We start from the raw sequence: 71,822 nt of genomic DNA, 5'->3' as shown, positions 1-71,822 counted from the left end.
GAGAAGAGTGTTGGCATCTATGGAAAGACTGGAGGGATTTGAAGAGGCCAAACTTAACCCACACTGCACTAAACATATGAATGTGTGCGGTTTGTAGTATTGACGGCACCTCAAAGACACTTGAGGATGAAGTTACTCGTTGGCTCGTCGTCTCATTTATTCAAGAAAATCGACAACTTTTAATTTATTGATGTGTGACTTGGAAGAGTTGCAAAGTTTTTCTTACGTTTCAATATTACAGTTCGGCATTGATTATATTTCATATCAGTGTTAATATTAATTACATCTTCCTTTATTAGATTATTCCCCTTTACAGTATTCATTACTGAAGTGCAATAACCTCTTTTAATGATTGATTGACTGTTTATTGTTGTATTTAATTATTTATTTATTGAATCCATGCTTTGAATGTTGTGTTTTTTAGGAGTAGCTCTTAAAATCTTGCTATATAATGACGTACAATAAGACAGTAAGACAATAAAAGGCTTTTATATCTATTCTAGTCTATATTGTGTTCATATTTTAACACATTTCTGTTGTAAAAATGAACTGAATTTGATACAAAACAATAAAATAATGAATTATTAAGTTGTTTTTTGATTGTTTTCACATAGATTTGATTATTTTACATGCAGATTTGTCAATTTTGAGTTAGAAATAAGACTCTACAGCTATGATAAGAGCTCTGTGAGGCTCAGAAGTACACATTACAGCTGTAGCAGGTATAATATGTAACTTAATTCAGCCTAAACTAGCATTAAACATGAAGTGCAGCTGAGTCTATAACAGGAATGTCATTAGTTCTGCAGGTTTAAAACAGAAATATTTTGATCTGATAATAAAGCTGCATTAAAAGTGAGCAGATCAAACTTATTACATTATTATCTTGAGGGTAATATAAATATTTGAACCAAATTTCACGCCTATTCATCAGATCTGTCAGATTATATTTCTCTCGCTGTCTAGTATGGCTTAAACAGTATTCATAATAATACTGTAATATTGATTTTAAGCCACATGAATAACCCAGCGTCCATCAAGATAAATGGAGCTTCTTCCTACAATCATATAAATGTATCTGTCAAAGCAGGTTGGATCATTTATACGTTGGTACAATAGAGTTTTATCTGTTTATCTCTTCAGTATGTTGCTTTTATTTGGGCCAATTTGAGCAATGCTGCAATATGGATTAAGCTCTCTATCACACTATACATGTATTTTATGTCTATCTGCTTGGTTAGTGACACTGCTTCTCTGCAAATGTAGATAAATTCATCCTTTAAACAGAATTAATGTAATATTTAGGGTGTGCAATGTGGATAAAGTTGTCTTATTACAATATATGTCGTTTTATATCATGATATAAGAAGCATCTATTGAGGAAATGTGAATTTAATACCTGACAAATACATTTTAATCAACTTATCTCTTAACTTTAATCAACTTAGGACTTTATTTTACAGAAATGTGAATTTTTATAATATTATTTTTTATATTATTTGTATTATACTATTTTTATTATATTATTTTTATTATATTATTTTAAATATTATTTTTTATATTATTTGTATTATATTATTATATATTATTTTTATTATATTATTTTTTAATATTATTATTTTAAATATTATTTTTTATATATTTATATAGATTACTTTATATTATTTTTATATTTATATTTTTATATTTATATTTATTAGGGCCCAAGCACTACAGTGCGAAGGCCCTATTGTATTTTATATTATTCTTTTATTTTTTTTAATATTATTTTTATTTTTATATTATTTTTGTATCAATAAGATGATTTAAATGTATTTATCAGGTATTAAATTCACAGTTTCTCACTAGATTCCTCTTATTACTATACACATGATTATCTATAATATCATGGTATAAAATTACATATAGCACATTATAATAGGGAACTTTATCACCTAATATCACATTTATTCAGTTTCAATGGTCAGTTTTATCTACATGTGTGTCTAACCAAGCAGATAGTTTCGGTTTTTGTGTGCTGAGATTTTCATATTTCTGCCTCCACTCAAACAAAAAAAACAGAGGTGAATAAAAATTTAATTGAAATAAAAAATAAATAATAAAAACCCAGTGTCCTCGTCCTTCTTTATAATCAGCAGAACTCACTGCGGAGAGTTTTTGTGCTTCAATGAAAAAAACTGATCACAGCAGCAGAGGTTTGTGAATTATCCAAAAGGAGTAACCAGCACATTGTGTTTGTGGCTTTTAAAAAAAAAAAAATGTTTTAAATTTATCTTTTCAGTGTTGTGACCAGCAGAAGTGTGGAGGCAGAAATGTTATACAGCTCCAAACATGGGCAAAGAAAACTACAGTATCTACCACAAGAGATAAGTGACGAACTAACATATTTAACCCTTAGGTGCTATTCAACTCAAATTTAAACCATTTATTTTTACATTTGAGAACTATAAAAACACCTAAAACATGTTTATTATAGCCTGAATGTTTCCTGATGTGACCCAGAATGTAAAAAAATGTAAATATTTTAAACTTTTGGTGCAGCTGAGAGACATTTTTATACAAAGAGAGTGTTTTGGGGGTTGAATTTGACCTATATTTCATCACAAATTTAAAGAAATCCATTAAAAATATAGTGTTGCATTCATTGAAGTCATAATTCCTGCTATGTTCTCCTGTTTTATGTCAAATAGGATCATAATAATGTGATTTTAAGGTTTTTTTTTCAGCGTAAAACCTTAAAAAACAGCTCAGCTAATCCCATTAATTCATATTTATGAATGAAAACTGGATTTATGAATCATAACTTTGGTTAAATTACGAGGACGTACTGTGAAGGAGCAGGATATGAACAGTATGTAAAGGTTAAGCACGATATCAGAGGACAAGTAGAGCTCTTTCACGAATATATAGACGGAGTTTCGGACGGCTTTTTCTCATCGCTGTCCGAGTCGGAGTCTGAGAAGTATCACGGCGGACACACGTGAGGCAGATAATGAGGAAAGAAAAAAAAAAAATGGGACGAGAGAACTAAGCCAGGCCTTCAGCAGCAGCCCACCCATCAGTCCTGGATCCAGACCTCGGCCAAACACCCCCAACCCCACCTCCTCGTCCTCCTCCTCTTCCTCCTCCTCTTCCTCCTCCACACACACACACACACACACACAGCTGGGAGGCAGGAACACTACGACCTTCGGTAACCACAACAATGTTCTTGTATGCTGTATTTTTAACATGTAAAAGCATCTGTATATATATGTGTGTGTTAAAGCTCTAAATTGCTGTATTTCATGAGGCGTGTGGGGGGGTTTTTTGGGGGGGGGCAAACGTCATCTGTTGCCACAAGCGCAAAAACTGTACTGAATCATCCCCATATCCCATAGTATAAATATTTCTTCATTCTGCAGTATACACAACGAGGAACCTGCCGCAACTATTATAACAAGACTTTTCCATCTTAAAATCCAGTGAGAGGGAAGAAGAGAAGGGGGGGGGGGGGTGGAAGAGAAAGACAGAGAGAGAAAGAGAGAGAAAGAGAGAGAGAGGGGTGGGGGGGGGGCAAGGGAGAGGCAGGCATGAGAGAAAATAAGCAGAGGGAAATATTTGGCTTGGAGCAGCCAGAGCCTCATCAAGGTTAATTGGTCTGTTGAGAGGACACACTCATCTGGCTCATCAATCACCTGGTCCATTGTTGCCTAAAGTCTGTCTCTCTCTCTCTCTCTCTCTCTCTCTCTCTCTCTCTCTCTCTCTGAGCTACCGAACCCCCCCCCCCCTACTCCTGCTCCTGTCAAAGAGACAATACCTCATCTTGTTTTTCAGTGTATAAATCTACCTGGTGGCATTATACACCCCCTCACCTCACCTCAACGTCGGGGGCACTGATTTACAAAAAAAGATGTCTCAAAAGTTTTAGCATGAACCGAACAACCGAACCAACGAAGAAGAAATCTGCTGGTGACCTTCCTGATTAACTTCCTTTTAAAGAGCGATATCAGAGTTTTAAGATATGTGCAAAAGGTTTTAGAGAAACCCACGAGGTGAGACGGATAAGTTTTTTCTTGATTGTTTGATTAGAAATATAAGCCGAGCTGACATATTCAAACTAGTTTCAGTTTCAGTATTCAGATATAGGACGAACTCACATGTGAAAAACCACAACTGGTATTTAAGCTCAACCCCCTTTCATACTATTCAGAGTCATATTTAACCCATTTTTACATCTGAGAGCTGCACAAACACTTTATATACACTCCTTTTAACCACACTTATCTTAAATATGAGCCACAGTTTACAAAAATGGAAATAAAATGCATCTTTTTTTTAAGTTTGTGCAGCAGATGCATATTTTTATATATATGCAAATGTACAAATTTGACCTATATTTATTAAATATAGTCACAAATCAGCATTCAAACATGTTGTATTCACTATATTCCATAAGGTAATGATATTGTAAATGTCTTTTTTTCTACAAGATAAATGACTGATTAAGAATTAATGAATGAGAATTGGTGTAGAGACTAATTATGAGTCAGTATGTGCAAGTTAAACACATGCATTTAACCGATTATCTAAATAATTCAACTTAAAATAGATAATCTAGATCTAGAAGTACTCTTTAACGCAGGTGTAAAGGGTCCCACAAGCACTTGATGGTTAATAGATGATATTTAAGGCTAGAAAATAGTAAAAAACTAGATTATGCTGCATTAAAATGTTATTATTTCACTTGTATTGTGTATTTTTTAGCGCTTCATGGCTCTAAAAGGTGCAAATGAGAGTAGCATTGAGGTGGATTAGAGGTTAAAGACACCTATCAAGAGCTATAATGCATCTTTTCTGTCATTTCTGCAATACAAAAAAGCAAAATACCCCTTCAAATACTACAAAAATCATCATTCATTGGACTTGTGCACATGCAACTTGCAATAAAAAGTCACTATCTTCATATCAAGAGGTCAAGAGCTTGAAAAAAAACACTGCCGTAAATCACCATTTCATTCAGTTTCAATGTCAAAGTCACATCTGTTAAAACTTTCAGCGACACACAAAAAAAAAAAGTATAAAAAGTGACACACACAAGACGACGAGAAGCCCTGAATCCTCTTATTCATTTCAGCTCATTAGCAACACAAACCCCGCTACTGTACTCCGTGTACTGTTATTAATGTGCAGTGTGCATGAGGGCAACTGTACCAAAAGGCTTATGGTAATAGTTGCCTAACCTCTAAAAAAAAAAAAAAAAAAAAAACCATAAGCAACACTTGACTTGACATTTCACGCTAGCTACACATGAATGGACTGATTGTTCTGCATGATTTCCAAGGATTGGCCGCTTGCTTTGTCTCGTGACCTTACAGGTTCAAATCCCTCCACCAACCATCAACACGCTGCCTCTTGGATCCACTGCTCTCTCTCTCTCTCTCTCTCTCTCTCTCTCTCTCTCTCTCTCTGTCTCCGTCTCCTTCTGCTGTGTGTGTGTGTGCATGTGTGTTGTTTTGAGTGGACTCGTCATTTCCCCCCCGTCGGTCTCTCTCTGTGACTCCCAGGGAAGCATGCTCAGTGAGCTCCTCTGTTAGCCAAAGGGGGAGCTGGCTGCTTTTTTGCCGCTGCTGCTGCTGCTGCTGCTGCTTTAGCTTCTACATATCTACAATTATCCTTTTTTTTTTTTTTCCCTCTACAAATCCTCTGCTCCCCATCCTTTCCCTTTCCTTTCCTTTTTCCCTCCCTCCTACCCCCCTTCTCCTTCTTCTCCTTCTTCTTTTTTTTTTTTTTTTTGTGTGCACAGCTCCATCCATCCATGCTTTGCTCCACTTCTCGTTCTTTCAAGCCGTCTCCTAACAGGCTGGAATCCAGGGGGCTGGAAATAACCTTCACATGGCCAGCTTTACCCAGCTATCTCTCACACACAGACTGCTGCTGCTGCTGCTGCTGCTGCGCCGACTCATGCACACACACACACTTACACACACACACACTTGAGCAATACACACACACACACTAACAGACACACACACACACACACACACACACACAGATGCATGCCAGAGCCCAGCTCCCTTCACGGGAATGACGGACAGCGCCACTCACCACTCCATGGACCAGGAACTCAAACAGTTTGCTCTTGGTGGCTTTCCTGGCTCCCCCCGCCGTCTCCTCCGTAGCCATTTGCTCAGTCCCCTCCGTTCACCCTGCTATGTCTCCCCTCTCCTTCTTTTGTCTTTCCCTCTCCCTTCACCCAGCCTCCTGTTCCCCTCCCCTGCTCCACTTTCCTTCTCTTTGTGCTCTCCTTTTCAGCACTGCCTGTCCCTGACTCTCCTTCTCTCTCTCTCTCTCTTGCTCACGCTCTCTCTCTCTCTCTCTTGCTCGCTCGCTCGCTCTCTCTCTTCCCTCCCTCTCCCACTATTTTGAATGTGTGCAGCAGCCCTGCCGAGTCTCTCACTGTGTGTCTAGCTCACTTTTTAGTTGAGCTGCCTTTCAGGGAGCCCGGCACGTCCCTTGGTTGGGGAGGTGGTGGTGGTGGTGGTGGTGGTGTAGAGAGAGGAGGGGGGGTGTGTGGGGGGTAGGGGGGGGGGGGGGGCTGTGCAGGGGTCTGGCAGGGGGGTTTCAGCCAGCCCACCCTGCCTCTCCCCCGCACAGCTGTTGCATTCCATTGGTAGATAAGGGCATGCAGCGTGGTGAGGCTGCCGTTTGGTCTGAACGGGGGCTGGGGAGGTTACACAGTCAGTTAGCCCTTCCTCTGCTGCAGTTTCGTCCTCCTCGCCCCCCCTCCCCTCCCACCCCCCCCTCTCCACGCCACACATACACCCCCCCCCCCCACCCCCCCTTCGGTGACCAAAAAGCAGCAGAGGCCACGGTCAACACACACACACACACACAGAGCTCCGCGTCTGGGCTCATTCTCAAAAAAGGACATCAGGCTCTTAAAGGAGCCACGCTGTCATTAATAGGGGAGATCCGGGACCGAAGCAACACTTTTAACGTGATTTAAAACATTCAATTAAGACATTTTTTTAGTGTGATCGGTTACTTGTGTGTGTGATTTATTAACATCGGATGTTATTTTGTATAAATGAGGAACGACTTTGGTGTAATTTGACTTTAATTTGAAGTTTTGCATCGTTACTGTCAGTCGGGACAAAAGTAACATGACAATATAAACCTGATTTATTCTTGTTTTTATTAAAAATGTGTGATAATGAACTTATTAATATGTCAGTACAAACATATTATGTATTTTATCTTAATAAAAATATATTTAATTACAGTTTTAGTTTAGATCAATAAAAGATGCATATATGGATTTTTTTTCAGACTTATGTAGATTAATATGTTGCTTCAAATCATATTAAGTGATTTCCTGTTTAATAAATTACATTATATTTCAGGATTATAGCGAAAGTGCAAACATATTTTGTACTTTATTTTAATAAAACATGATTAAATTACAGCTTTAGATCAATCAATGATGCATATTTGTATCTTTTAACTAGTGAAATGACTAAATAACTATATAAATGATCCTATTAAAACACTATATGTCCTTAAATTCCTGCTTTGAATCATTTTGAATGTTTTACCGTTAAATAAATTACATTATATTTCAGAATTAAAGCATAAGTGCAAACATTAAATTCACAGTTTTAGATCAATCAATGATGCATATTTGGATTTTTTTAACACTTTGACTACATTTCCTTAAATTCCTGCTTCAAATAAAAGTAAAAAATTAAATATATATTATTATCATTATTATTATTATTATATTACATAAAAGAAAAATCTCATCTGTTGTATTTCATTGTCTTCTCTTTCCATCTCGTTACTGTCGGCCTTGTCGCTGCTCTCCCTGTTTGACGTCTTTGCTTTGTCTAATTTTAAAAGGTGCTAACTTATTATTATAAAGTTTTTATTATATTTAAAAATCATACGGCTCATTGTTTCTGTAGAGGGACGAAAGAAACACGACAATGACTCCTGATCCTGACCGTTAAACCTGATCTACGTCTTCACTGAAAAACTCTGACGTGACTAAAAAAATATTAAATTATCTGTCGAATAATCACATGAAACACAACTTTTCATTTCAAAATAAATTAACTTAATATGATCGAAACTAGCTTTTTGAGTACAACCGCAAAAGTTCACGCCATCCACACGATTTTTTGCAGCTCAGCTTTGCGTTACCTCTTAAAATGATCGGACTTGTGCTAAGGCTGCTCAATTAATCGAAATTTGATCGTGATTACGATTTAGGGGCCAAACGATCTCAAAACTAATAAAATCGAGGGGAAACTATTTTTAATAATAATAATAATGATGAGATAGCGCTCAATAACAAAGGTTTTATTTTGAAAAGCTTAGACAGGAAGCTGCCGCAGCTCCATTAGCTTGACAGAAGCTGAAACACACGCCGAAATGTTTCAACTGTAAATAAAAGTGCAGAGTTTCCAGCCTGCGTCAGACAATGCACTTTTATTTTGAAAAGCTTAGACAGGAAGTCGCCGCAGCTCCGTTATAGTTTGACAGAAGCTGAAACACACAGCGAATGTTTTAACTGTAAGTAGAAGTGCAGAGTTTCCAGCCTGCGTCAGACGATGCTGAGTTTACTGACTAATTATTAAAAACCAGGAAGTGATGTGTGAACTGTCGTCATGGTAACCAGCTCAGCTCTAATATCTCTGCACATTTTCTGCTGTGTGTTGCGTTTAAGCGGCAGATAAAAGGCTGCTGCTGGGAGAGAAAATTATTAAGCCGAATGGACAATAAAGTTTTTAAAAAATCGTTTTAATAATCGTGATTTCAATTTTGACCCAAATAATCGTGATTATGATTTTTTCCGTAATCGAGCAACGCTAACTTGTACATAGAAGATCGTCAATAATCGGGATTTTGAAAAGTTCGATGTATCCCGTGATTTTTTTTTGTTGTGTTATTAAATATTACGTGCTGATACAGCTAAAAATATCAAAACATATACTTTTGTCCTGCGTTACTTGCGACCCGGGTCTCCCCTACACACACACACACACACACACACACACACACACACACACACTAAACTTCCATATATGAAGTCAAAGAGCTATGACATGATGATTCACCACTTAAAATCAAAGCCCACTAAAGTCAGCGAAACTACATCTGTGTCCCTCTTTATTTTGGGGAGGGGGCGGGGGGGAGGGGGGGGGGGGGGGGGCGTTAGGGGTTAGAGTACATACCATCCCTCATAATAGAGCGAGCTAATGTGCTCCGAAGCACTTGACAAAAGCAGAAGGCCGTGTCAAGAGCACCTTCATTTCCTGTGTTTTTCTCGGGGCCTTTGTCAGAGAGGAGAGAAGAGAGTGCATTCATAGGTTACAAGTATTTCCTCAACTCGCCTCATTAGCTTTACCTTTCACCCACTAGTCGGACCAAAGAGAGAGAGAGAGAGAGGGGGGGGGAGAGAGGGAGAGGGGGGGGGAGAGAGAGAGAGAGAGGGGGGGGGGGGGAGACAGAGAGAGAGAGAGAGGTAAAGAGAGAGAGAGAGAGAGGAAGAGAGAGAGAGAGGGAGAGAGAGAAGGAGGGAGAGAGAGAGAGAGAGAGAGAGAGAGAGAGAGAGAAAGGGAGGGAGAGAGAGAGAAAGAGAGAAAGGGAGGGAGAGAGAGAGAAAGAGAGAAAGAGAGGTAAAGAGAGAGGGAGAGAGAGGGAGGGAGAGAGAGAGAGAGACAGAGAGAGAGGTAAAGAGAGAGAGAGAGAGAGAGAGAGAGAGAGAGAGAGAGGAGAGAGAGAGAGAGGTAAAGAGAGAGGGAGAGAGAGAGAGAGAGAGAGAGAGAGAGAGAGAGAGGGGTAAAGAGAGAGAGAGAGAGAGAGAGAGAGAGAGAGAGAGAGAGAGAGAGAGAGAGAGAGGTTACATTCAGACTTGGCTACAGTGTAAATGTAGGCAAACAAACAGGCCTGGTCCACACAGCAAGGTGACTGTGACGATTTAACCCCCCCCCCCTTCCCCCCCCCTCACCCCCCTCCTCCTCCCCCTCCTCCCTGCTTCAGCCTTGTAGAGATAATATTTTGGATATTTCTCACCACCAAACTGACCCCAGAAGTTCACAAAATGTATTAATCTCCAGTTTTTATCAGTCTTTACTCCAATTTAACACTTTTAAATCATGTCTTTTATTTTGAAATATGTTGCTTTTACATCCTGTCTATTTATGTGAATCCCTTTATAGTTTAATGCCCCAATTTAACACTTTTTAAATCATGTGTTTAAATGTCTTTTATTTTGAAGTAATTTGCTTTTACATCCTGTTTGTCTATGTGAAGCCCTTTAGTTTAATGCCCCAATTTAACACTTTTAAATGTCTTTTATTTTGAAATATGTTGCTTTTACATCATGTCTGTTTATGTGAATCCCTTTATAATTTAATGCCCCAATTTAACACTTTTTAAATCATGTGTTTAAATGTCTTTTATTTTGAAGGATGTTGCTTTTACATCCTGTCTGTTTATGTGAAGCCCTTTAGTTTAATACCCCAATTTAACACTTTTTAATCATGTGTTTAAATGTCTTTTATTTTGAAATATGTTGCTTTTACATCCTGTCTGTTTATGTGAAGCCCTTTAGTTTAATGCCCCAATTTAACACTTTTAAATCATGTGTTTAAATGTCTTTTATTTTGAAGGATGTTGCTTTTACATCCTGTCTGTCTATGTGAAGCTCTTTATATTACCTTGCTGTATAACCCACTTCCACACAAAACAAAGAAAATTCACTATAATAACTGAATTTAAAGCTTTTTTAGGTTAATATTTTACCTTTGAGAGCAATTAATGTCTCTTATTTGAAGGTGATAATGAAAAAAACAACATCTCTTTGTTTCGGCTGCTGTGTAAATAATTCAGTGAATAGTTAAGTAGTAAAAAAACCCACATAATAAAAAATGTCTGTTATAGATCATAATGGTACTAACGTGGGCGGTTATTATTAGAAGACACAAATATTAAGACTTGATGTTTTACTATTTCTAGCCAAATTCTTTATTTATAAGGTTAAATTTAGACTCAACCCAAGTCAATCTGAAGTCAGTAGAAATGAATGAAGATGTCCAAGTTAATTAAAAATGGAAACTATAACAATCTTTTTTATTTATTTAATGTTTTCTCCTATTTTAAAATCATTTTTCTGTCGTCTGTGTGTCATTTTAAAGGTTTCTGCTCATTTCTAGATGATGCAATTTTTATTTTATAGCTGTCATGATTGCCTTATGGTTTATAAATTCATTTTTTCTGATGTATTAAATGTATTATATCTTTTATGAATGTCAAATTTAAGTCTTCTTCAGATGTGCTGAGGTCCAAAAAGAAAAAGAAAGAAAGAAAGAAAGAAAGAGGTGACTGTGACGCTCCGCACATGTAATTAGTCTCTATTGTGATTTTCTCTCAAGCTGCTTTTTCTTTTAAAGGTTTTTTTCTTTCAAGATGCAGAAAAAACCAGAAAGACCTGAAGAAGAAGAAAAGAAAAGAAGAAAAAAAAAGGTGGAAAAAGCAGACCATCCCCTTCAAGGACAGGAAGATGTGATGGGAGAAATAAAGAAAGGGCTTGTGTGTGTGTGTGTGTGTGATATCTGGGGTTGTGATGATGCGTCACGCCGTCTCACACTCCAGTTACACTCGAGCCCCCCTCTCTCTCTCTCTCTTTATCCCTCTCTCCCTCTCTCCCCCACCCTTCCTCCCTCCCTGCTATCCTCCTTCCTTCCTCCCTCCATCCTTCCGCCCTCTCTCCCTCTCTCTCTTTACCTCTCTTGCTCTCTCTCCCCCTCTCTCTCTTTACCTCTCTCTCTCTCTTTACCTCTCTCCCCCTCTCTCCCTCTCCCTCTCTCTCTCCCTCTCTCTTTACCTCTCTCTCTCTCCCTCCTTCTCTCTCTCATCGCCACCCAGGTCATTACTATAAAACATTACTTATAAAAAACCAACACTTCTTCTTCTTCTTCTCCTCTTCCTCTTCCTCACATCCCACATCAAGATCAGGAGGAGAGGAGAGGAGAGGAGAGAGAGAGTAGAAATATTCATGAGGTTATTTGAATGACAAAGGAGGTGAAGTGGGGCAGATTCAAAAATGAAAGGGGGGGTAAAAGGGTGGCGGGGGGGAGGGGGGGTGGGGGGGTCGTCTTATATGACACATGATGGCAAATTGTCACTGTTATTGTTTCCTCTTCCTCTGTTGTGGTGCCGCCGTGTGAAAAACGACAGAAAAGTGTCAAATCGGGCATCAAAAGAAGAAGAAGCAGAAGAAGAAGAAGACAGACCCTAAAAGAGGAGACGGGATGGAGTGGAGGGTTGGAAATGTGTCTTTGAGTTTTTAGTTAGTCTGATTTTTTTTTAACGAGCTTGCTTCTTAACAGATGGCACGAGGAATATATAAGTAGAAGGAAAAACTCTTATCTTCATTATTGTGTGTGTGGACAGATGGTTAGTGGGTCTGTGACCTTTAGGCCAAAGGTCACGACCATCAACCCACAGAGGGAGGGATTTAAGCTTCTTTTGGGCTTTTTTTTTTTTTTTTAAAGAAAAGGAAGTGAGCAATATATGGGATAAATTAAAGATACAGAAACCAATCATTTCAGTGTATATCCTTAAAACTTCCTTCACACCCTTCATTATTAGGACTGATTTATCGATAGGCGCGCGCTCGGCCCTCCCCATGTGTGTTTCTGTCCAGCTTGCAGCATTTTACTCTGCTCGGTGGTGACGCCTGCTGGCCAGATGAGCGTACTGCAGCTGTCATTTATTCAGCATGGACGAGAGGAAACCTCAAAAAAAAGAAAAAAAGAAAAAGAAAAAACCCTCACTGCAATATATCTTTCCTGCTGCTGCTTTAATCCTTAAATCTGTGATCTCAGAAAAGTCTGCTGTGTTAGATTAACCTTGAATTACGTAATAAATTAGTCACACACACACACACGCACGCACGCACGCACACATATACACACATATATATATAAAAATGCGTCTCGTGCGTCTCCGTTTCTTCCCCTTACTGCAAGGTCAAGAGCTCAACACTCAGACCTTATCCACGTAGATTTGGACGAGATTGTGTCTGCCCCTCGTTCCTCCAAGCAACAGCACGTGGGCGTTCAACGATAACAAAGAGATCGTGCAAGCAGCAGCAGCAGCAGCAGCAGTAGATTTGGGCGCTGCAAAAAGAGACGAGGAGGAGGTGGAGGAGTAGGAGTACCCCCTGCAGGACCCCCCTCCGCCGCCGTCGTCTCCCTCACCAAAGCCAGTCAGTCTCACCAAATGGTAATGTCCCAGTGTGTAGCAGACAGGGGGGTAAAAAGGGGGGCTAACAGGGGGTAAAGGAGCAGCAGTAGTATCCGTGATGACCAACAGAGGGAGCAAACAGCCAGACAGGAAGGAGAGGAGGGGGAAGGTGTTGTGACTTGTTTCAATGGAGGGAGGGCAGGAACTGGTTGCACTGGGATTAAACTGGTGCAAACTGGAAACTAAGAAGCCGACGGACTCAGTGTAATAAAATAATGTTTAAAATATTTAAAGGATGAGTCATTTTCTGAAGGAGGGAGATTTGAATCACTGGTTTCATTTTTTTTAAAGCATCTTCTCCTCCAGTGTGTTTTTTTTAACATATGAATTTCCTTATTTGACCACAAGAGGGCGATACAGAGCACATGCATACACACACACACACACACACACACACACACACACACACACACACACACAGTAACAGTAAGAGACATGTTAAATAAAGTGTCTGCTTTCTATCCTGCAACACCGGCTGCATCATCATCAGTTTACAGTGTAAAAGCAGCGGCACTCAACCAGAGAGCTACATGATTTAATAATCTCTAATTCTTTTATTTACAGAAGGAAATACTGGATACTTTAACCTCTTCAAGCCTTTAAAACACTCACAAACCTTCCACTAAACCTCAGTTTCTGAAGTCTGGTTCAATTTTGAGGCGACTAAAGGCGAAAACGGTGATGTAAGAACTCAATTAAAGAAGAAATATCACAATAAACTCTCTGTAAAAGCAATCAAGTTGTTGCATAGTCTACTACACTAATCTTCTTTATCTCTAATTCTTTTATTTATAGAAGGAAATACTGCATATTTTAACCTCTTCAAGCCTCAGTTTTTGAAGCCTGGTTCAATTTTGAGGTGAATAAAGCCAAAAACAGTGATGTAGGAAGTCAATTAAAGATCCAAAAGTGGAGGAAATATCATAAGAAGCTCTCTGTGAAAGCAATGAAGTGGTAGCATAGTCTATGTTAATCTAATATATGTTAATACTGGATACTTTAACCTCTTCAAGCCTCACAAACCTCAGTTTTTTGAAGTCTGGTTCAATTTTGAGGCGAATAAAGGCGAAAACAGTGATGTAGGAAGAAATTAAACATCCTAAAGTGGCTGTAAAAGCAATCAAGTGGTAGCATAGTCTACATTCTTCTTAATAATCTCCAATTATTTTATTTACAGAAGGAAATACTGCATACTTTAACCTCTTCAAGCCTCTAAAACACTCACAAACCTTCCACTAAGACTCAGTTTTTTGAAGCCTGGTTCAATTTTGAAACTAAAACATTAGTGTAAGAACTCAATTAAAGAAGAAATATCACAATAAACTGTCTATAAAAGCAATCAAATGGTAGAATAATCTATGATAATCTTCATAATCTCTATTTTTTCTTATTTATAGAAGGAAATACTGGATACTTTTACTTCTTCAAGCCTCTAAAACACTCTCAAACCTTCCACTAAGACTCAGTTTTTTAAGTCTGGTTCAATTTTGAGGCGACTAAAGGCAAAAACGGTGATATAAGAATTCAATTAAACATCCTGAAGTGGCAGAAATAAACTCTGTAAAAGTAATCAAGTGGTAGCATAGTCTACGTTAATCTTCATAATCTCCAATTCTTTTATTTACAGAAGGAAATACTGCATACTTTAACCTCTTCAAGCCTCTAAAACACTCACTAAGCCTCAGTTTCTGAAGTCTGGTTCAATTTTGAAGCTAAAACATCAGTGTAAGAACTCAATTAAAGAAGAAATATGACAATAAACTTCATAATCTCTCTTTTTTCTTATTTATAAAAGGAAATACTGCATACTTTAACCTCTTAAAGCCTTTTAAAACACTCACAAACCTTCCACTAAGACTCAGTTTTTTGAAGTCTGGTTGAATTTTGAGGCGACCAAAGCAATCAAGTGAAAGTGTATTTCTACATTCTTCTAAAAATGTCAGAATGTGCAGAGTTTGGTTTAGTGTAATTTGTATATTTGTTTTACTTTTTCCGTGGCCCGACGCCGCTGTGCAACAACAAAAACAAGCTGAGCTGAGTTTAAAAAAAAAAAAAACTAAAAAAAAAACTTTAAAAAAAGAAAGAAAGAAAGAAAAAGCCACACTGTGATGATGTTTAAAGCCTCGTTTTTTAACAATTAGCCTGGCAGAAGAAGAAGAAGAAGAAAGAGAGGAGACTATATAAAGAATGTATATAGAAAAAAATGTATAGCAGTGCTGACGTTATACGGCCGACTCCAGTTTCCAGTTGCAAAGGTTTACATACCAGAAACCACGAACCTGCCCTCGTCAACATTATTGTCACAGACAGATGGGGTGCGCTAGGGGGGGAATATGGACTGTAACCGAGGGCAAGGAATAAAGTCGGATTCCCTCCCACTGCTGGGCCCCTCTCTCTCACTCTCTCTCTCTTTCTCTCTCTCTCTTTCTCTTTCTCTCTTTCTTCAGTTTAAGAGCTGAAAAAAAAAAAAACCTGGCTCAAGCTGCTTAAAAAGGCCAGATCTCTCCTCTCTCCCTCTCCTCTTGGAAAGCCACTCAATAGCCATCAGCCACCATCAAAGGAGACTGTACAAAAAAAAAGCAGCACCTTCAACCAAATAGAGGGGGGTAAAGGAAGGAGGGAGGAGGAGGAGGAGGAGGAGGGAGGGAGGGGGGGATTAAGGAGAAGTACATTTTTAAGGGGGCCGAGCAGCTAGGCATATGTAATGAAGAGGAACCCGCCGAGAAAAGGAGAAGGAGAAGTCTACCGTGACGGAGGCGAATAATGGTGGCATCTGCTGATATTTTGGCAATCAAAGTGATTTTCGGTGAGTTGCAGAAAAGCGACAGCCCCCCCCCCCCCCCCCCTCCTCCCCCCACCACCCTCCTAAACCAAACCAAATATGTTAAGCACCTAACCTACGTAGCAGCAGATGAGGAGTTTAAGCCGGTCGACATTTGAGATTTCAGAGTGGGTTTTTTTTAAGGGACAAAGCATCTTTATCCTAGATGGTGTTTATGGTTGGGTTGGGTTGGGTTGAGTTGAGCCCCCCACCCCCCCCGACTTGTTCAGCGCCCCATCACCCCCTTAAAAAATCAAAAAGGAGGCATTGTAGGGAAGCAGATACCACTGAGCAACTCTAATAAGCTGAGTTTTTTTGTTTTTTTTGGGAGTTTTTCCCCCCTGAAGCAGAAGCAGCAGCAGCAGCAGCAGCAAAACCGGAACAACCCTTAAAGCTGCTACCTGCTTCGGGGCATTTCCTGTTTGTTGTAGCCATGACGACGGGATAATCTGCCTCGCGTCCAAAGCTAACAGCCAATCCGGTGGGAACGACTTCAAAAAAGTGGAGCAGCAGCAGCAGCAGCAGCAGCAGCAGCTGGCGGACAGAGAGAGACGTAGTAGTGCTATGGGAATATTTCAGAGGTTGAAACTATAAAAAACTGATGAAAAGAATATTTTTAGAGGTAAAAAAAAGGCTTCAGTCAACGCTGAGGTCACCGAGGTCAGATTTGATACGGATACACGGTGAAAAAACACTCACTAAAACTCAGCTACCATGTTAAAAATTCCACAGTATGAAAAATAAACCTGGCCGGATACGCTCAAACTCTCCACACACACCCCTCCTCCTCCTCCCTCCTCTTTCCTCTTCCCCCCTCCTCCTGCTCTGTATCCGAGCGAAGTATTAGCCCCCGATCTTTCAGCACCGCTCTGCTCGGGCAGGATGGGAGATATAGCCCGACAGAAAGAGGGCAAGATCGGTATGTGCGGGTCCGTATTGTGACGACAACTCTTAAAATCCAAAATCCAAAGAGATGAGAATCAGACGCAAAGAAGAAGAAGTAGGGGATGCACAGAGGGGAGGAGAAGAGGACTGAAAAACACAACTGCTGCTGAAAGGAATGATGAATGAATGAATGAATGAGGGGATTAATTTACATGTCAGACATCATCCTGCAGGTTCATCATACATGCAGCAATAAGAGAAATTAACTATATATGACAGCTGCATAAAACATAACTCCAGCTTGGTGCCTCTCCTGTGCAGATTTACATTCAGGTGTGTTATTACCTTCAGCTAGAGAAACAGGCCTAAAGCTTTCTAGTTGGATTATTGCATAGGATTTAAATGATGCTTTAAAACAGGATAAATAGGATAGGACTGAAGTAGATCGATGCATAATTGATTTTTTATTTAGAGCTTTGGAGAGAGCTCTGGAGCCGAGCGTACTGTCAAAACTACGCTGCACTACCTTCTACATAACGTTAAATAACTTTACAGCCGTTAATAATATCAACAAGCTTTATACTCTGTCTGAACAGGGAGATTTTCAGCTTTCCGAGTCACCTTGAACGGAGCATTTACGACCATCGGGGCCGATTTACTGACATGTTATCACGTGATGCGGGAAAGGGAAGCTTATAGCAGGCTTCACTGGCTTCACTCCACTCACCGTGCACTCTCACCGTGCACTCTCACCGTGCACACTCACCATGCACAGAAAGGAAATGACTACAATCTTCCATCAACAGATTAGGGTTATCTATTACTCTCAGAGGTGATATAAACTGAAATATAAAGACAGCAGCAAAGTTTATAATCTTAAAAGGAAAAGATGGATTTATACTAAATTTCACATTCAGCTCAAAAACACCTAAATACAACTTTACACATTCAAAAATCTAATATTCCCCCATTGACTTTGCAGTTATTCAACAAAACACAGACGTTTTTCTTTTTTTTTTGTTAAATATAGTATGCTCACATAACAGTGACTCATGATGGTGACTTAATGCTGCACCAGAAAGATAAGGAGAAAGAGAAAGAGAAAGAGAAAGGGCAAGTTCCTCTATACAACACTTGTATAACACTTGATACTCATGGAAAGAACAAGCTCAGAATTGGCAAAAAAATATAAAACTACTCTATATGTCCAAACGCTTCTTTGTCTATGTCGGCTTTAAGAGTTAAATGCATTGACTGTATAAAAGAAATGGATGTAACATCCGTGATGTCACCCATCGGTTTGTGGACTGCTGCTCGGAGCCAATAGTTTCGAATCTGGGCAGCGCCATCTTGAAAATTTCAGGTGCATGCTGGGAAAAATAAAAACACGGATTCTACTTATATGGGCATGAGGCGGAGTGGGGAGGTTGCTATGGTAGCGAGGGCTGGATCTCGAGGACATTGGGCAATCAACCTGTCAATCAGGACGTAGCCACGCCCTAATGCATACCCTGCTTTATCGTCACATATAAAATCAGGGAGGCCAAAATGTCCCAAATGAACATCATACTGCATTGAAGGCTTTAAACTAGCGATTGAGACCATAAACACATTTTGAAAACGTTTACTGAGGTTAGAAATCAAGTGAGAAGTTGGTGAATTCTCCATTGACTTGTATAGAGACGGTCGCCCCCTGGTGGCCTTTTGATAGAATGCAGCTCTAAGTTACTTCCGCGTTGGCTTCATTTCAGAGGACCAGAACTCCCCGCCTGGTTAAATGCAGTCAGTTAACAAATGTTTCATCACTGCAATAACATGTTTGGTATCTTATATAAGTCCATATGACAATTAATAACTATTACTACTATTAAACAAAAAGATCGCCCTTTTACACCCGTGCCAGGCTTTCATTTCATTGCATTTCAGCTCATATATTTACACTGAACAGTTCCTTTAAAGAGTTAAAAACAGAGCTTCTGGTCAAAAAAGACAATATACAATCAAATAAAACCTATTTTCAATTCCACCAGGATCACAATAACCACATAAACGCTCTTCTTCTACCCCACAGTACCTGCTCTTATACATGCAGGTAGACTCTCTGATGATAACTTTGCATACAAATGAGCTGTGATTCATGCATCAGAAAATTAATCTGCAACTATTTTGATAACTGATTAATCATTTTGGCAAATGTTCAACGAAAATGAAACATTCCAGCTGTTCAAATGTGCAGATTTGCTGCTTTTCGGAGTGACGATTAGATGAAACAAGCAATTTGAACACTTTGATGCATGATTTTCTGACTTTTTATAGATAACTGAACAGATTAATTGTGAAAAATAAGCAGCGGCTTAAGTGAAAATTCAAATTAATGTTGGTTGCAGACATAAACAGACTGATCACATGCATGTTTCTGTTTTTAGGGAACGCTAATGATTCAGACGACTATAAAAACCTGAAAAATATGCATGAATATCTCTATTATTTATAAAAAGCATTTGCATATATCTGCCATCAACGTACAGCTAATGCACAACACCCTCCAACATGAGTGTGCTGCAGTATTGAGCGTTAACATCTAAATGAGCCGACCAGCTGCTCAGTGAACTGTAGCGCAATTAGGACCCAGACAGTTTGTCTCAGAGTGCTGAATCTCATTAGAAAACTATACATTATAAATGGGAGTAATATGCAAGTGGTAAAAAAAGAGAAAACCCTGCACACACACACACACACACATACACACACAACTACTGCTTTAGGTAAGATCCCAGTGATTAAAAAAAACAGGAAAAAAACGCTGTTATAATCTGTTGGTAGGCAGGGCAGCAGAGTGCATGTGTAATTAGGTTACAAAGCGCTCTATTTAAAACCATAAAGATCTATAATCTCACTGTGGAAATGACACAGTGAAGGTTAGGAGGGGAACATGTGGGGATCGTTTTTATAGCTCGGGGACTGTGTTGCATTTATCTGCAGTATTGAGGCAGTAAATAGCATGCTGCATGTCTGAGTGCAAGTACAGCACAGTCTGCCATACGTTGCACTGCATGTGACATGTCAAACACTGCAATGCTTGTGCTGCAGTTTTACAGATGTTAACATAGTAGAAATGGTAAGAAATGATGAGTATGGGTGCAATTTATCATTATTTCTATAAAAATAGTAGTCACATTAGTCCTATATTGTCTCAGAAACAGCCAAAAACCTCAATATGTTGAATTTAATATCATAAAAGACAAAGAAAAGCAGCAAATCTTCATATTCCTGAAGCTGAAATGAGCATTTTATTATTATTAAAGCTATGACTCAGTTATGAAAATGGCTGCCTATAAATTTTCCCCGCAGATTACAGATCCAAAGCATGGACTACCGGTAATTGTTTCAGCGCTAATATATAGTGAAATCAATAACGATCGTTAAGTTTTTACTGTAAGCTCGTTTGTTTCCGGGGTAACAAACAGCCCATTGAAGCCGGCACATTCCTTACCAGCCAAAAAAGGAAGTGCTCCATTGTCCATTTATCCCTGCAAATAGCACACAAAACACAAAGCCAGGGAGCGTTTAATTGGGGTGACCCGCTCTTTAGGAAACAAAGCACAAAAACTGTGTTTCGGCTTCCTAGTCTGTCGAATCAACGTCAACGATTTGAGAGGAAACATAAAATTTTAAGTGTGAAAAATGAAGTTTGATGAACTCCAGAAGCTGAAAAAACCTGTGCACTCACTTTAAAAAAATAACCACACTGATTAACCTTTCATGAGACTTCCAAAAAACTGAATTTCAACCATCACTGAGCAGAGAGTGAGTGACTGGGGTGTTCATGAGGGTTTCAAGTGTGTGTGTAAGTGTGTGTGTGTGTGTGAGAGTGTGTGTGTGTGTGTGTGTGAGAGTTGGGGGGGTAGAGGTGGGGGTATCCTGTGCAGCTTTCCTTAAAAAGCCAGGTCAAGCATTGAGCAGACTGTAAAAGGAGCTGATCCTCTGATCCGCTACCAGACCTCAGGAGCTATGACGGTACCTTGCATACTAATGGGACTGTTCTCCTTTTCTTTTTCGACTGAGGGGGAATATCTGTGCCAGCAGCTGGGTCAGGGAAGACTGCAGCTTGAAATTCAGGCTATTTTAGTCCTACTTTTTTTTTTTTTTTCTAGAGAGAGTGTATGTGCCTGGAAAAGCATCTCGTTATTCATCCTTAAAAAAAAAGAAGATAACCATTTAACACGATGCCTGAACAGGTTTTTCATTTAATGCAAAATGAAATCAAGCTGTAGGTAAAAGCAGGAGAACAATGCATGGAAAATGAATGTATATCCTGTCCTTGCACACAGGAAATATGAATTTAATAGCTTCCCTCCTGAAAGGCTAAATGTATGTATGGAAAGAGAGGTTATTCAATAGTCTTTGTTGACTAATTGCATCTAAATCAGCAACTCGAGTAGCGCTCTTTAAAAGTCATCAAGCAGCTGAGTCACCAAGTCCTCCATACAAGTCCTCAACAGTTTTGCACATGAAACACAAGCAGAAAGAGAAAGAAAGAAAGAGAGAGAAAGAGGGAAAAAGAAGGCTTTAAAATGTGCAATGAATTCAGTGATAATATATTTACAGCTACTGTGCGATCACGAACGCCCTCAAACATGCCGATCGAAAGTTTTCAACACTCTTAAGCTCCTCTAAGCTTTTAATTTTCTCCCCATCTGCACTGTGGGAGCAAGAATGTGATGACGGAAGAAGCAAAATATTATAACAAAAACACTTCTTTTTTTCTAGCTAATGTGATTAAAGTAAAAAAAAAAAAAAGCCAAAAAGGATTCATCTAAAAGTGATGCGAGTCACTTGGTAAGCAGATGTAAAATAAGTCATTAAATAAAAGCATGTAGCCTACGTCACAAGCAGGAGGCTAAAATAAAATGTTAATGCTCAATATTCAACCTGTTTTTAAAGCCATAATCATATCTGTTATACAGCCAGCAGCCGGTTAGCTTAGCTTAGCACAAGCAGGAGGCTAAAATAAAATGTTAATGCTCAATATTCAACCTGTTTTTAAAGCCATAATCATATCTGTTATACAGCCAGCAGCCGGTTAGCTTAGCTTAGCACAAGCAGGAGGCTAAAATAAAATGTTAATGCTCAATATTCAACCTGTTTTTAAAGCCATAATCATATCTGTTATACAGCCAGCAGCCGGTTAGCTTAGCTTAGCACAAGCAGGAGGCTAAAATAAAATGTTAATGCTCAATATTCAACCTGTTTTTAAAGCCATAATCATATCTGTTATACAGCCAGCAGCCGGTTAGCTTAGCTTAGCACAAGCAGGAGGCTAAAATAAAATGTTAATGCTCAATATTCAACCTGTTTTTAAAGCCATAATCATATCTGTTATACAGCCAGCAGCCGGTTAGCTTAGCTTAGCACAAGCAGGAGGCTAAAATAAAATGTTAATGCTCAATATTCAACCTGTTTTTAAAGCTACAGTCATATTTGTTATACCGCCAGCAGCCGGTTAGCTTAGCTTAGCACAAGCAGGAGGCTAAAATAAAATGTTAATGCTCAATATTCAACCTGTTTTTAAAGCTACAGTCATATCTGTTATACAGCCAGCAGCTGGTTAGCTTAGCTTAGCACAAGCAGGAGGCTAAAATAAAATGTTAATGCTCAATATTCAACCTGTTTTTAAAGCCATAATCATATCTGTTATACAGCCAGAAGCCGGTTAGCTTAGCTTAGCATAAAGGCTGAAAACAGGTGGGAAGTGGGAGAGCATCTTAGCTTAGCTCTGTCCACAGGTAGGCTAACACAATCTGCAGAGTGCACCTCTAAAACACACAATTTAACACATTCAACACAAAAATACAAGCATATAAAATGACACATTGTGGGTTTTATGCTACAGACATGAGAGGTGGTAAAACAAATGAGATATAATATGAACAATGGTGGAAAGCACATGCATTCAAGTATTGTATTTTAAGCTTTTAAGGTATACAATGCAGGATTTTCCTCAAAAAACAAAGCATAGACAAGAATAATCCTCCTTAATCATCATTTATGACTCACTAGAAGTGTGTGGAGGTGTATTTATCTATAGAGACGCTGCTCTCCGTCTGTGCTTTCTGATTATTTAGCTGTGTTTAGGATGAATCTCTTTATACTGTACAGACTCCAATATAAAGAGCAGCAGGTCTGTGTGTGTGTGTGTGTGTGTGTGTGACTGAGCTACACACACACACACACACACATAGAGAGCAGAGAGGCCACAGCACAGCAGACAGGATGAAGCTGCATTCACACTAAATCCGACAATGTGTCACCTTCCCATTGGTGCTTCAGATCGTAATCAGCACCAAACAATGAGAAAATAATTGTTTTATTTATCTGATTCACGGCTTTGTTTACGCCAGCGCCGCTCGCCCTTCTCATTCACTCTCAACTCGCTCAGAGCTGAATATAAACTGTATATAAAGTAGTATAAACTAGCTCCACCTCCAGCAGCTACAACAGTAACATGCTGCTCTAACACTGAAGCTTCACTATTAATAATCTAATGATGTCATATATAATAATATATCACTACTTTTACTGTAATACTGCATACTACATCACTCATAATACTGCAGTACTTTTACTGTAATACTGCATACTACATCACTCATAATACTGCAGTACTTTTACTGTAATACTGCATACTACATCACTCATAATACTGCAGTACTTTTACTGTAATACTGCATACTACATCACTATAATACTGCAGTACTTTTACTGTAATACTGCATACTACATCACTCATAATACTGCAGTACTTTTACTGTAATACTGCATACTACATCACTCATAATACTGCAGTACTTTTACTGTAATACTGCATACTACATCACTCATAATACTGCAGTACTTTTACTGTAATACTGCATACTACATCACTCATAATACTGCAGTACTTTTACTGTAATACTGCATACTACATCACTCAAAATACTGCAGTACTTTTACTGTAATACTGCATACTACATCACTCATAATACTGCAGTACTTTTACTGTAATACTGCATACTACATCACTCATAATACTGCAGTACTTTTACTGCAATACTTCTACTACATCAAGCTTGTAATACTTGTGTACTTTTACTTTAGTAGGATTTTTCATGCAGGCGTATTCTTACATTACATTAGTGGTGTTGTTTTATGAGCATTAAGCTGCTATAAACAGTCAAATAAGAGGCTCTAGTTCCAACTAAATACAACATTGTGCTACAACAGGAATATAAAAATTAGATTTTCCTTTGGATCAGCAAAAGTAGATCTGGCTTCAACCCTACACCCCAAATTCCTCTCCTGCTGCTGTGAGCAGCCACAGCCTGCCAGCAGATTAACACAGTGAAACTGAAACTTTTCCTGCAGCGTCCAAAAACACTTGAAGACTTGTGTGGCACCAACAGCCAGAAGTGGAAGAAGTGCTCAGATCATTTACTCAAGAAAAAGCACCAATACGGCAATATAAACATTATTACAAGTAAAAGTACTGCTTTAAAAAATCCTACTGAGGTAAAAGTACTGCAGTATTATGAGTGGTATAGTATGCAGTATTACAGTAAAAGTACTGCAGTATATAGTGATGCATAGTATAGTGATAGTATGCAGTAATGTAGTACTACTTTATATACAGGTAGCTAGTTTATAATACTTTAAATACAGTTAGCTAGTTTACACTACTTTATATACAGTTAGCTAGTTTATACTACTTTATATACAGTTAGCTAGTTTATACTACTTTATATACAGTTAGCTAGTTTATACTACTTTATATACAGTTAGCTAGTTTACACTACTTTATATACAGTTAGCTAGTTTATACTACTTTATATACAGTTAGCTAGTTTATACTACTTTATATACAGTTAGCTAGTTTATACTACTTTATATACAGTTAGCTAGTTTATACTACTTTATATACAGTTAGCTAGTTTATACTACTTTATATACGGTTAGCTAGTTTACACTACTTTATATACAGTTAGCTAGTTTATACTACTTTATATACAGTTAGCTAGTTTATACTACTTTATACAGTTAGCTAGTTTACACTACTTTATATACAGGTAGCTAGTTTATAATACTTTAAATACAGTTAGCTAGTTTATACTACTTTATATACAGTTAGCTAGTTTATACTACTTTATATACAGTTAGCTAGTTTATACTACTTTATACAGTTAGCTAGTTTATACTACTTTATATACAGTTAGCTAGTTTATACTACTTTATATACAGTTAGCTAGTTTATACTACTTTATATACAGTTAGCTAGTTTATACTACTTTATATACAGTTAGCTAGTTTACATTACTTTATATACAGTTAGCTAGTTTATACTACTTTATATACAGTTAGCTAGTTTAGTCCAGTGGTTCCCAAACTAGGGGTGGGGTCCCTCCAAAGGGTCAGCAGATAAATGTTAAACAATGTAAACAAAGCTCTGATACACAAATGTGTTTTCAGCTTTTGGACTTTTTCTCTAGGCCTAATCTTTGATTTTTGCTGTAATATTGGATCATTTGAACATTTATTGAAATGAAAGCATGTGAGAAGTTTAGAGGTAAAAATCAGTATTTGGTGGAGCTGTTAACAACTCATAGACGTCTGAAATGTGAGCCTGACTACACAGTGCTGCTTTTTGGTTTCATCTTTAACAATGTGTTGTATTTTAAAAGCTTATCATATTATCCATTGAGTCAAATCTTCATCTGAAAGTAACTAAAGCTCTTAAATAAACATAGCGGAGTAGAAGAATAAAGTAGCATCACGTAGAAAACACTCTAGAAAAGTACACACACCTCAAAATTATACTACAGTAACATTAAGTAAATATACTTAGTTACTTTCCACCACTGCCAGCAAACATACACCATAAACACAGCTTTGAATCAAAGAGGGGGAAGGAGGAGGAAGGAGGATGAAACATAAATTAAAAAGCATGCATAAAGATGTAAGAGGATGATCAATACAGTGTCTGCAACCATGCAACACCTACACCCCCCCCCCCCCTCCCCTCCAACATCACTCCTCAAGTGTCTGTTTCCCACACCAGTCAAGGTTAACAAGCCGCGCGCTGGTGTGTGTGTCTGCGTCGGGCTGGAAAAACGGGGAGGGGTGGTGGAGGTGGAAGTGGAGAGGAGTGGGGGGGTTGAGGTGCTGCAACTATACAGTGAGCTGTGTGATGATGCAGACAGGCACAGAGAGAGAGAGAGAGAGAGAGAGAGAGAGAGAGAGAGAGAGAGAACCTACAGTACCCTACAGTCCCCCTTAAATATTCTCAACCACATCCCACTCCCTGCTCAATATGCTCCAAATTCATTGTGCACCATGCCTCTCGGAATAAGCCCCTAAAATACACCACGAGGTGCACATATAATCCTTGCAATCTTTCTTCTTTCCTTTTTTTTTTTTTGCACAATAAATTCACAGCAAAACGAGGGAAAAACTCCGGTGCGCACTAATCCGGCTTGCACTGGCAGGATAAAGGAAATATATAAACAATACTAGTTTTTTTTTATATATATAAATGGTGGATGCGGATAGTCAAGCAAATAAAATAAAAAAAGGGAAAGTGATGAGGAATAAGACAACAAAAATACGGGAAACAAATGTGCTAATGTATCACAAGGTAGCATATAACCATCCATACCTTTCTCTCCATCACTATGCGCTTTTTTTTCTCTCCTTCCTCTCTCTCTCTCTCTGTTTTTTTTTTTTTTTTTTTTTAAAGGCTACAGATCGGATGTGTCTCCGTGGAGCTGTGTGGTCCGGCGTGGCTCTGCTCTTCACCCCCACTGGTCACTCCTTAACTTCCTCGCGGCTTCTCAAAAAAAAAAGACAAGCAAGCGGTCTCCCCCTACTATCACTTCCCCATTACTGGACACGGCAAGGCGACTTATTAGCACTGGCCTGTGGGACGCCGAGCCGGGGATGGAGCCAGAGCCAGGATTGGTGAAGCCTTGTTCGGGGGGAAAAAGGGAGCAGGAGCGCAGGCGCGGTCTCTGCTGGAGAGAGTCGATATAATGAAAAATTACCAGTGGCAGGGAGTGTCATCAAATTATCCTCATGAGCGGGTTTTCTTTCAGGGTCCGATGGTGGATTTTCTTTTTTTTTCCTTTTTTCTTTTTTTTGTGTCAGCAGAGGAGTGAGAAATGTTGCCTACAGGTTATTCTGTGTACAGCAAAAGGTTGGGGATATATGAGGAGAGCAAGAACAAAGAGACTATATATATAAAAATAAATAAATAAATAAATATATATATATATATAGGCAAGGCCTCAGTGATGCACTGAAAAACACAGCTCCCTAACAAACACAACTGCACAAAATGTGAGATTTTGCACAATTATAATAAAAAAAAACTACATGTATAAATACTCTATCAATGCACTGCAATGTAAAAAATACTCCTGCATTAAAAAACTACTACATAAGTAAAAATACATAAGTATTATGGGTGATGTGGTGGATTTCTTTGAAGGTCCGATGGTGGATTTTTTAGATTTTTATTTTTGTGTGTGTCAGCAGAGGAGTGAGAAATGTTTCCTACAGGTTATTCTGTGCAGAGGTTGAGGATATGTAAAGAGAGCAAGAAGAGACTAGCTATATTTAAATATATGTATAGATGAGCAAGGCCTCAGTGAAAAACTAGGTTTACTACAAAGAGCAGCAGAATCAGCTCCCTAACAAACACAACTGCACAAAATGTGAGATTTTGCAAAATTATAACAAAAAAACTACATGTATAAATACTCTATCAATACTGCAATGTAAAAAATACTCCTGCATTAAAAACTACTACTTAAGTAAAAGTAAATAAGTATTAGTGATAGAATTTACTTTTACAGTAAAAGTATATAACTATTATGAGCGATGTGGATTTCTTTGAAGGTCTGATGGTGGATTTTTTAATTTTTTTTATTTTTATGTCAGCAGAGGAGTGAGAAATGTTGCCTACAGGTTATTCTGTGCATAGCAAAAGGTTATGAATATATAAAGAGAGCATGAAGAGACTATATATATAAATATATGTATAGATGACCAGGGCCTCAGTGATGCAGAATCAGCTCCCCTACTGCACAAAAATGAGAGATTTTGCAAAATTATCACCAAAAAAACTTCATGTCCAAGAAGAAATACTGCAAATATAAGTAGAGGTAGAAGAAATACTCAATACCAATATCAACACCGCAATGATAAAATACTCCTGCATTAAAAAAAATACTATTTAAGTAAAATTAAATATGTATTAGTGATAGAATTTATAAGTATTGAGCGTAATTAAAGTATTGAGCGTAGTTAAAGTATTGCATTAAAAGTATATTTCCCTCTAACATGGGGTGTAGTGGAAGTATAAAGTAGCATCACATGGAAATACTCAATGAATATCAGCATCTAAATTTTACATTATGAAAAATTATTGGATATTAGCAAATTAAAAGTCAGAAAATTGAGAAAACTTTCCATTAGAAATAAAGAGTCAAAGGCGACGTCTTCATATTTCTCATTTTGTTCAACCAACGATTCAAAACTCAAAGAAAATCAAGATTACTGTGATGTTTGACAAAGAAGAGCTTTAACATAATCACATCTGAGAGGCTGAAACCTGCACTGAAACTGAATAAAACAATTACTCTATTATCAAAATACTTACCAACTCTTATCAACTCTAACTGATTTAACATTGCAGCTCTAAATATGACACTTTACTTTAATATATCATCACTATTAGATGACTTATATTCAGCTCATCAGCATCATTTTCTTAAATATATAGAACAATGTCTCATATGAGCATTAAAGAGTTTCTATTAAATGTTTTAAACTGCAGGATTAATAATGTGATGTCATCATTTATCCACACGTGACAAGTATTTGAGTTGATGCTCACAAAAAAAAAAAAAATCAAGTTAGAGCTTCTAAATTGTATGAAATTGCTGATTTTCTTTATTTTATGTGACAATAAATTCAATATAATCAGGTTTTGAACTATTGATGGGACAAAAGAAGCTACTTGAAGACATTTCCCTTCTGTTTTCTGTTTCTCACTCTGGCTGATATTTAATTAACTAAATAGCACATAAAGCATCAGTTTTAGTATTCGTGTCTCAAATCTGAGTCAGTGTCTAAACTCTTACGGTGAGTTGAGGGTCTAAACCAGGGGTGTCAAACACGCGGCCCGTGGGCCAGAACCGGCCCGCCAAGGCATCCAATCCGGCCCACTTTCCTTCCTGTCATCTGTCCTTCTTTCTTTCCTTCCTCCCTTCTTTGTTTCCTTCCCTCCATCTTTCCTTAATTTTCTTTTCCTTTCTTCCTTTCCTTCCATGTTTCCATCCTTCCTCCTTTGTCTTCTTTCCTTCCCTCCGTCCTTCTATATTTCCTTCATCTTCTTTCCTTCCTAATCCCTTTTCCTTCCTTCCCTCCTTTTTCCTTCCTATCAGTTTTCCGTTCTTTCCATCCTTGTTTCCTTCATCCCTTCGTTCTTTTTAATGATCCGGCCCAGATGAGATCAAATTGGTCTGTATGTGGCCCTTGAAGGAAAATGAGTTTGAAACCCCTGGTCTAAACCCTTACGGTGAGTTCAGGGTCTAAACCCTTACGGTGAGTTCACGGTCTAAACTCTTGCGGTGAGTTCAGGGTCTAAACTCTTGCGGTGAGTTCAGGGTCTAAACTCTTGCGGTGAGTTCAGGGTCTAAACTCTTGCGGTGAGTTCAGGGTCTAAACTCTCGCGGTGAGTTCAGGGTCTAAACTCTCACGGTGAGTTCAGGGTCTAAACTCTCACGGTGAGTTCAGGGTCTTAACTCTTACGGTGAGTTCAGGGTCTAAACTCTTACGGTGAGTTCAGGGTCTAAACTCTCACGGTGAGTTCAGGGTCTAAACTCTCACGGTGAGTTCAGGGTCTAAACTCTCACGGTGAGTTCAGGGTCTTAACTCTTACGGTGAGTTCAGGGTCTTAACTTTTCTGGTGAGTTCAGGGTCTTAACTCTCACGGTGAGTTCAGGGTCTTAACTCTCACGGTGAGTTCAGGGTCTAAACTCTTACGGTGAGTTCAGGGTCTAAACTCTCACGGTGAGTTCAGGGTCTTAACTCTTCTGGTGAGTTCAGGGTCTAAACTCTCACGGTGAGTTCAGGGTCTAAACTCTCACGGTGAGTTCAGGGTCTAAACTCTTACGGTGAGTTCAGGGTCTTAACTCTTACGGTGAGTTCAGGGTCTAAACTCTCACGGTGAGTTCAGGGTCTAAACTCTCACGGTGAGTTCAGGGTCTAAACTCTCACGGTGAGTTCAGGGTCTTAACTCTTACGGTGAGTTCAGGGTCTAAACTCTTACGGTGAGTTCAGGGTCTAAACTCTCACGGTGAGTTCAGGGTCTAAACTCTCACGGTGAGTTCAGGGTCTAAACTCTCACGGTGAGTTCAGGGTCTTAACTCTTACGGTGAGTTCAGGGTCTTAACTTTTCTGGTGAGTTCAGGGTCTTAACTCTCACGGTGAGTTCAGGGTCTTAACTCTCACGGTGAGTTCAGGGTCTAAACTCTTACGGTGAGTTCAGGGTCTAAACTCTTACGGTGAGTTCAGGGTCTTAACTCTCACGGTGAGTTCAGGGTCTAAACTCTCACGGTGAGTTCAGGGTCTAAACTCTTATCCTGACCAGCATCCACCCTGCTGCTGATGTGTCTCCTATCAGATCTACAGGTGAGTCTGACCCCAAAACCCCCCCCCCCCCCCCCCCAAAAACTCCTCTAAATGCAACAAAACCATCTGCTTTCTATCCGCAGAGCAGCCACCCACAAACTCAATCAGTAGAGGTTTACTACTGACGGCTGACTGGCTCAATACCAGCGAGAAAAGAACAAGAAGAAGGATCAAGGGGCTAAAAAAAAAGAAAATAAAAGCACTCAGTTTACAGGAGAGTCATTAGATATTAAAGCTAAAGCATTAAATTCATATAAAAACAACTTTGTCCTTTAAAAAGTAAAGGAAGAATTCACCTTTTTATTGAATTGGCTCAAATGAGAAGAACAAGAAACACTCAGAAGCTTTTTCAAAATGATTAAACTCTTGTCTTTTTTTTTTTTTTTTTTAGGATTTATGCAGAAGTCTCCCATCCCGACTTTAATATCTAAAAATTCAACAAACGGAGGAGAGAGGGAGAAAGGGAGGGAGAGAGAGATGGAGGGGAGGGGAACACTTGACCCGGAGACTCGTTTAATTCCTCCTCTGAGATTTACAAGCAGGCTGTGAAGTGAAGTGAGCGTTCCCCGGAGGGCGATCACATCTTAAAGAGATATTCTCAAACTATTTTTTTTTTATATTTGATTAAGAAAAAACCGGAAGAACTTTTATTGTGGAAGAAAAAAAAAGCTTTTGAGAAGATGAGAGCGAGCTTTTAATTTTTGGCAGATTTCAACGATGTTTGAACTGATTGTGACGTTTTCCTCCTTTTGGCCTCGTCGTCGTCGTAGTCGTCGTCGTTATTATTATTAATTATTACTTTTATATTTAATCCTGGACGTCAAAATAATCTATCACAGGTTCTTCTTTCACCATCTTCGACCAGCTGCTTCCACTGGTCACCCTAAAAAAAGAGAAGGACAGAAAAGGAGTCAGAAGTTAAATAGAGTTAAATTTAAAAAGGCTTCCTCTTTAACCTTCCTGTCGTCCTCCCCGTCTGATTTGACTGTTTCTTCTTTCCTTCCTTCCTTACTTCCTTCCTCCCTCCCTCCCTCCTTCTTGCCTTCCTTTCCTTCCTCTCTCCCTCCTTCTTTCCTTCCTTCCTTTCCTTTCCTTCCTCCCTCCTACTTTCCTCAATTCCTTCATTCCCTCCTTCTTCTTTCCTTCCTCCCTCCCTCCTTCTTTCCTTCCTCCCTCCCTCCTTCCTTCTTTCCTCCCTTCCTTTGTTCCTTCCTTCCTTCTCCCTCCTTTCCTTCCTTCCTTCTTCCCTCCTTTCCTTCCTTCTTCTTCCTCCTTTCCTTCATTCCATTTCCTCCCTCCCTCTCTCCCTTCCTTCGTTCCATCCTCTTTCCTCCCTTCCTTTGTTCCTTCCTTCCTTCTTCCTCCTCCTTTCCTTCCTTCCATCCTCCCTCCTTTGCTTCCTTCCTTCCTTCATTCCTCCCTCCCTCCCTCTTTCCTCCCTTCCTTTGTTCCTTCCTTCCTCTTCCTCCTCCCTCCTTCTTTCCTCCCTTCCTTCGTTCCTTCCTTTCCTTCTTTCCTCCCTCCCTCCCTTCCTTCTTCCTCCCTCCCTCCTTTCCTTCCTTCCTTCATTCATTCATCCCTCTCTCCCTTCCTTCTTCCTCCCTCCCTCCTTTCCTTCCTTCCTTCCTTCCTTCATTCCTCCCTCCTTTCCTTCATTCCTTTCCTTCTTCCTTCCTTCATTCCTCCCTCCTTTCCTTCCTTCCTTCCAATCCTCCCTCCTTTCCTTCCTTCCTTCCAATCCTCCCTCCTTTCCTTCCTTCCTTCCAATCCTCCCTCCTTTCCTTCTTTCCAATCCTCCCTCCCTCCCTCCTATCCTTCCTTCGAGGACAACAGGAGGGTTAAACCACAGAGGAGACGCTACTTACTTGCTGCTGCTGTGTTGTTTGATGTGAGCGATGGGGGGAGGGGCCCTCGCTGCCGTCTCCCGCTCGATCAGAGACGTCAACGTCGAGCTCGGACAGACCGACTTCCCTCTGAAAGGAAGTAGAGAGATACACAGACACATCCTTAAAGCTCTAATCTCTTATCTCCTTCAGCCGATGTGTTCCTGTACGTTTGGAGACTCACTTGTGTGCCGTGATGATGACGTTGCGTTTGGGTTCGCTGTCGTAGCTCACGCTCTCGACGCCGTAAACCTCCGACAGCTCGTGGATGATCTTCCGGTGTTCCCGGTTCATCGGCGGGAAGCAGTGGCTCCTCTTCGCCTGTTTTCCCTGCAGACGACAGAGATGAGCGTCCGTTAAGACAAAAGAAAAATGTGCTTTAACCTTCCTGTCATCTTCCCGGGTCAGTCCTTCCTTCCTCCCCCTTTCTTCCATCCTTCTGTCCTTCCTCCCTCCTTCTCTCTTTCCTCCCTCTCCCCTACCTTCCTCCCTTCTTTCTTTTCTGTCCTTCATTCCTTCCTCTGTCCTTCCTTCCTTTCTCCCCCCCACCTTCCTCTGTCCTTCTTTCCTTCCTTCCTCTTTTCCTTTCTCCCTCCCTCCCTCCTTCCCCCCTTCCTTCCTTCCTTCCTTCCATTCCTCCCTCCTTCCTTTCTTTCTCCTTTCCTCCCTCCTTCCTTCTCTCCCTCCTTCATTCTCTCCTTCCTTCCCTCCCTCCCTCCTTCCTTTCTTTCTCCCTCCTTTCCTTCCTCCTTCCTTTCCTTCTTTCGCCCTCTTTTCCTTCCTCCTTCCTCCTTTACTTCCTTCTTTATTTCCTTCTTCCTTCCTTGACTCGAGGACAACAGGAGGGTTAACTACTTTATTGTGCATCTCTCTCTTCTCTTCTGTTTCTTTCCTCCAAACTTTATTTTGCAAAAAGTGAAAATGTTAAGACACAAATTCAGACACATTACGACAGTTTAAGTACTTTTTATCTTTCAGACTGAAGATTGCAAAACAAGCACATAACAAACAGACGCAGTTATCTCTTGTGCCAAGAATTATGCAATTTGGGAGAAATTACCGTAAGTGTGTGAATATAGGAGCAATAAAAATGTGTCAAGTCCAGGAGAGGTTAGAAAAAATAAGAAATTAGATACTATTTTTTTTTTAAAGAAAGAAAAAAAGGGTTCAACATACATATCTATATAAAAATAAAAGGGCAGGGCGATTAAAGTATTTACATATTTGACCCACTTAATCCAAAACAGCAAGATTAATGAATCCTTTTTAAATCTCAATACCAAACGTATATACATCAGCCTGAACATCAACTCGTCCTCAGAGTAAAAGTGGGAAACTTTAAAGGGCAGATCGATATCTATAAAAACATCTTTATAGATTTTCTTTTTTTTGCCAACCAGATTCCCAAAACAGAGAAGAAGAAGTCGAGGTCGTCGTAGCAACATGTTCTCGTTTCAGTGATGAGATGTCAGCTTAAAGAACAGACAGTTGTTAATCTATATAAAAAGGAACTTTATTTGTCACACAGCTGGATTCAGTCTCATTTAACCCTGAAGGACAATCTCCCTGAACTTTTACGGGGGCAAAACAAGTCCCTTCCTCGGGGTTATGAACTCTGTGCAGCCCCGAAAACTCCTGGGTGGGGCTTGAGGTTGCCTCGGTGCTGACTGGGCGCCAAAATAAGCGATTACGTGACGATCGTGTTCAAGGTATTCAGCGTAGTCTCATTCATATTTATATTGTGTTTAATTGCACTTCCACTTCAATGTTTGCTGATTTTATTATATTGAATGTTTTTATTGTTTTATGTGTGTATTGTAAAGTTTCCTTGAGTGCTTTATCATTATTATTATTATTATGCTTGTAAATGTTTTTCTGAATGTGTAAATTAATATCTGAATTATTTATGTGGAGGGAGGGAGGAAGGAAGGAAAGGAGTAAGGAGGGAAGGAGGAAGGAAAGTAGTAAGAAAGGAAGAAAGGAAGGAAAGGAGTAAGGTGGGAGGGAGGAAGGAAGGAAAGTAGTAAGGAGGGAAGAAAGGAAGGAAAGGAGTAAGGAGGGAGGGAGGAAGGAAAGCAGTAAGGAAGGAAAGGAGTACAGAAGGAAGAAAGGAAGGAAAGGAGTAAGGAGGGAGGAAGGAAGGGAGGAAGGAAGGAAAATAGTAAGGAAAAAAGAAAAGGAAGGAACAGAGTAAGGGGGGAAGGAGGAAGGAAGGAAAGGAGTAAGGAGGGAGGGAGGAAGAAAAGGAGTAAGGAAGGAAATTAGTAAGAAAGGAAGGAAAGAAGCAAGGAAGGAAGGAAGAAAGGAACGGAGTAAGGTGGGAGGGAGGAAGGAAAGGAGAAAGGAGTAAGGATACACACACACACACACACACACACACACACACACACACACACACACACAGAGATCTTTACTGGAAACATGAGACTACCTGTTTAAATAAAGGATTAAATAAATGAATAAATGTGTGTGTGTGTGTGTGTGTGTGGCCTATTTTCAATGTTTAACCTGGCTTTTTTTCCTCTTTTTTTTTTAATAGTCTTAAAACTACAAAAAGAAAAGGACGACAGGGGGAAGAAAAAAAACAATAACCGGTATAAAAACTGCTCCACTTTCGTTGCCAGCAGCTAGTTAAGAAAGTATCATAGCAACGAGTTTCAATAGAGGAGATGATTTAATAAGCTTGTTAGTTTTGGGAGAGGTAGAGGTGGGGGGGGGGGGGGGGGGGGGGGGGCACACAGGAAGGCCAAAAGGTAGAGAATGAAGTCAGTGAAGTAGGTTTAACCTTCGTGTCGTCCTCCTGGGTCAAATTGACCCATCTGTTTTGACTGTTCCTTCCTTCCTTCCTTCGTCTCTCTTTCCTCCCTTCCTTCCATCTGTCCTTCCCTCCTTTCTTCCCTCTCCTTCTCTCTTTCTTTCCTCCCCCCTCCCTTCCTTCTTTCCTTCCTTTCCTTTGTCCTTCTTTCTTTCCTTTCCTCCCTTCCTTCCTCCCTCCCTCCTCTATTCTTTATTTCCTCTGTCCTTCCTTCCTCCCTTCCTTCTTTCCTTTCCTCCCTCCCTTCCCTCCTTCCTTCCTCCCTGCCTCCCTCCCTTCTTTCCTTCCTCTCTCTTTCCTCCCTTCCTTCCGTCTGTCCTTCCTCCCTCCCTCCTTCTTTCCTTCCTTCCTTCCTTTCTTCCCTATCCTTCTTTCTTCCTTTCCTTTCCTCTCCCTTCCTTCTTTCCTTCCTTCCTTTCCTTTCTTTCCTCCCTTCCTTCTTTCTTTCCTCCCTTCCTTCCTTCCTTCTTTCCTCCCTCCCTCCTCCCTTCTTTCTTTCCTCTGTCCTTCCTTCCCTCCTTCTTTCCTCCCTCCCTCCTCCCTTCTTTCCTCCCTCCCTCCTCCCTTCTTTATTTCCTCTGTCCTCCCTTCCTTCCTTCCTCCCTTCCTTCCTTCTTTCCTTTCCTCCCTCCCTTCCCTCCTCCCTTCCCTTCCTTCCTTTCTCCCTCCCTGCCTCCCTCCCTTCTTTCTCCCTTCCTTCCTTGACTCGAGGACAACAGGAGGGTTAATAAAACTTTAAAAAACACTTTATATATTTAGCTCTCCTGATAGCCTCAATACATCAAACACATCTTAAAAAAAAAAAAAAGGGAACTTGAGGCTATTTTTTTTTTACTCTAACTGCCCCACGAGGTACCTACTAATTTAGTCTCGGTTACTGACGAGGCTTCATCGTCAGAAAAATCTACGAGGAGAAAAAAAAAAAACCCAAACCACACAGCTGGTTCCTTTGCTGCAGGTCCACCGGAGGATTTGACCGAGCTCAGAAATAACCGAAAACACAACAACTGGGTCAGAAATAACACGATAATGATGTAAAGCTGCGGGGTTGAAGATTTATACGTCTACTTCCCACTTCCCCACCAAATTGAGATATTTAGAAATAAGGGTTTTTTTAAGTCTAAAAGCAGAAGAAGTGATGACAGCTGTATTTTTAATGTGGAAGCTGTGGTGACTTTAGATTGAGATGTAATGGCTTTTATTTTGTAGGAGTGATTTTTTTTAATGTGGGATTGGCAAAGCTTTAACCCTCGTATCGTCCTCCCCCTCCTTTCTTCCTTCCTTCCTTCCTTCCTTCGGTCTTTCCTTCCTTCATTCACTTCTCCTTTCCTTCCTTCTTTCCTTCCTTCCTTCCTTCCTTCCTCCTTTTCTTCCTCCTTTCTCCCTTCTCCTTTCCTTCCTTCCTTCCTTCCTTCCTTCCTTCCTTTCTCCCTCCCTTCCTTCCCCCTCCCTTCCTTCCTTCCTTCTTCCCCCTTTCTTTCCTTCCTTCCTTCCTTCCTCCCCTCCCCTTTCTTTCCTTCCTTCTTCCTCCCTTCCTTCTTTCTCCCTTCCTTCTTTCTCCCTTCCCCCTTTCTTTCCTTCCTTCTTCCTCCATTCCTTCCTCCTTCCTTTCCTTCCTTCTTCCTCCCTTCCTTCCTCCTTTCGTCCTCCCTTCTTTCTCCCTTCCCCCTTTCTTTCCTTCCTTCTTCCTCCCTTCCTTCCTCCTTCCGTCCTCCCTTCTTTCTCCCTTCCCCCTTTCTTTCCTTCCTTCTTCCTCCCTTCCTTCCTTCCTTCCTTGACTCTAGGACAACAGGAGGGTTAAACATAAATCTGAGCTTTTTATGTGCTGTATCTTTAATAAGTTGATATTAAAAACAGAAAATACAAAGATGCACACAATAGCACGTCACATATAATGTAAAGCTTTTAATTTGGGTTTAAATGTGCTGACAGAGCCGCAGCCCCCCACGACGGCTTTTATAGAAAATACTGACTGGCTGAATTAGTGTGAAGAAATATTATGATACAGTCTCTTATTAGAGGATATTCTGGAGGATTTAATACTTACTGAGCTATTTTACATAAAGCAACGTATTAGAGGAGGAGCCAAAGTATTTAAAATGTTATAAACCAGACTCACATTACAACGGTACAGTACATTAAAACGCAAAACCCCCCCAAAATATATATATGTATATAAAAAAAAAAGCTTTTTCTAATTCAAGTTTACATACTAAAACTGTAAAATATCACAGTCTCCATTACATATCTTTTTCAAATGTGTTAATATATTCTGTATATATATTGATATTAGGCATCGGCCCCAAAAACCCAGTATCAGTCAGTGTGTGTTAATATATAAAAATTACTGTATATATAAAAATTATAAGCATATATATTGATATCATCGTATAGGTCGGACCTAGTGCCAAGTACTGTGTATGTATAGTTGAACTTGTGTGTTTATGTGATTTTAACTTAAATTTTAGTCTTTTTCTATTTGAGCTTCACTCAGACAGTGCAGCAGAACCTTAATTGTATATACCTGTAAAATGAAAATAAATGATTCTATTATATTTTATTCTATAAGGCCTATAAATCTTTTAAACACACTGTAACTATCTACTCTGCTGCCAGCTGTTTTCTAATAATATAGATCAAGATTATTAAATCAGAGAAATGCTCTTTAACCAATATTTCCTTTTAGGTATATTAGATATATTAATCTTTTATAGCAAATAACACGTCATGTTTTAATAAGTTAATGCAGATTTTGGCCTCAGTTCACTGCAGTTTTATGCATATTGTATGAAGCGCTCATTAAATGTTTATAGTTGTATTTCTGTGACTCATGTTCTCCTTTTTATAAAATGCTTCACCTGCTATTATAAATCTGTCTTGCAGTGTTTTATTCTCAGCTGCGGCAGACATGCGAGAAATGTCCTTGAGTAGAGTAATAGAAGCTGTATTATCATGATTAAAGTCTAAAGATGTGAAATAGACTTCATATTACATTCATTAGCTGAGCAGAGGCTTTAAATGTGCTTGTTAGATTATCTTAAATTGTTGCTAATGTGTTAAAATAATTGATAATATTGAAATGTGCATGCTTTTTGCTTGTTGCCAAAGAGCTGCAGGCTCTCAAAGTGGCCACCAGAGGGCGCTTCACTTCACTTCACTTCACATCAGATGAGACGTCACCCACAAAAACTGTTCATATCTCCACACTGACACAAATACATATTGTCTCACCTTATTAGCGAGCTCTGTAAGATTCTTGATCTCCTCCTCGACCTCTGTGACAAACTTCAGGTCTTTTCTGGAAGAGAGAAGAAGAAGAAGAAGAAGAAGAAGAAGAAGAAGAAGAAGAAGAAGAAGAAGAAGAAGAAGAAGAAGAAGAAGAAGAAGAAGAAGAAGAAGAAGAAGAAGAAGAAGAAGAAGAAGAAGAAGAAGAAGAAGAAGAAGAAGAAGAAGAAGAAGAAGAAGAAGAAGAAGAAGAAGAGGGAGGATGCATTTGTTATTAGTGGTGGTTTATCTGCATCTATATTTAACCCTCCTGTTGTCCTCAGGTCAAGGAAGGAAGGAAATTAGTAAGGAGGGAGGGAGGAAGGAAGTAAGGACAGAAGGAAGGGAGGGGGGAAGGAAAGGAATAAAGAAGGAGGGAGGGAGGAAGGAAGGAAAGTAGTAAGGAGGGAGGGAGGGAGGAAGGAAAGTAGTAAGGAGGGAGAGAGGAAAGAAAGGAGTAAGGAGGGAGGGAGGAAGGAAGTAAGGACAGAAGGAAGGGAGGGGGGAAGGAAAGGAGTAAGGAGGGAGAGAGGAAAGAAAGGAGGAAGGAAGGGAAGGAAGGAAGGAAGGACAGGAGTAAGGAGGGAGGAAGGAAGGAAAGGAGTAAGGAGGGAGGAAGGAAGGAAAGGAGTAGGGAGGGTGGGAGGAAAGAAAGGAGTAAGGAAGGAAGGAAGGAAGGACAGGAGTAAGGAAGGAGGAAGGAAGGAAAGGAGTAAGGAGGGAGGAAGGAAGGAAAGGAGTAGGGAGGGAGGAAGGAAAGGAGTAAGGAGGGAGGGAGGAAGAAAAGGAAAGAAGCAAGGAAGGATGGAAGGAAGGAAGGTAAGTAGTATAGAAGGAGGGGAAGAATGAAGGAAAAATTAAAGAAAGAGGGAGGAAGGAAGGAAAGAAGGAAGGAAGGAAAGAAGGAAGGAAAGAAGGAACAGTCAAAAGAGACGACAGGAGGGTTAATCTAACAGGAAGTGATAAAGAGTGACGGACCTGGCGTCGTCTTTGAGGCTGTCGCTGTAGATGGAGGTGGAGCGGACGTTGAACGGGTCGGAGGACGAGTCGATCTGCAGAGCCTCCGCCAGACGCTTGTTCCTTTCCAGAGTGGCGCATTCCTGATCACATTCAAGCCTGAGAACGCAAACATATACTCAAAGTTTTATATGTGTAAGATCTTTAAAATGAAAATGTTATATTTACTCTTAGTGCTGAACGGCTGAATCATGTTAGAAGCAGCTTAGAAGGAAGGAAGGAAGGCAGGGAGGGAGGGAGGGAGGGAGGAAGGGATGGAGGAAGGAAGGGAGGGAGGTAGGGATGGAGGAAGGAAGGGAGGGAGGGAGGGATGGAGGAAGGAAGGGAGGGAGGGATGGAGGGAGGGAGGATTTTGTCTTATTTCTTAAAGCCCCCATTCTCCTCCTCCTCGTTACCAACCTGGTGTTTTTACGCTCTTTCTTAGAGAGCAGCGGTCCGATGTCCATGGAGTCTCCGAGCTGCATGTCAGACAGTTTACTGGCCATGGCGATCGCTGCGTACCTGTCGTTAGATAATTTAAATAAAAATTAAATAAAAGCTTTAAAATTAAATCATATAGAACCAGGGGTGTCAAACATGCGGCCCGTGGGCCAGAACCGGCCCGCCGAGGAGTCCAGACCGGCCCACTTTCCTTCCTGTGTTCTTTTCCTTTCTTCTTTCCTTCTCTCCATCCATCTTTCCTTCCCGTCTTCCCTCCTCCCTTTCTTCCTTTCCTCTTTACTTCCCTCCCTCCTTCCTTCCATCTTTCCTTCCTCCCTTTCTTCCTTCCTTCTGTCCTTCCACCTTTCCTTCCTCCCTTTCTTCCTTCATTCTGTCCTTCCTTCTTTCTGTCCTTCCTTCTATCTGTCCGTCCTTCCTTCCTTCCTTCCCTTTCTTCCTTCATTCTGTCTTTCCGTCTATCTGTCCATCCTTCCTTCCACCTTTCCTTCCTCCCTTTCTTCCTTCATTCTGTCCTTCCTTCTATCTGTCCGCCCTTCCTTCCTTCCACCTTTCCTTCCTTCATTCTGTCTTTCCTTCTATCTATCTGTCCGTCCTTTCTTCCTTCCTCCCTTTCTTCCCTCTTTCCTTCCTGTCCTCTTTTCGTTCGTTCCTTCCCTCTTTACTTCTCTCCCTCCTTCCTTCCATCTTTCCTTCCTCCTTTCCTCCCTTTCATCCTTCATTCTGTCTTTCCTTCTATCTATCTGTCCGTCCCTCCTTCCTTCCACCTTTCCTTCCTCCCTTCATTCTGTCCTTCCTTCTATCTGTCATCCTTCCTTTCTTCCTTCCTCCCTTCATTCTGTCCTTCCTTCTATCTGTCATCCTTCCTTTCTTCCTTCCTCCCTTCCATCTTTCCTTCCTGTCTTCTTCTCCTTCCTTCCTTCCCTTTTCATGGTCTGGCCCACATCAGATCATATTGGGCCGTATGTGGCCGTTGATTGAAGATGAGTTTGACGTCCCTGCTTTAAACTGACCTCTGATAGGAAGTAGTCGCCTCGGTGCAAACAACCATTTCCTTCCTTCTCCCGCATTCACACTGCAGCGCTACCTGAAGAACAGATAAGACGACATCAGCTCACAGCGGGGACGGCTTTTATTAAATACTTTTCTTTTTTCTCTCTCTCTCAGATGTTTGACTCTTGGCAGTCGTGAGGAATTCCTGCAGCTGTGCGAGGTTTTTATTAGGGCCCGAGCGCTGACCAGCGCGAAGCCCTATTGTTTTTGCCATGATTATTATTATTAATGATTATTATTATTATTATTATTTTTTTTTTTTCTCTCCCGACGACGGCCTTTTTGCCCCCCTGAACGTGCCCCTAAACTCACCAAAGTCTGCACGCAAGCCAGACCCGGCGAAAATTTCGATATTTTATGGTTTGCACAAATGGGCGTGCCAAAATGGCTCTCTAGCGCCCCCTACAAAATCAATAAAAGCGAGCCCCTCGTGACAGATTGACATAGAGAAACGAAACTTGGTACACATGTTCAACATGTCAAGACGCACCAAAAAGTCTCTTGGACACATACCCTAACACCAACAGGAAGTCGGCCATTTTGAATCAAAATATTGATTTTAATGCAAATTGTGGCATCATATTTGAACGCACTACTCCTAGAGTTTTCTTCCCAACCACTTCAAATTCACACAGAGTCATCTTGAGACATTGGAGATGACAAGTTATCAAAAGCTTTTTCCCCCGTCATTCCTGGTTGCCGTGGTGACGCGGCGAATTTCGATCCTTCGCCATGAAAATTCAAACCCTCATAACTTGACTTCACATGGTCTGAGCTTTACCAAGTTTCACATGCTTCTTCGGGGTCCCGGTCTGAACACATGAGCAGTCTCATATTTTGTGACAGTCATAGCGCCCCCTACTGGCAACAGGAAGTCACTTGCTTCATTCTTTCACTAATTACTCCCATAATCTTAAGTATTTCCACCTGAAATTGACTCAGCTGAGACATAAGACCTTGGTGATGCTACATTCTGCAACTCGTGACCCATCATCAAATACTGTTGCCATGACAACGCATTCAACGCCATGAAATACGATTACACTTTTTAGGGGCAAAGGATGCCTCCACGGTAACGAAACTCAACACACACGTCTGGAGTGTGGTCATTAAACATCCTATATACTTCAATGGGATGGCCGTGACTAAATGGCTCAATAGCGCCCCCTTGAATATTTCAAAATTGAACCTCAGACTTCCCCATTGACATAGAAGAATGAAATTCGGTAGGTTTATGTATCACCTCCAGACGCACAAAAACGCCATTTGGACCCATACCCTAAGACCAACAGGAAGTCGGCCATCTTGGGAAAAATGCTCAATTTTGGTGAGTGTTTTGGTCATTTCCAGGCCTCATATTTGAACGCACTAGTCCTAGAGATTTCATCCCATCCACTTCACATTCGCACAGAGTCATCTTGAGACATTGGAGATGACAAGTTATCAAAAGCTTTTTTATGACTTCTTCCTGTTGGGCGTGGCTGTGCAAACAATTTCGATGCTTCGCCATAAAGCAGGAAGTCCTTATAACTCCTACAGACATTGTCCCACCTACACCAAATTGCTCACACATGTAGAGGGTCCCGCCCTGAACACATCTATGCATCAATACAGCTTCATATACACAGCGCCACCTACTGGACACAGGAAGTCAGCCTCATATGACAAACATTATCCGATTTACATGAAATTTAGAGGATGTGTTCTCCACATCACACACTGCAACATGACATGTAATTGGTGGGTGATCTCTAGCGCCACCTAGTGGACACATGCAATGTGACTTAGCCCCATCACACCATGTTCATTACAAGCCCAGGTGCCAAGACGTCTACGTGCCCGCTGTGTCTTCCGTGTGACTGCAGCACGCACCGACATGCGAGTACAGGGCGGTGCATGGGGGCGCGAGGGCCCGTTCATCACTGCTTGCAGTTTTAATTATTATTATTATTTGTTGAGCTCTTGAAGTTTAAAAAGGAACTTCAACACTGACTTCCTGTTGTTGTTGTTTTTCATTGTAGTTTTTTCCTTTTATGACAATTACACACAGCTGGACTGTTCAACACAATCTGTAATTATCAGATATGACACATTAATAGAACTGAAATTATTATATTTTCTATTTATTGTTTCCTTATTTATTATTTATTGTTCTTTATTCTTTCTATTGAAGCTCTTTTTTTATCTTTTTTCTATCCACTTTGCCGCTGGAATAATGTCAATTTCCCCACTGTGGGACTAATAAAAGGAATATCTTATCTTATCAACTAAATTTGGGGTTATTACAGTAACAGTTGGTTATTACAGTAGAGTAATAAGTTATTAAGCTTTTAACAGTGAGGATGATAAAGATGCAATAGAGATATTTGACTTAAATAAAGCTAAATTCTCTCTAAGGTCCTTTCCAATAAGCCTGTCACAATAAATACTTCTATTATAATTAAGTTGATAATTTTTGTGACTTCCAAATTTCTGTATTTTTTAAAGTTGAATTCAGTCTGAATAAGATACATTAACCCTCATTATAAACATTTGACAACTGTGTTTTACCCTGAAATTTGATAACTTTTAATAAAATAGTAGTTATGAGGATTTCTTTTTTATGATGTAGCAGTGAAGACTGATGGCTGAAAAAAAAAAAGTCCTTCCTGTCAGGATCTAATTCAGATTAATTAGATTATTGATGCTTTCTAAACAGATCTGTGCCTCTAAATTTGGTTTAGACTCTTTTTATGGAGGAGAGTTTTGAACATACTAAGCCCATAAACAGCCGTCCATTCCGGAATCTTGGTTGCTAAGGTGGTTGCTAAGGCGGTTGCTACAGTAAGGTACTTGTAAGGGTTAAAATAAAACATCTGCAAAGCTTAAGCAATCCATTTCCAACAACTGGAGGTCCAGCTGTTGGGCTCGCTGTACCTTGGCGGTGCAGGTGGTGCGAGGGCAGCTGCTGCCTTTATGACACGGAGCGGCGCACGGGTGGCCGCACTCTGGCCGAGGCAGCGTGCACGGCTGGCGGCACGCGCCCTCTGCCAGACAGTCGCTCCGGTGGCAGATGCGTTTGCAGCGGTGCGATTCACACGGCAGCTCTTTGTTACACATCAGGCCGCAGGAAATGTCTTGCAGGTGACACGGGATGTTGCTGCGTTGCTTTGGGTCCAAAAACAAGAGAAAAAAAGATTTGATTTAATTTAAATTATAGGAACGTAAAAATTGAAATAAAAGTGTGAATTTGCTCTGGAGACGTCACCTCGTGCTTTCCCATGCACCATTTCTGAGTGAGGTACGTGCAAGGTGGACACTTCTCGTCACTGTGGCAGTTGTGAAACACTAAATGAGAGAGAAATAAAAAATTAAAGACAATATAAAAGTGACAGAGTAATTGACATCAGATGGAAGGGGCAGTTTTAAACAGATGTGTTTTGAGTTGTGATTTGAAAAGGGGGAATGAATCGATGTTTCTGAGTTGGGGTGGTAACATGGAGCGGGGAGGTTGCTATGGTTACGAGGGTTGGATCTCGAGGACATTGGTCAATCAACCTGTCAATCAGGACGTAGCCACGCCCTAATGCATACCCTGCTTTATCGTCACATATAAAATCAGGGAGGCCAAAATGTCCCAAATGAACATCATACTGCATTGAAGAAGGCTTTAAACTAGCGATTGAGACCATAAACACATTTTGAAAACGTTTACTGAGGTTAGAAATCAAGTGAGAAGTTGGTGAATTCTCCATTGACTTGTATAGACGGTCGCCCCCTGGTGGCCTTTTGATAGAATGCAGCTCTAAGTTACTTTCGCGTTGGCTTCATTTCAGAGGACCAGAACTCCCCGCCTGGGTGGTAATGAATTCCAGAGACGAGGAGCAGAGCGGCTGAATGCTCTGCTCCCCGTAGTGGTGAGACGGGCGGAGGGGACAAACAGGTGTATGTAGGAAGAGGATCTGAGGGAGTGGGAACATGGAGGAAGTCGGACAGATATGGGGGAGGGGGGTGAGCTTGTGGATGGCCTTGAATGTTAACAGGAGGACTTTGAATTGAACCGGGAACCAGTGGAGATAATGAAGGACAGGAGTGATATGATGGATGGAGGGGGTTCGAGTGATGACACGGGCAGCTGAGTCCTGGACCAGTTTATGGAGGGATTTTTGAAGGAGGCCGAAGAGGAGAGAGTTGCAATAATCCAGACAGGAAGTGACGAGCCTGTGGACAATTATCGTTAAATCTCACCTGGGTGGTCACATTCATGTCGTCTAGTGCACAGGTTTTTGCACTCTGGTGGCTTGGTGCCGCAGGGGATGGGAGGGTACAACACGGTGAGACCGCAGTGACACGTCAGCTCGTCAAAACCTTTTTCAAAAACAAAGAGCAGTGTTAATACGTTAACGCCAAATATAAATATATATATATTTAAAAAAGGAAAGAAATTAAACAAAAAGATGATGTGAAAACGAGTGTGGTTCAGTCTGGACTCACTGGACTGCCAGCAGGGTTCACAGTTTCCACGGTGACAAGGCTCTTGGCAGCGATGGAGGCCGCAGTTGAGTTTGTAGCCGCAGACGAGGGGACACTTGTGCTCCGTGTTCTAGAGAGAGAGAGAGAGAGAGAGAGAGAGAGAGAGAGAGAGAGAGAGAGAGAGAGAGAGAGAGAGAGAGAGAGAGAGAGAGAGAGAGAGAGAGAACTTTAAATTTTGATCTTTCACTTCCTTCCTTCTTTCTCCCTTCCCCCTTTCTCCATTCCTTCCTTCCGCCTTCCCCCTTTCTCCATTCCTTCTTCATCCCTTCCTCCCTCCTTTGCTTCCTTCTTCATCCCTTCCTCCCTCCTTTCCTTCCTTCTTCCGCCATTCCTTCCTTCTTCACTTCCTCCCTCCTTTCCTTCCCACTTTCTCCCTTCCTCCTTTCCTTCCTTCTTCTTCACTTCCTCTCTCCTTTCCTTCCCCCTTCCACCTTTCCTTCTTTCTTTCTCCCTTCCATCCTTCATTCCTCCTTTCCTTCTTTCTTCCACCCTTCCTTCCTCCCTCCTATCTTTCTTTCTCTCTCCCTTCCTCCCTCCTTTCCTTCCTTCTTCCTCCTCTCTCCCTTCTTCCTTTCCTTCCTTCTTCATTCCATCCTTCCTTCCTTCTTCATCCCTTCCTCCCTCCTTTCCTTCCTTCTTCCCCTCTCCCTTCCTCCTTTCCTCCCCCCTTTCTTCCTCCTTTCTTTCCTTCCTTCTTTCTCCCTTCTATCCTTCCTTCCTGCTTCCTGCCTTCCTCCCTCCTTTCCTTCCTTCTCCCTCTCTCCCTTCCTCCTTCCTCCCTTCCATCCTTCCTTCCTTGTTCCTCCCTTCCATCCTCCTTTCCTTCCTCCTTTCCTTCCTTCCTTGACTCGAGGACAACAGGAGGGATAAATCATCTCATATTTTAGTTTTTATGTAAAATTGCACCACCTAAATAAATAAAATCTGTCTTGTCTTGCTTCACTGTGCCACCTTTAATAAAATAAATATATAATAAAAACTTTTCAATCCTTTTAGCTTTTAGGTTTGTGTGCTGCGAGCTGAGATCTAATTTTAGTGTGACCTCCAGATGGTGTTTGGGCTGCCGGTTACTGGACCGCAGCGGCAAAATTAAACAAAGAGAAAAGAAATCATCAAACATCCATCCATCACTCTCACACTCACATCCAGACACGAGTCGACTGTTAGCAGCTACATTAAACTATTTAGATTACAGAGCAGGGGTGTCAAACATGAGGCCCGTGGGCCAGAACCGGCCCGCCGAGAGGTTCTAACCGGCCCAATTTCCTTCTCGTCTTTTTTTCCTTCCTTCCTTCCCTTCTTCCCTCCTTCCTTCCATCTTTTTAATGGTCCTTCCTTCCTTCCTTCCTGCCTGCCTGTCTTCTTTTACTTCCCTTCTTTCCTCCTTCCTTCCATCTTTTAAATGGTCGTTCCTTCCTTCCTGCCTTCCTTCCATCCATCCATCTTTTTAATGGTCCGTCCTTCCTGCCTGCCTGCCTTCCTTCCTTCCTTCTTTCCTTTCTTCCTTCCTGTCTTCTTTTACTTCCCTTCTTCCCTCCTTCCTTCCATCTTTTTAATGGTCCGTCCTTCCTTCTTTCCTTCCTTCCTTCCTTCCTTTCTTCCTTCGTGTCTTCTTTTCCTTCCCTTCTGTCCTCCTTCCTTACTTTTTTTTTAATGGTCCTTCCTTCCTTCCTTCCTGTCTTCTTTTACTTCCCTTCTTCCCTCCTTCCTTCCATCTTTTTAATGGTCCTTCCTTCCTGCCTGTCTTCTTTTACTTCCCTTCTTCCCTCCTTCCTTAATGGTCGGTCCTTCCTTCTTTTTAATGGTCCTTCCTTCCTTCTTTCCTTCCTTCCTTCCTGTTTTCTTTTCCTTCCCTTCTTCCCTCCTTCCTTCCATCTTTTTAATGGTCCTTCCTTCCTTCTTTCCTTCTTTCCTTCCTTCCTTCCTTCCTTCCTTCCTTCCTTCCATCTATTTAATGGTCCGGCCCACATGAGAACAAATTGGACTGTATGTGGCCCTTGAATGAAGACTAGTTTGACCCCCTGGTTTAGAGAATAAGCAGAGTTTGAACTATGTGATCATTTTAAGATGATTTTTAGATTTTTTCTGCTCCAAAAATCAACTCAAATATTCTGATATCTGTGACAGATGTTGGAGGAATTCAAGATTGGCTACATCTCGGCTCGCTCTGCGTCTGTTGAAATTGGCTGAAAAAATTATTATTTAGTGGAAATGAGGCAATAAATCTTTTGTGACGAAGCTTAACAGTTAAAATATTTCCACATTTCTTCTTTTGTAGGATTAAGATCTGAAGGCAGCAGAAGAGTGTTGAGACCTATTTTCTTAGTATAATCTGGCTTTTAATTGAACTTTATTTTATTTATTCATCTGTCTTTTATTTTATAAGTCTATCCTTTTTTCATTTCCTGATTGTTTTCCACCTTTTTATGTCTGGTTTTACTTCCTCACACTTCCTCTTTTTAGTTGTTTTATTAATTTTATTTTCTTCCTTATCTTTGTTTTCCCTTTTTTAATAATACCCAACCTCACATTCCTAGTTTGACCAACATTCATTTACTTTATTAATCTTTTATTATCTTCTGTTTTTATCCAGGTATTCAGTTAGTTTTATCAGCTATTCTACCTCTGCAGAGTTATGATAGCAGCGTTTACTCAGTTTCTGTTTTTATTGAGTCATTATTTATTTCTTGTAGTGTTTTGTTTCATTTTTCACTTTATAAAAACATTTTTATGTATGAAAAGTGTTATAAAAATAAAGTCTGATTGATTCATTGATTGATTTTCAGCACTGGTTAACCCTTCTGTTGTCCTCGAGTCAAGAAAGGAAGTTAGGAAGGGAGGAAGGAAAGGAAGGAAAGGAGGAAGAAGGCAAGAAAGGAAGGAAGGGAGGAAGAAGGCAAGAAAGGAAGGAAGGGAGGAAGGAAAGGAAAGGAGGAAGGAAGGGAGGAAGGGAGGGAGGGAGGAAAGAAGGAAGTAAAGGAGGAGGAGTTGTCCTCGAGTCAAGAAAGGAAGTTAGGAAGGGAGGAAGACGGAAGGAAAGGAGGATAGAAGGAAGGAAGGAAAGGAGAAAGGAAGAAAGGAAGGAAGGGAGGAAGAAGGCAAGAAAGGAAGGAAGGGAGGAAGGAAAGGAAAGAAGGAAGAAAGAAAGGAAGGAAGGGAGGGAGGGAGGGAGGAAAGAAGGAAGTAAAGGAGGATAGAAGGAAGGAAGGAAGGAAGGAAGGAAGGAAGGGAAGGAAAGAAGGAAGGAAGGAAGGAAGAAAGGAAGGAAGGAAGGGAGGGAGGGAGGAAAGAAGGAAGTAAAGGAGGATGAAGGAAGGAAGGAAGGAAGGAACAAAGGAAGGAAGGGAGGAAGAAGGCAAGAAAGGAAGGAAGGGAGGAAGGAAAGGAAAGAAGGAAGAAAGAAAGAAAGGAAGGGAGGGAGTGAGGAAAGAAGGAAGTAAATGAGGATAGAAGGAAGGAAGGAAGGAAGGAAGGAAGGAAGGAAGGAAGGAAGGAAAGGAGGAAGGAAGGAAGAAAGAAAGGAAGGAGCAAAGAATGAGGAGAGGAGGGGAAGAAGGAAGGAAAAATTAAAGAAAGAGGGAAGAAGGAAGGAAAGAAGGAACAGTCAAAAGACCCAGGAGGACGACAGGAGGGTCTTTAGCTTCTTTGTTTACTTTTTTAATATTACTGTCACATATTTCTGTAATATAAAACCTGTTGAAACTCAACTCCAATATCACCCAGTCCCAAGTTTCCTTTTCCTCACTTCCTGTTTTTATTGAGTCGTTATTTATTTCTTGCCTAGTTAGTTTGTTTTTTTAGTATGTGTAATAAAGTGCTATACAAATAAACTCTGTCTGACTCTTCAGCTTCTTTGCTTACGTTTAATGTCAGTTTATTAAACACTTCCTGCAGATATTGTGACTGTATAAAACTGAGCCAGACTCTAAAGTTTAAACTGGACAACAAGCTGGAGGTATTTTGGGCCGTTACTCAAACATAATATTGAATGATTAGCTGATTGACATTGATATATTAGTTAAGGCTCTTTTAGTGCTTTATCTCCTTTCTGGGAGGAAATGTCCTTTCTTCCTTCCTTCCTTTCCTCCCTTCCTTCCTTCCTTCTTTCCTCTGTCCTTCTTTCCTCCCTCCCTCCCTCCCTCCCTTCCTTCTTCCCTTCCTCTTTCCCTCCCTCCCTTCTACCTTCCTTCCTTCTTCCCTTCCTCTTTCCCTCCCTCCCTTCTACCTTCCTTCCTTCTTCCCTTCCTCTTTCCCTCCCTCCCTTCTACCTTCCTTCCTTCCTTCTTTCCTCTGTCCTTCCTTCTTTCCTTCCTTCCTTCCTCTTTTCCTTTCTCTCTCTCTCCCTCCCTTCTACCTTCCTTCCTTCCTTCCTTCTTTCCTGTCCTTCTTTCCTCCCTTCCTCTTTTCCTTTCTCTCTCCCTCCCTTCAACCTTCCTTCCTTCTTTCCTCTGTCCTTCCTTCCTCTTTCCCTCCCTCCCTTCTAACTTCCCCCTTCCTTCTTTCCTCTGTCCTTCCTTCTTTCCTTCCTTCCTCTTTTCCTTCCTCTCTCCCTCCCTTCTACCTTCCTTCCTCTGTCCTTCCTTCGTCCTTCCTTTCCTTTCTCTCTCCCTCCCTCCCTCCTTTCTCCCTTCCTTCTTTCCTTTCCTTTCCTTTTTTCCTTCCTTCTTTCCTTCCTTCTTCTTTGACTTGCTGATTTTTGATGATGATGATACTGCTTACCCTGTGACTTCTTTTTCTTTTATTTATTTAAGTTTTCATTCATTTATTTGTTTTTGGTAATTGTTTTACTTTTTATTTTTTTTACTTACTTTCATTGGTAGGGTCTGTTTCAAATATGTTTTCTTTTTTTCTTTTCTTTTTTCTCTTTGTGCTATTTCACTTGTATGGTATCTCTGAACACTCACCACGCAGCACAGCTCGCCACACTTGTGTCGACCACAGGAGCGTTTCTTGTTGCAGCGTCTCTCGCACGTAAAGACGAGCTCATCTGGAAGTTAAAAAAAAAAGAGAAAGAGAAAGAAAGAAAGGAAGAGAGAGGAGTCAAATACAGAAGAAGAAACAGGCGTATTTAATAATCTGGATGTGGTTAAATCTCACCTTCTTTTTGGATTATAGCGCATGGGACTTCCTGGAAAATAAATAAAAGGTGTTTAAACTGTCGTGAATAAAATAACATAAATAATCTACTGGTGTTTTTTTTTTGTTCCTCTCACTTTTGTCTTGGATCCACATCTGCACCTAATAGTCGAGGTCAGGGAGCACGGCCCACAGCTGTCCTCGTGGCACATCTTCTCACACAGATGGATGATGTCTTAAAAAACAGAAAAAAAAGAAAAAGAAGATTCATTACAAACTGTAAGAGCCTGCAGGACTCCAGATAACGCACTTCCTGTTTGAACACATTAAACGCTTAAGGCTGAGCTGAGTTTTTTTTTTGTTTTTTTTGGAGGGATTAAAAAACAGAAGCCGAACAGAAGATGGAGAAAGGAAAAGAAGGAAACATTTATATAAGCATGAGATTATATGTTCAAAAAGAGGAGTTAACCTTCGTGTCGTCCTCCTGGGTCAAATTGACCCGTCTGTTTTGACTGTTCTTCCTTTCTCCCTCCCTCCTTCCTTCCTTCTTTTGTCTGTCCTTCCTTCCTTCCTTCCTTCCCTCCTACCTTCTTCTTTCCTTCCTTCTTTCTTTCTTCTTTCCTCCCTCCCTCCTACCTTCCTTCTTTTGTCTGTCCTTCCTTCTTTCCTTCATTTGTCCGTCCTTCCTTCATACCTTCCTTCCTTCTTTCTTCTTTCCTCCCTCCTTCCTACCTTCCTTCTTCCCTCCCTCCCTCCCTTCCTTCTTCTTCTTCTTCTTTCCTCCCTCCCTCCTACCTTCCTCCCTCCTCCTTTCTTCCTCCCTTCCATCCTTCCTTCCTTCCTCCTTTCCTTCCTCGACTCAAGGACAACAGGAGGGTTAAAGATGTTGGTTGCCCATCTTTTAACCACTAGTTGAATAACTTAACATCGAGTTTGGCTCTGTGCAATAAATGGCAGAAATATAAATGGCAGAAAAAGGAAAAAAATCACAATATTTAACATTTTTTTCTCCACCAATTCTCGCAGTTTTCTTACTAGAATATTTATATTATTATATTACATACTTTCCTAATCCTGCTTGAAGATCTTTTGCGTATCTGTTTGGTTTAGTTTTAGTGAGCAAAACTCGATAGATTCAATGCTTCACACTGAAAACACTGTTATTACCACATCCTGTTTTTTTTTAAATCTAGGAGTCAACATGACTCCTACTAATGGAGTCATTTCAGCAGTTTTATAAGTAGAATATATTTTATCATGTTACATATGTTCCCCACCCTACTTGTAGTCAGTTTCAGTTCTTTTGGGAGGGTATTTTCAGTTCCCATCGTTCATCTATTACACTGCATCATGACAAATTATTTTAGCTTTATCTCACACACACTTCCTCTCAAAAATAGTATAATCTAATAATGAAGATAACATGCAAGAGGAAGTGAACCTGAGGCTTAAGATGACGTGATGGAAAAGTGTGAAGTCTTTCAATTTGAGCGAAAAATGCTTTTTAGTGAGCAAAACTGAAAGGATTGGATGCATCAAACTCAACAATGTGTCACTACTACTTCCTGTTTTTAAATCTAGGATTCAACAAAGCTTTACTCGAGCCATGTGAGCTGTTTTATTACTAGAATACATATTATATTAGATATTTTGCTTCTTGTAGTCAGTTTCAGATCTTTTAAAGGAGGGTATTTTCAGTTCCCATCCTTCACCTATTACACTGTATTATGACAAATTATTAGCAGAAACACAGTTTGTGCTGCAAAACTGTGGTTAAAAAAAAAGTATAAACTAATGATGAAGATAATATGCAACAGGAAGTGAACCTGAGGCTTAAGATGGCGTGATGGAAAAGCTTGAAGTCTTTGAATTTGGGTGGATAATGCCTGCGCTGACATGATATTTAAATTCCCTCTGTGTCTTTTTACTATTTTAAAAAGTTTAAGTAAGAAAAACGTAAGATTGGATGCATCAAACTCAACATTATGTCACTACTACGTCCTGTCTTTAAATCTATGAGTCAACAAAGCTTTACTTGAGCAATCTGGGCAGATTTTTTTAACTAGAATATATATTATATATTACATTTTTTCAGTTTCAGATCTTTTGGGAGGGTATTTTCAGTTCCCATCCTTCACCTATTACACTGTATTATGACAAATTATATGAACTCAAACACACTTCCTCTTCCTCGCCGCTAGAGCCACCAGCAAGAGGTTTGTGGGCAGAAACACAGCGTGTGTGTTTTATACCTAAAAAGGTAAAAACTAATGATGAAGACGACCAGCAAGAGGAAGTCAAACCCTGAGGCTGAAAATGATGTGGTGGGAAAGTTTGTCTTTAAATTTGGACGGATAACGAATCCGCTGACATCGTGACATTTAACGGTTTTTCTGAAGTATTTTCACCATTTTAAGAAGTTTAAGTGAGAAAAACTAAAAATATTTGATGCATCACACTGTAAGTCAGGGGTGCCAAACATGAGGCCCGTGGGCCAGATCCGCCCTGCCGAGGGGTGCAATCTGGCCCAGTTTCCTTCCTGTGTTCTTTTCCTTCTTTCCATCAGTCCTTCCTCCCCTTCTGTCTTTCCTTCCATCTGTCCTTCCTACCTTTCTTCCTTCTGTCCTTCCTCCCTTTCTTCCTTCCATTTGTCCTTCCTACCTTCCTACCTTCCTCCCTTCTGTCCTTCCTTCCATCTGTCCTTCCTACCTTTCTTCCTTCTGTCATTCCTTCCATCTGTCCTTCCTACCTTTCTTCCTTCTGTCCTTCCTTCCTACCTTTCTTCCTTCCATCTGTCCTTCTTTCCATCTGTCCTTCCTACCTTTCTTCCTTCTGTTCTTCCTTCCATCTGTCCTTCCTACCTTTCTTCCCTCCTTCCTTTTGCCTGTCTTCCCTCCCTTCCCTTCTTATTTCCTTCCATCCTTCCTTCCCTCCATCTTTTTAATGATCCGGCCCACATGACATCAAACTGGTCTGTATGTGGCCCTTGAATGAAAATTAGTTTGACACCTCTGCTAGAATTCATGTCATTAATATGTCCTGTTGAAGTCAAATACTGTTCTCGAGTCATTTGAGCAGTTTTATAACTAGAATATATTTTATTATATTACATATTTTCCCTACTTGTTAGCTTCAGATCTTTTGTGAGGGTATTTTCACAGTTCCTCTTCCTTACCGCTGGAGCCACAGGCCAGAGGTTTGTTGCACGTCTTTCCACAGGAGGGAACGGGATCGGTGCAGCTCTGTCGTTCGGAGTATCCCAGCTCCAGTAGTTTGACGAGCGGCGTCTGACTGCAGGGACACGTCTTCACCAGGCTCGGCGAGCGAGGGCATGGCTGGCACGGGCCACGGTGACACACCTGCTGGCACCGATGAGCTTCACAGTTTAGCATCCTGAACAGAGAGAAGCGTCAGACTGAGATTAATGCTTTAATATTAACTAGACTTTCCGCTGATCTGATCAGCTATATCGGATCCAGGCGGGGAGTTCTGGTCCTCTGAAATGAGGCCAATGCGGAAGTAACTTAGAACTGCATTCTATCAAAAGGCCACCAGGGGGCGACCGTCTCTATACAAGTCAATGGAGAATTCACCAACTTCTCACTTGATTTCTAACCTCAGTAAACGTTTTCAAAAAATGTGTTTATGGTCTCAATCGCTAGTTTAAAGCCTTCTTCAATGCAGTATGATGTTCATTTGGGACATTTTGGCCTCCCTGATTTTATATTTGACGATAAAGCAGGGTATGCATTAGGGCGTGGCTACGTCGTGACTGACAGGTTGACTGACCAATGTCCTCGAGATCCAGCCCTCCCTGGAGGGAATACGAGGAGGAGCATGCCGAGTTTAAGAAACGGAGCGTGGACAAAGAAGACGTGATCGGCCCCAAAAATCCTGATCGCGTATAGCCTACTATTAACCAACAGCGGATATTATTAGTGCTGTGTGTGATGGATTTAACTTACTGTCCACATATTTTCTGGCAGGAGAAATGTCCCGAACCATCAAATCCATCTTTATCCGTCCCACACAGGGCTTTACGAAAGGTGACGCCACAGTAGCAAACTGCACACACACACATATTAAAAGCATACAGATGAGATTTCAGTTATTTATTCTTCCAAAAACACTGCAGGAAGGTTTCATTAGTCAGGATATTTTGTGCCAAGTGAGACTCACCCTGCTGAAGCTGCAGCTGGCACGGCTGACACGCCCCGCTGTGGCAAACCTGAGCGCAGGTGTGTTGTGCACAGTTGAGCACAGCGCCGCACACTTTGTCACACTGCAGCACCGTAGCTTGGCCGCAGCGCATCGGCTGACTGAGAAGAGACGGATCAATCAGTCACATGGTGTAAAAAAAAACTCCAGGTGACAGAAGAGAAGAAGAGTTCACAGGTAGAGACATTAACACTTTATTAACCCTCCTGTTGTCCTCGAGAAGGAAAGAAGGAAGGGAGGGGAGAGAGGAAGGAAAGAAAAGAAAGAGAGATGGAGGGATGGAGGAAGGAAGGGAGGGAGGGAGGGAGGAAAGGAAAGAAGGGAGGGAGGAAAGAGAGAGGAAGGAAAGAAAGAGAGATGGAGGGATGGAGGAAGGAAAGAAGGGAGGAAAGAAGGGAGGGAGGAAAGGGGAGAAGGAAGGAAAGGGGGAGGAAGGAAGGGGGAAAGAGAGAGGAGGAAAGAAAGAGAGATGGAGGAATGGAGGAAGGAAAGAAGGAAGGAAGGGAAGAAAGAAGGAAGGAAGGGAGGGATTGAGAAAGGAAGGGAGGAAGAAGGAATGAAAGGAAGGAAGGAAAGGAGGGAAGGAAGGAAGGAAAGAATGAAGGAAAGGGGTCAGGAAGGTTAAAGGTACAGTACCTGGTTTTTCCACAGGTGCAGGATTTCGTCACAAAGGCCGGACACTGCGGACACGGTCCAGGGTGACATAAGCTGAAGGGAGACACAGAAAGTATTATTGTTTAAATAAATCACCGTCCTGTAGATCCATGTTTGGGTTGATGACATTTAAACTTTAAAGCTGCAGTTGGTAACTTTGAGGAGAGAGAGGACTTAGCATCAAATTTGAAGAACTGTCAGATCCCTCCCCCTCCCTCTCCGCTGCACTCCTGCCCTGCCTCTAAAGCCCCTCCCCCAGAGGAGGCTGACGTGTGCGTGACCACGTGCACACGATCGGTAATACATGAACTGCCTTCCTTCTTTCCTTCCTCCATCCCCCTTTCTTCCTTCCTTCCTCTCCTCCCTTCTGTCCTTCTTTCCTTCCTTCTGTCTGTCCTTCCTCCCTCCCACCTTATCTCTTTCTTTCCTCCCTCTCCCTCCCTTCCTTTGTCCTTTCCCTCCTTCCTTTCCTCCCTTCCATCTTCTCTTTTTCTTTCCTCCCCCCTCCCTTCATCCTTTCCTATGTCCTTCTTTCCTTCCTTCCTCCCTCCTTTTCTTCCTTCCTTCCTCCTTCCTTCCCTCCCTCCCTCCCTCCTTTTCTTCCTTCCTTCCTCCCTCCCTCCTTTTCTTCCTTCCTTCCTCCCTTCTTTTCTTGACTCGAGGACAACAGGAGGGTTAATCTTTGAAATGTTCCTAACAGCTTATTCTTTTATGGAGCATTACCCTCAGAACTGAACACCACAAATAAGCAGTTTTCCCTCTCCGTGCTTTTTAAAGGCTCACATGTTACAGGGATGGTTGCAGTCCACTCCGCTCCTCTTCTTCCCGCACATGTCGCCACAGCTGTGAGGAATCTCACTACGCTGCCACTCGGGGTTCGTCACTTTACCTGCAGATCACACACAGAATAAACACTCATCACCTCGTTTCAGTCACTTTCATGGACAAACTTCTAGCTTATAGAGCTCTTAAAAATTACAAAGAGAGTTTAAACTTTTAAATAATATGATTAAATTCAATTAAAACTGCTCGAATGACACAAATCTCTCACCACAGAAGCAGGTGTAGGTCGTTGGTTGTTTCGGTGCAACGTTCTGGCAGGCAGGACAACGCCAACCTTCAGCTGACTCTGAAAAACAGCATCATTTAAAACATAAATACAATTTTTATACATAAATTATACATAAACTAGGGCTGTCAGCGTTAATGCGTTAATCGCGATTAGATTAATGCAATCCATAACTCCATCCTACTCCCCCGTAGACGGCTCCTCTAGCTGTAGCGCTATGCTTTGAAGTGGCCTCCTGCAGTAAACCTACCGCGCTGATGGAAAGTAAGAGAGCTACTGGACTTTTGAACGGCTTGTTTAACTTTAAAACACTTCCAGACGCTTCAGTTGACAAGTCAAAAGTAAAATGCAACCTGTGTCAAACGGAGTTTAACTACCACCGGAGTACGTCGAGTTTGAGTTAGCACCTCCACGCTAAACACCCAGGTGCAGCCAAGCCAGCCTCAGCTCCACCAAAGGACCATTTTGGAGTGTGGGAGTCGCAGCAGAGCCGTGATTGATTCCCAGTTAAGACACTCTGGTAAGAAATGCTTTACATTATGGGCTTAAAACTGCCTTCAAACGTAAAATAACAGGATTTTAAACATGCAATTCAAAACGCAATTAATCGCGATTAACTATGGAAATTCTGCGATTAATTGCGATTTAAAAAATTAATCGTTTGACAGCCCTAAAATAAACGTTATCTGTAAAGAGACCAGCAGATATCCCCACCGGTCCCCCCCTGCTGTGCAAAACAATACACTGTTGATGCAGCAGGAACTTCACACAATGAGAGCGGCATTGTTTTTATATTCTATTGAAGGGGCCACATTCACATTTAGACCCATTTAGACCACACACACACACACACACACACACAGACACACACAGAGAAGAGTCTAGGTCAGCGCTGCAGACTGTAAACATCCAGATGTGCGTTCTTCATTAAGGGGTCGTACCGTCTGCCTGTGAGGCCGGGGATCGAGCCCACTTCTTGATGCAGTTCAGATGGAAGACGTGGAAGCAGCTCTGGCAGTTCCACACCGGGGCCATGTGCCGGATGACGTCACAGCACACCATGCACTCGTACTTCTCCCCCGACAGCTGTTCTATCAGACACCCTGCGGAGATCAGACATCAGAGAGAGAGAGAGAGAGAGAGAGAGAGAGAGAGAGAGAGAGAGAGAGAGAGAGAGAGAGAGAGAGAGAGAGAGAGAGAGAGAGAGAGAGAGAGAGAGAGAACATCTGATTAATGTCTTTAACCCAGCTGAAGGCTTTTTTGGCAGCTACATCAAACTCAAAGGAAGGTTTCCAAATCAGTAATAACAAATGTATTATGTTAAATTACAAGATAGTGGGCCAAGAAACACTCGTACTAGGTCCCGATGCATGCTGGATTTTTGGGGCTGATGCCGATATTAGGGAGTAAAAAAATTCCAATAGCAATATATTGACTGATAATATTATATATAGAGTATATATAGAGAATATGTACGTAAAATGCAAATACACTTGTGATAAATGTATGTAATGCAGGAAGAACATTTTAATAAATATAAAGTACCAGTCAAAAGTTTGGACACACTTTCCCACTCACATCAATAAGAAAGTGTGTCCAAACTTTTGACTGGTACTGTATACACTCATACTTTTTTAAAAATGTATTTAAGTGGACCAAAACAGATAATTACTTCATTTTAAAACATCAAATGAAAAGAAACATTTTTGGAGTATTTCTACATTTAAGTACATTTAAGTAGTATACTTAAATAAACAAGTTGTGACAAATGATGTAAAATGTGTTAAAAACATAAAAGTGGGTTATATTTATTCCACATTTTAGTTCATATTTATTTTCCTGTAATCAAATATTTATGGAAAAATACTGGTTACACCAATTGACACTGGGTTGCATCATGTCATTGACCCAGTTATTCCTGGACTATTAACTGGAGCTGGAAACTAGCGATAGTTATAATCACATAATGAGTGGAAGTGGAGCTTTGTTAAGTTGCATTGTCCCTTTAAAATATACAATTAATAGAAATATGGTTAAAAAGAGATAGAGATTGGTGATAATTTTTACCGGTCTGAGTCTCTTTGCTCTCTGGTATCTTGTTCCAGCTCCTCTGTCCGGGCCTGTGGTGGTTCTGATGGTGGTTCTGGTGATGGTGCGGTCTTCTCTGCCCTCTGGTCTGGAGCGGCGTGTGTCGTCCCGAGCCTCTCTCTCTTTCTCTCTCAGCCCTGCCGTGTCCCGGGTTCTCCTGCCCCGTGGCTCCCCTCTCCGAGCACGCTTCCTCCTGATGAGCCGGCGGTTTGGGCGGTTTGATCGGCCCGTGCCGTCGTTTCCTCTGGTGGTCGTCACGTTGGGGGTCTGACTCCGGACCGGTCCTGCTCCTCTGCGTCCTCTCCCTTGGTTCTGATGCATAGTTCTCTCCTTTGGTGTTCGTGTAGCTCTCTTTTACATTAGTGCCTTTCTCATTGTGGTCTCTCCTTTCATTTGTAGGTTCAAAGTTTCTTCCCGTGTCTTCTCTCCTCCAGTTTGGCACATCAGGTCCGTCTCCTGGATGTGGACCTGACTGGAAGCCGCCTGCACCTCCTGGTCTTTGCCACCGTGGTCCAGAGTTCCCATTTACTCCTCTATTCCCTTCCCTCCTCCCTCTCCCTCTCCCTCTCCTCCTGCCTCCGTCCTCTCCCTCGTACGGAGGATGCTGAGGAGCTGCATAGTGTGAATTATTATGGCCGAAGCCTTGGTGGAAGTATCCGTGCTGCTGAGGAGGATCGGATCTGTTCCCGTTTAGGTTTCTGTCGTTGTTGTGTCTCGGTCGACCCCGTCTGGATTTGTGCTGGTTGGGCTTTTGATGGGACGTCCCATCTGGATTGAGGTCAGGTGGATCTGGAAATGGAGAGAGTGTCAGAGTTAGTGCCTGTCTGTGTGTGTGTGTGTGTCTCTGTGTGTGTCTGTGCGTGTGTGAGTCTGTGTGTGTGTGTGCGTGTCTGTGCGTGTGTGTGTCTGTGTGTATGTGTCTCTGTGTGTGTGTGTGTCTCTGTGTGTGTGTGTGTGTCTGTGTGTGTATGTGTCTCTCTGAGTGTGTGTCTGTCTCTGTGTGTGTGTGTCTGTCTCTGTGTGTGTGTGTATGTCTCTGTGTGTCTGTGTGTGTGTCTGTGTGTGTGTGTGTGTCTGTCTGTGTGTGTGTGTGTGTGTTATAATCAGAACCAAACACAGTCACAGCAGAAATGATTTATAAAAAAACAGATTTCCGACATTAATTATGACCAAGAATGAAAAATAACAGCTGTGAATAATCATTTGAGTCACTGATTTATTTGTTGATTGCTGAGTTTTAATCAGTCTGACATGTTAAAACACAAGCAATAAAAAAAAGGTTTCTATTTGATTAATTGTTTTTTTAAAAGGAAGATTTCTAAGATTATCTGGTTCCAGCGTCTTAAAAGTGAATATTTTTGGGGTTTATTTTATGTCCTCTATGAACTGAGTATCTTTAAGTTATGGACTGTTGGTCAGGAGGACCAAACAAGACAGATTTGGGGTTGTACGTTTGGCTTTAGGAAACACTGATCAACATTTCCTGATATCTTATAGACCAGAGGTGTCAAACTCATTTTCATTCAAGGTCCACATATTGCCCAATTTAATCTCATGTGGGCCGGATCATTAAAAAAGATGGAAGGAAGGAAGGAAGGAAGGAAAGATGAAAGGAAGGAAGGAAGGAAAGAAAGAAAGATGAAAGGAAGGAAGGAAAGAAAGAAAGATGAAAGGAAGGAAGGAAAGACAGAAAGATGGAAGGAAGGAAGGAAAGAAAGAAAGATGGAAGGAAGAAAGAGAGGAAGGACAGATAGAAGGAAGGAAAGAAGGAAAGAAAGAAAGATGGAAGGAAGGAAGGAAAGAAAGAAAGATGGAAGGAAGGAAGGAAGGGAGGAAGGACAGATAGAAGGAAGGAAGGATGGAAAGAAAGAAAGATGGAAGGAAGGAAGGAGGAGAAGGAAGAGAAGACATGAATGAAAGACGGAAGGAAGGAAGGAAGGAAGGAAGGAAGGAAGAAAAAAGAAGACAGGAAAGAAGGAAGGAAGGAAGAAAGAAGACAGTAAAGAAGGAAGGAAGAAAAAGAGGACAGAAAGGAAGGAATGAAGGAAGGACAGATGGAAGGAAGGAAGGAAGGAAGGAAGGAAGGAAGGAAGGAAAAGAAGACAGAAAGGAAGGAAGGGAAGATGGAAGGAAGGGAGAAATAAAGAAAGTGGGCCAGACTGGACCCCCAGCGGGCTGGATCTGGCCCACGGGCCGCATGTTTGACACCCCTGTTATAGACCAAATGACTAATCGATTAATCAAGAACAGAAGTAACAGATTAACTGATAATCATTGATCATTAGTCCCATCAAAAGTTACCTACATCCCAGAATTATGTCTTAAAACTAAACTAATCCACAACAAATATTTTTAATATTAGGATATGTTCAAATATTTGCCTTAAAACAACAGTCAGGTGTCTATATGAGCTGTGAAAGGTTTACCTCTCTATAATCATTCTTCCTGTTCATACCTGACTATTGAATAATCCCTTCAATCTTATTTTCTTCCTGTTCATACTGACTATTTAAAAACCCCTTCAAAATGTGCTTTCAATCTTATTTTCAAATTCTAATTTATTTCAAATGATGGGCACAAAAAAATCCATCCAATGTTGTTTTGTACAAAAATGTAAACAATCAATGTTCTTCAGGGTGTATGTTTTATTATTTTATTATAATTCCTTATCTGTAGTGCAGTGTAGTTTTATGATACATTGCACATGTATATAGCTCTGATTTATTCCACATAGCACATTTATTTACTTCCCATTTACTATATATAGTATTTTATTTTATCCTATTTTTGCCTTAGTTGTTGTTTATTCTAATTTCTTTTTCTTGTCAATGTGAATTTCTCCCAATATACATCTTATCTTATATCTTATATTATAATGACAGCTGTATATTTGAACTACACTGTCCATGTAAAGCCAAAGGAGGGACAAGAGTTGTGAAAATTAGCTGTAAACTATGTGTGCAGCACATCAGTTTCGAGCTGTGTATTGATGGTGGATTTTGGCCCCATTTACTTACATTGTAAAATGTATTATGACTCATCATCTCTGTATGAAGAGGAGGAATAATTACAGGAAGAAAAACATGAGTCACTGTTTATTAAGGCTCCTGAATGTTGGTTTAAAATGTTAAAAATGTGTTAGGGAGAGAGGAGTGTGCTACTATTACTACTTAATGAAACCTGGTATCCATCTATTGATCTACTCATTTTCTGTATGGTTTGTATTTAACTCACAATAATCACCATCACTGTGTAGCTAGTGGTTGTTTTTGTTTTATTAAAGTCATATCTGATGTAGTGCTGGCTTTCAAAGTTCAGTCACATGCCTCCACCTGAATGATGGCACACACACACACACACAAACACACATGCTCGACTAACACACACACACACAGAGACAGACATACAGACACACACACACAAACATACACATTCAGACACACACAAACACGTCCATGCTCAGCTAACACAAGGCGCCATTGGCAAATTTAACATGTGACTTAAATTAAAAATCAGCTTAAAGTTCAAACCATGGCTAACACACCAGCTAGCTAATGAAACTAGCACACTAACACCTTCACCAACACGTCGAGGAGCGAGCTAAAGTGGTAAGCCAAGTCATATTTTAACACTACACGCCTATATTAATATATTTAGTGACCACTGACTCATCATTTATCTATATTATCTAGTTTTAAACAGCGTGTTAGTTACCTGAGGAGCCTTCAGCCATTCAGTCTCAGCTGGTCTCTTCTCCCACGCCACAACTTTTAGGGATAAAACAAGCAGTTTTCTGAGAGATGACAACCTTAAACAGGACTTCAGCGACAATATCAACCTTTCCACTTCTGCTCGGGGTGTTTTTAGTAAGAGCAAACCCCCCTAAAAAAGCAGCAACAGCCTCTTTTTTATGCTTTCACCTGACCTTATGACTGTTAGCTCAAAGCTAGCCAAGATGGAACTTCCGGTCAGTACTTTCAAAATAAAAACGATTACATCCAGCAGATTTTTTTTTCATCTTAAAATAATCGAAGAAAACCGTTTTTCCGCTTATATATCTCATATTTGACAACATAATGGCTTTAAAGAAAATAGTTTGAACCATGAAGGAGGCAAGCTAACATTTATAACTGTGAAACATAAACCCATTCAATGCTCCCTGCGTACAAAAATATTTTTAACTGAGAAAAAAAATACTGCAGAAAATCCGCAAGGTGGCGCTTCATGTTTGGTTTATCAACAACATACAGAAGCCTTGGCAAAAAATATCACCTATGAATTGTATATTTGTGCAACATGCATTATGGTTTTTGCATTTTTCCACTAAAAAAGACTGATGTTGTCCTTACTATGTAAATCCTAGGAACACTGCACACATGTATATAATCTCAGGAGCTTCTGCATATTGCATATTTATTTATTGCATATTTATTTACACAGATCTTTTACTGTATATTTTATTTTATCACTTCCACCCTTATGCTGCGACCTGTACTGCTGTGTTAATTTGAATTTCTCCCATGAGGGATCGATGAAAATACACTTTTATCTTGTATTTGTGCATTTTTCCCCATTTTTTAATTAAAGTGTTTTTTTTATTAACTTTTTCAACATATGCAAAACGTAATGGAACATAAAACCATTTATTACAGTAAATAAATGAAAAATAAGTCACAGAACAAACAGAGACAAACAGAATTAACTACATGAGGGGTGATAAGGGGGGAAAAACATTAACTTTTTCAATATATGCAAAATGTAATGGAACACAAATTTATTTATTACAGTAAATACATGAAAAATAAGTAAAAGAACAAACAGGAAACAAAATCAGGACAAACAGAATTAACTACATGAGGGGTGATAAGGGGGGTAAAAACATTAAACTGTGGAGACAAATAAAACAATGAGTGTTAGCAGGTTGCTTTTTGAGTATATATAATGACTTTACAAATCTGTAAGATATCTAACTTTGAGGTGAGCAATGTTAACATCATAGTCGTCCAACCTTAGCAACTTCAGCTGGTTCAGAAAGGTTTATGATTCTCTGGGTTGAGGATCAAATTCAAGTTTATGCAGATATCATGACAGATAAAGATGAAGTTAGTTTAAGAAAGCAAAGTCGTTGCTGTTACTTATAGCTACAAATTACATTACATGCATATTACAGTGCATATTTCAGTAGCGTGTGGTTGATAGCTCTATAAAACCTGACTGACTTGATGTGAATGGAGTTTTTTTTTTGAATGAACTGAATCTATTTAAGAGGTCAATTAACTTAACCACACATTCTCTCAGAGCTAGAAACCATAAAACCAGGGATCTAACCTGTAATTTGAGAGATCCAAAACCGAAATTATATTCAATCTGCTGACAGTGACAGGCTCAGAAATGTTTTTGGAAAACCTATATGTGACATGAATATAGTAACACTCACTTAACTCACAGAAAGTCCATTGTGTCCATCGTCTAAGTGACAGCTAGTCAGCTTCGTGCAGAGGTGTCAAACTCATTTTCATTCAAGGGCCACATACAGACCAATTTAATCTTATGTGGGCCGGATCATTAAAGAGATGGAGGGAAGGAAGGAAGGAAGGAAGGAAGAAAGGACAGACGGAAGAAAGGGAGGAAGGAAGGAAGGAAGGGAGGAAGGAAGGAAGGAAGAACAGAAGTAAGAAAGGTATATGAAGGACAGATGGAAGGAAGGAAGGAACGAAGAAAGGAAAAGGGGAAGGTAGAGAGGAAGGACAGATGGAAGGACAGAAGGACAGAAAGAAGGAACAAACGAACGAAAGGAAACACTCTCAGGATTCTTGTCAAAGTGTCTGTGTGATTCTGTGACTTACTGACAAAGAGTGGCAGAGGTTACAATGATGGGGTTGTTTACTCGCCCATCGGTTTGCCTTTACAATGACATGTGTACAGACATTCAGGGACCTCTCAGCAGGATATAGACACAATGAGGCCACAGCCACATGTCTTGGCTTCATACAGTCCAAATTTGGAGTCAAAAGACCAAAAGATGAATTTTTCAGAATTATTTTTCAACAGGTATGTCCATGCGTTTTCCTCAGGTCCTTTTTGGAGACTCCAAATGGACACTTGGTTACCAAAGCTGTATAACCGCAATCAAACACTTATAACTTCACATCCCCTTTGCCTACAATCAAAATCTTGGTCTCTAATGAAAGCTGACGCCATATTATTATTATTATTGTTATTATTACATATAACCATATTTTTTTGTTTGGCCATATCTATCTATCTATCTATCTATCTATCTATCTATCTGTTTATTTTGGTATAAGTCATATGTTAAGTCGAAGAAGCAGAAGAGGCTCACGGTCGTAAACATCTAGTCACGTGTACTCTGAGATGGAGGTGCAGGTCAGGAAATGACGTAAACGGACCGTATATGGTTTGTTATTTGTGTTATTACGTTACGTGTTGGGCTAAATACATGGACATATTGAGGAAAGTATTTCGGTTTTATGGAAACGGATTTCATATTTCACAAGAATGGATACTTGGCGAGCTGTACAGAAAGTCCTGAGTCATAAGACGATCGTTGTGGATAAAGGGTATGACTTTGAAGGTATGTAGGCATTATAGCTTTTCTTACTTAGCTCAGGGGCTAGCCGAGCTAATCGCTAATACTATTACGGCTGTGAGCAACCATATAAGTCGTGAGTGGTCTTGAATGAATCTGGACAATCTAAGCTTTCCAACGATGTACGGCATGAATATATATGTTTAAGGGTTGGTGTTTAAAACATCCAGAAGAACGTGTGGCTACCTCCTAACATCCGTCCCGTCCCATAGACGGAACAGCGTGCGTTAAGTGGTTAAAGACATAAAACGGAGAGATAATATTGTAAAATTGTCAATTTAGAGATATTCTCACGGTTCAAACCTTAGTGATAGTTACAATGTGTGTGACATTACCGTAAAAACTATTGTTAGGTATTATTACGGTAAAAAAAACTAGTTATGTGTCATTACGGTAAAAACTACTGTTACGTGTCATTACGGTAAAAACTACCGTTAGGGGTCATTACGGTAAAAACTACTGTTCCTTGTCATTACGATAAAAACTACTGCTACCTGTCATTACAGTAAAACCTACTGTTATGTGTCAATACAGTAAAAACGACCGTTATGTGTCATTACGGTAAAAACGACCGTTATGTGCCATTACGGTAAACTACAAGGACAACTGCAGCCTGTGCTCAGTTCTGTAGGTTATTGAAGACACATATGACCAAATTACATTATTAAGATGGGCTCCTGTTCTTCTAATATTACTCTGCACTTTAAATACCCCGCTATTTGTCCTCTAAAGTTAAAATAAACTCGCCATTACTGTGTTTTTTCCGCTGGTTTCATTTACAGGCCTGAACTGTCGAACTGCTCTCGCTGCAGTCAAGAATCCAGATCGCGCATGCGCAGAGAGCGTCTTCGTCCTAGTCAGCCAGGCGAGGTGGGTGGGAGAGAAATGTGTCAAGCTGCTGTCAATGCATGTAAAAGCACTGGAAACTGGTTTTCTTCATTTCAAAATTAATTTAAAAAAATTGTAGCGTGATGAGTCATCTGCTTTTGTGAATTATGATAAGAAATAGATTTAAGTTTTTTTTTTATTCAAACAAGTATAAGAGAGTAAAATGATCAGGTTTCATTTCCTCAACAATGCAGCAAGGAAAAAAAGACATTTAAAATAGCAATAGATTAGAGTATAAACAACATGAAGAGTATTAAATATATAAGTGTATCTACTGTATGTATTCAAATGTAAGATAAGATTAGATAATCCTTTATTAGTCCCATGATGGATGAATAACAATAAGAATAAAGAACAATAAATTATAAGTAAGTACACAAGCAATAAAAAAATAGTAGTACAAAAGTCATATTGGTCTTGAGTGATGATATACCTGAGTTTGATATTGTTATTGCACAGATTTAAAGAGAAAAATATACATATATACATATTGTGTAGTTGAACTAAAAGTAGTAGTATACCTGTATGTAATTACTTATTATTACACTACAGTTAAGTTGCAATATATATATGCATGCTTTTGAAGAGAAACAGTGCCTTTTAACTGCAATCTTATATTTATGAGTAAATAAAGACTTACAATAGGTCAGGAAGTGGGTGCAATAAGCAACTGTGTGTATATAACATGCTGGACTTTTCCCTACTTTGTGGAGTCATGGTGGTTTAGTGTGATTTTAAAATACTCAACATTTAACCACAACATCTTAGGCAATACTAAGAAACTGTTACTAAAGATAGAAGCTGTTCTCTGAGAAAAAAAGAGGGTTTTTCTTCTTATTCCTTCAATTTAAGGCTGGGCAATATATCAATATTATATCAATATTGTGATATAGACTCGATATCATTGTATATTTTGGATATCATAATAGCATGATATGGCATTAGGGTTGTCTTTACCAACGTTGTCATTACATCCACATTACTGATGGTTATTTATCTAAAATCTCAATTTGTAAATCCGCAATATCAATATCTATCAATATCAAGGTATTTGGTCTAAAACATTGTGATATTTGATTTTGTCCATATTGTCCCTGCTCCACTTGAGTTCAATGTTTGAGCTTGACAACTTAAGACTGTTCTCACGCCCATTCGCAGGAAGTGTAAAGTTTCTCTGTGATTATTGTAAATCTAATTTTAAAGGGTGGGCCAGCAAGCATGATTTTCAGACATCACAACTGGTCTAGAAGCCAGTCATGGTTTTAATATTCAGCTTACACTAATGTGAGGTGGAAAGTTGAAGCTTGAAAATGGACTCTATAGTGAAGTAGGAGACGTCTTCTGTCCAGTGGTTAAACTTGTGAAATGAAATGTATTTGCTTATTCATAGTCATGTTTTAATGAGGGAGAGGGAGTAGATGCCATTTTAAGGGTTTTAAGGAATGTTTTATATAGAAACTGACGGCTTTCTCTTTGAAAGGAGCAAAAATCTCTATATCTTAACACTGCACACTTCACCACTTTCAAGAGACTCATCAAATCCTTAATTCAGCAACTAAAATGTACTTATGTCTAGTTTATATGTGTATCTTATAGTACCATGTACCATGTTTGGCCTTACTTGTGTTTATACAATATTTCAACTTTTTCTGACATTACAGCACATCTTATCTCTCTATTTGCTTGTTGTACTATAGATGCTTTAGACCCAATGTGCATTCAAGGATAACTCAATAAAATAAAATAAATGTCTTGAAAGAAAAGAAAAGAAAGGATACTGTGAAAAGTCTTAAAAATGAACAGTATGTGTGAGGGTTAAAAAAAAAAGATTTTTTTTTAATCTATAAAATTACATTTATTCTAACAGTATTCTTTCATATCCATCAAATTATGTAGTGCTACTTCTCTATTATAATAATGTTATTCATATATCACCTTTGAAAACTGTTTAAAAAGTGCTTTCACAAACAACAGAGAGCAGTAACAAGGCAAACATGTATTTACTCTAATTTTTTAGTAAACTTTTTGTTAATATTTTATCTCAATTTCATTCTTTGTAATTTATTTTAAGGCAAGGCAACTTTATTTATATAGCGCATTTCATACCCAATGGCAACTCAATGTGCAGTAAGAATTGGAAACAAAAACCATGAAAACATACATTTTGAAAAATAAAAACCAATAATAGCAAAAACATTGAAACATTAAAAAATACAATTAATAATACACTAATAAAATAAATAAATAAAAACAAAGTACAGAAAAATAGAAAGAGAGAAAAATAAAATAAAAACTAGGCTAGAATAGAGCATTAAGAGCAACAACAACAACAACAACAACAACAAGGAAAGATCATTGAATTATGCTTAGAAGAGGATTTTTTTTTTTATGTGTCGAGCTTTTCTTTTGAAAGTCACTTCCGGAAGCCGAACCCTCTCCGTCGTTCGAACTCGACGACACTCGGCTCTGTGTGCAGCTCCAGCCAGCAGCGGCCGAGGCAGGAGAAGAGTGGCGGCGAGTGTTTGTCTACGGCGGCGTTTTACCGTGCGAAAAAACACCAACTACAGCCGAAGAGGAGAGGACCAAACCCCGCTGGCTGCTCCAGACGACCTCAACAAACCATGGACTATGATCAAATTTAACCAGAGGCTTGTAACGGCGCGCTGTTTTGACGACAAGCGGCGTTTTTATTGAAACATCTGTAAGAGCATAATAATGAGGGCGTCCGCTATTCTTTACGGTGGTTTTTCCTTTTCCTGCGAGGTTTAAGTGAAGACGCAGTAGTGACACTATTTATATAAGTGCGTCGCTTTTTTTTTTAAAGAGGCATCCTCTCAAGGAATAGACGCACCGAAGAAGAGGGGACACCAGCCTGCAGAAATCTAAGGGTAATCCCCCTCCTCCCGTGGCCCCTGGGGAACAGTGAAGTCATTGGAGAAGTCACACGTCTTAATCATCTCGATAGTTTTTTTGTTTTTTGCAAGGAAAAAAAAATCAGCTTTTCCCCTCTTTCCATCATCCACTAGACTACCTCCCCTCCTCCTCTCTCTCTCTCTCTCTCTCTCTCTCTCTCTCTCTATCTCTCTCTCTCTCTCTCTCTTTTCTCTCATACACTCTCTCCTATGCTTTCTATCTTTTTTTTCTTTCCTTCCCAATCGTACATGGTTTTGTCCTTCTGAGCATTTATCGCCGACCCTCCCGTGGGCATTCTTCTTCCCCCCCTTCGTTTAAAGGATGCCGGATCAAATATCGGTGTCCGAGTTTCTCTCGGAGACGACAGAGGATTACAATTCCCCGACAACATCCAGCTTCACCACCCGACTGCAGAGCTGCAGGAACACCGTGAATGTGCTGGAGGAGGTAAGGGCCACCGAGAGATGCATGGATGGATGGATGGATGAATGGATGGATGCATGGATGGATGGATGAATGGAAGATGCCTCATTAAGCAAACACCACTAAATGCATCATATTTTATTAAAAGGGAGCTATATTACACCCCCCCCCCCTTTTCCCCCACACCTAACCTAACACTTGGGCATGTTGAGGTTAAAACACAAAGGTCAAGATGAGTTATGCATGCATTTAGGTGATTAGGTGATGTTTGACACCACTAAAAGCTTATTCTTATTATATTATCATGAAAACATATTAATAAAAATGCATATAACAGCACCTGTTGATGTGCAAGCTCCAAAAACATGCATTTAATGTGCAAAAAAAATGCACATTTCTCCACACAGTCCATACTCAGAGCTGCATGTCTATGTGTGTGGGAGTGTGTGTGTGTGTGTGTGGTCTGTCATAAGCTACTTTTGGGGACACATCTTTTTAGACTTATGGCAAATTAATTGGGGATGGCTTGTGCAATGAAGTGGTAGAAAGCTGATATTTGAATTAAATGAATGTAAGTCAATGTAATGTCCTCAGATGTGACCTAGGACAATGTGTGTGTGTGTGTGTGTGTGTGTGTGTGTGTGTGTGTGTGTGTGTGTGTGTGTGTGAAGGTGAACTCTCATCTTGTGCGTGTTTCTTGCCGGATAGAGTGACAACAGAGGAGAAAAGATGTGGAGGAGAAGGGGAGGGTGGGGGGGGTTGAAAGAGGAGTAAGGGGGGGGGGGGTGGAGAGGAGGGGGGGGGGTAGGTGGTTTGAGTAGAAAAAGAGTGCAAGGGAATAGGAGGATGTGCACTCAGGCCTGCAGCTCTCTGTGTTCACTATTACATAACTCACAGCTTCAGAGCATGCTGCCAGGCTGTAGCAGTGTGTGTGTGTGTGTATGTATGTATGCATGTGTGTGTGTGTGTGTGTGAGAGAGAGAGACACACACACACACACACACACAAGGAGAGAGAGAGAGAAACCTCTTCTTCTAGTCACCGGCAGTCAGATCTGGATTTAGCTGTTTGGAGGATTATAAAGATTCCTCAGTGTCGCCGCTGCACTTAAATCTGAATTTACAGCACACACACACACACACACACACACAAGCATACACACACACACACACACAAACACACACACACAGCCGCCTTCTTGCCGTCTTGTGAGGTTTTCCATGCCGTGTCACCTATGATCATGTAGGTGGAGTGTAATCAGGTCATGCAGGTGGAGTTTTTTTAACGTGCCCCCCCCCCCCTCTTTCCCCCCCTCCTCTCCCAACATCACCACCACCATCATCATCATCATCATCATCATCATCATTATAATCATCACTGGCTATTAAATGGAGCATCAAAACCAGGGAGGCATACACCTTCTCTGTTCCTGGCTCGAGCCAAAACGTGACCTCATTTCCACCACTTTAAAACACATTTAGCTGCGGATTTGAAAAAAGAGAAAAAAAAACACACACACACACACACACACACACACACACACACACACACACACACACACACACACAGAACCCTGTCAGGCTTGCAGCTACACTGTTTTAGTTCAGTGTAATCTGCTATGTAGGGCAGAAACAAATTGACCAAAAATAACTTTTTCATTTATGCTTTTTTTGAGTTTATTTGTAGTTAAGCGACTGCAGCAGGATCAGTTTGTTTTAAAAAAGAAAGCAAAAAACTCTTTTCAACACACTTAACAAGCTACTTCAACTCACAATCAGCGCTCTTACATCACTTCCAAATTCCAACTTCCTTCCTTTATAAGTTTATATTATAACAGATTTTAGCTCTTGGGTGATAAAAATGATAGCACCGGTGATTCATACCGTCACATAAATGAATGCAAACTGCTTTAAAAGGCATCAAGTTTGGTTGCATGATCAAAAAAGTGTCCTCAGCCTCAGATCATATGTTTGGATAATGGAGTATTTAACAGGTGTGACGTCCGGTTTGCACGATAAGAGAAGCAGCTGGAGGAAGAAAAGGTGCAGAAAGTGTTGATTAACCCTCCTGTTGTCCTCGAGTCAAGTAAGGAAGGGAGGAAGAAGGAAGGAAAGGAGGAAGGAGGGAGGCAGGGAGGGAAGGAGGAAGAAGGAAGGAAAGGAGGGAGGGAG

General features: G+C 40.5%; 3 protein-coding genes across 6 annotated transcripts in view; 1 reads left to right on the top strand and 2 right to left on the bottom strand.

The window, feature by feature from the left end:
* Positions 1-6,387, bottom strand: part of smarcd3b (SWI/SNF related, matrix associated, actin dependent regulator of chromatin, subfamily d, member 3b) — a 37,758-nt gene extending 31,371 nt beyond the window's left edge. For 2 of the 4 annotated variants that reach the window (XM_053342719.1, XM_053342720.1), the window contains exon 1: positions 6,088-6,385. In XM_053342719.1, coding sequence (XP_053198694.1) covers positions 6,088-6,165 — 78 coding nt within the window. In that variant the 5' untranslated portion in view covers positions 6,166-6,385. Of the gene's footprint in view, positions 1-6,087 lie in introns of all 4 variants that reach the window. The other 2 variants (XM_053342718.1, XM_053342717.1) reach the window with 2 other exon arrangements.
* A 24,888-nt stretch (positions 6,388-31,275) lies between these two features.
* nfx1 (nuclear transcription factor, X-box binding 1) lies at positions 31,276-62,748 on the bottom strand. The gene is made up of 23 exons (XM_053342704.1): positions 62,532-62,748; positions 58,797-59,606; positions 57,671-57,832; positions 56,712-56,789; positions 56,444-56,549; positions 55,643-55,714; positions 54,968-55,107; positions 54,754-54,853; positions 53,964-54,181; positions 50,926-51,023; positions 50,810-50,840; positions 50,617-50,699; positions 45,674-45,782; positions 45,428-45,547; positions 44,448-44,527; positions 44,117-44,347; positions 41,161-41,234; positions 40,109-40,210; positions 39,671-39,808; positions 38,660-38,726; positions 32,798-32,943; positions 32,596-32,703; positions 31,276-31,613 (listed from the first exon to the last, which is right to left on the bottom strand). The coding sequence occupies exons 1-23, from the start codon at positions 62,548-62,550 to the stop codon at positions 31,538-31,540; spliced, it is 3,168 nt and encodes a 1,055-aa protein (XP_053198679.1). The 5' UTR covers positions 62,551-62,748; the 3' UTR covers positions 31,276-31,537.
* Positions 62,749-69,549: 6,801 nt separating this feature from the next.
* Positions 69,550-71,822, top strand: part of asap1b (ArfGAP with SH3 domain, ankyrin repeat and PH domain 1b) — a 41,527-nt gene continuing 39,254 nt past the window's right edge. Inside the window, exon 1 of the mRNA XM_053342837.1 lies at positions 69,550-69,675. Within this exon, the coding sequence (XP_053198812.1) occupies positions 69,550-69,675 (126 nt within the window). The remainder of the gene's footprint in view (positions 69,676-71,822) is intronic.

This window comes from Scomber japonicus, chromosome 21 (genome assembly GCF_027409825.1).
Source record: "Scomber japonicus isolate fScoJap1 chromosome 21, fScoJap1.pri, whole genome shotgun sequence".
NCBI classification, from domain to species: domain Eukaryota; kingdom Metazoa; phylum Chordata; class Actinopteri; order Scombriformes; family Scombridae; genus Scomber; species Scomber japonicus.
The sequence above is the reverse complement of the archived record's forward strand: the minus strand, read 5'-3'. Positions and strand labels throughout refer to the sequence as shown.

Bases quoted from the DNA above. Each gene is read 5' to 3' on its own strand.
- nfx1 (XM_053342704.1), bottom strand. The intron at 56,550-56,711 runs GTGAGAGATTTG...TGTGATCTGCAG, and splicing joins GACCTACACCTGCTTCTGTG to GTAAAGTGACGAACCCCGAG. The intron at 54,854-54,967 runs GTGAGTCTCACT...GTGTGTGTGCAG, and splicing joins CCAGCTGCAGCTTCAGCAGG to TTTGCTACTGTGGCGTCACC.